Consider the following 71,211-nt stretch of genomic DNA (forward strand, 5'->3'; position numbering starts at 1 on the left):
GAAGGAGGGAGAGAGGGAGGGAGGGAGGCAGGAGATTCCATTTCTGAGTGAGGCAAGTGTGTACAGGCGTGCAGGGAGCCCAGGAGATCCGTGAAGCTGATAACGATGGTCACCTCCAGCAGAGTTATGGGTGAGTTTCATTTTCTTCTTTATATTTTTTATTTTTCCTGTTGGGAAAAACCCCAGCACCAGTAAAAAGAAGCAAAGGAACACCTTGGGTTTGAGACTCCCCACCAGCTGTTCGGTCTGGTCACCTCGCATGGTGAAACTGTCTGTCTCCTCAGCAAGATGGGGTCCGAGGGGTGCGGGGGAGACAGAAGGAGGAGGGACCGAGGGTGTGGCCCAGCAGGTCCTGTGCATGGTAGGTGCGCTGTGCCCTGCCTGCAGCGCCCAACAGACACTCAGCGCGGAGCCCAGGGAGGCGGCAAGGCTGCCTGGCTACACACACACACACACACACACACACACACACGGTGCACACATGAGCGTGCTGTAACCTGCATGGGGTGAGAGGAGAAAGCCCCATCTCTGTCCAAGATAAACACAGGAAGTGAAGATCCCGGAGTGTCAGGGCGAGGTTGGGAGCCGTCCATAAACTCTGGGCAGAGACGCAGGGTGGAGGGGCCGGAGGAGGGAGGGAGGGTGTGGGAGTCTGGGCAGGGGCCTGAGCTTGACATCCGCTGTCCTGGGTTCAAATGTGAAAAGTTGAAGCGGTGACTAAGCTTCGGGGCAATCTTGGCTCTGCCCGCCCGCCTGCCCGCCTGCCTATCTGCGGGTCTGTGGGGGACAGCACCTCCACCCACCCACCTCTCCCTTTGCAGCCCTGGATCCGTGAGGCCCCCACACTTCGGAAAGTCAGGACCTATGCTCAGCAGTGCACAGCTGGAAAGAAACAGCACTGCTGGGTCCGGGATGCTCCCGACCCAGCACTTACACGGGGAGAGACCCAGATCCTGCCTCCCCGCAGCCCACTGGGTCCCGGGGAGAGGTGCACGGGTCTCTGCCAGGCAGGGTGTGGGGGACCCCGGGCTGGCCCCTCGGGCTGCCGGAGGATGTGTTTGGATGGATGAACACTCACTGTGTGCTAGGGTCTTTACATCAGCGGTGAATCCTTTCCTGAAACAAAGCAAGGGTGGCTGGAGGAGGAGACTTTCTACTTTCATCTCGGCTGCTCGGCCACCCTCATTTTGCCCTGAGTTTCTCAGCTCTGTCAAAGCCACGCGGCAGAGGTGGCTATGCATTCCCTCAGCCTCCACACTGCCCCACAGTGCACACCAGACTTTCCTTCAGGGCCTGCCCACTTGGGGCACATTCTCGGTACTTCTGCTGGTTTCCTGTTCCCGCTGCTTCAGCCACTTGCTCCTCCTGCTGACCCAGGACAGAAGAAGACTGTGTCCACTTGCTGTGAGGAAACAGAGCCCAGGGAAGCCACAGGGACAACCGGATGCAGAGCCCACGGCAGACCCAACTCTGCTCCCAGGGCTGTGGTGCCCTGCAGGCGGCAGCGGCAGGGCTGTGGCGGAGGGGCCTCAGGAATGTGGGCTTCCGCTGGCTCCTGTCCTTCTCAGCACCTCCACCTGCTACTGCGCTTGCCTCAGGCCCAAACTCACCCCGGGTGCTGGCAGCGGCCCATCCAGAGCCGTGCCCGGGCCTGCATCTCCTTCCCAGTATCTCTCTGCTCACACCTGCAGCCCATGTTCTCCTTTCAAATCCTCACGTCCCTGTTCTTTCCCTCCCTGAGGGATCCTACCATCACTTCTAGCTTCCTCTTTTAAAAAATGTATTCATTGGCTAGATGGCTGGCTGGATGGATGGATGGATGGATGGCTATATGGGTGGGCGGATGGATAGATGGATAAATGGGTGGATGGATGAGTGGATGAGTGGGTGGGTGGATGGATGGATGGATGGATGAATGGATGGATAGATGGGTGGATGGATGGATGGATGGGTAGGTGGATGGATGGATGGATAGATGGGTGGATGGATGAATGGGTGGATGGATGAATGGATGGGTGGATTGATGTATGTATGGATGGATAGATGATGGAAAGAACTGGGGGAATCATGGGTGGATAGGTGAGTGGGTAAATGAGTACATGATTGGATAGATGAATATATGAGTGGTCGAGTGGATGGAAGGGGGTGATGGATGGAGTGGGCAGATGGGGATTGCACAAATGGATTTAGCTGCATGAAAACTAAAGTGGGAGAGTGGATGGGTGATTGAGTGAATAGAGAGACCGGATGGGTGAAAGGCCTGGGTGGGTGAATGGGTTTGCCGAGCAGATGGGATGGATGAACTGCTGCTTCAGTTCTGCTCAGACTTCGTCTTCTCTGTCCCCACCTCAGTGACTTGGCCCTGTGGTATTTACCTCCAGCTCCAACTCCCCCCCACCCAAGGACGTTGGGGACAGATTGGAGACACGGCAGGCCTCACCTTTCAGGAAAGCACTAAACCCAGAATAGCCCTCTGGGTATGGGGTCAGCCTCTGTCTTCCCAGCTATCCCTTCCCAGCAACCCCCTTTCTGAGGATAATATTTTACTTGTCCTAAAACTAAAAATAAAACCAAAAGTGTCTCTTCAAGAACAATGCAATTTAAATTTAACTAACTAAAATTAAACATTGATGACTAGATCTTAAACTTCAAAAGTCTGGAAACCTTGTTTTGGAGTTTTCCAAAGGAAAGTAGTATGTATGTATGCATGTATGTATATTTATATTTTTGGAGGCAGAGTCTCACTGTGTAGTTTAGGGTAGGCTTGGACTCACTATGTACTGGCCTTGAACTTATGGCAATCCTCCTGCCGCAGCCTCCTCAGTGCTAAGTGCCACCATGTCCAACTTTCATTCTGAAGTAAGTGAAAATTAAAGAGATTGAACAGTGACCCACAAATTAGTTTGTGGGTCTTTAGGTTAATTTGCAAATAGTTATTGATGTACAAAGCAAAAAATCACTATCAGGGCTTGGTGGGTGCAAAGATATTGGTGGGAGTAGAAATACAGGGAACAGGTCATTGAGTGAGGAGAGCTTTGGGGGGCATTCCCCTCCTTCCTGAACCCCTTGTCCTAACACAGAGAGATTGCACCCTTCCCTCCTGGGCGCCGCCCCAGGACCCTCGCCGGGGCTGCCAGTGTGCATACCCGAGCCTGACCAGGGAATCCCCAGCCCTCACCACATCTGCCCAGTCTTCCCTTTCATATGAACTGACTCAGCCTCACACCAACACAGTGATCTCCATTTGCCAGAGGCAGAAACTGAGGTTCAAAGGCAGATGACAGATCTGGGATCAAAACCCACCTTCAAGGTGACCAGCTTTCTGTCTCTGTGCAGTAGATGCAGGGGCTGCAGTGGCCCCGGCCACACACCCCGAGAGAGAAAACTGGGCTCCAAGCATATAAACCAGTACAAGTGTCAGGTGAGAGCACAGGCAGTGGATGCTGGGCTTTCTGGGATGGCCACTGGGTAGCTGATCTGGGAGGCCTCCTGGAGGACGGGGCACTGACCTGGACAGCTCTGGCAGGATCAGTGTCCCCCTGAATTCCCATAGAGATGGAGAAAAGAAGGGCCCCTCTTCTCTCTCCTCTTGGGCTCTCTTGTGTAGCTAGGATCAACAGAGAAGCCCTTGCTCCCCATATTTGAGAAACAAAACCCCACACTTTTACAGGGCCAAGGGTGTAGAAGCAGCCAGCAACCTTCCATCAAATTTCAACAGTTGTCCCCAGGTCAGAGCCGGTGGGGGAGGGTGGCCCTCGCTGGCCCCAGCCCGGCTGTTTACCTGTCCGGGTTATTGCTGAAACCATCCATCCTGGTGACTGATCACGCAGACTGCCTCCTTCCCCCGCCCCTTGGCCCCTCCTCGGGCATCAGCGTCCACGGCCCTGCAGAGCCCCGCTGCTGCTCAGCTGCCCCTCCCTGGCTGCCAGCTCCTGCCCCCACCCGGACCCAGGCCCGCGTCCTGCCCCGGGTACCTGCCTCTGCCGGTTCCCACCCACCCACCAACAGCATCGGCAGTGATGGCGGTCACCACATTCTGGCCCACCAGGCCTGTGCTGAGGAAGTGTCATGGGATCATATTCTCCTGATCTTTTGCTTATGTGGTGAAGACAGAGAGAGAGACAGATGGATAGACAGACAAACAGATGGCCATGTGTCTGTGTGTCCAGGCCAAGATGGTGAAGTCACCAACCCAGACATCAGAGGTGGGGAGGGGTTGGAAAGCCACCAAGAGGGGGCACCTAGGGTACTCTTAAAGGAGAAGTAAGTGGCTATAGGTAGGCAGAGGGATGGTGCTCCTGGCGACCGGGGTACCATGAGCACCCCACAAATGCTGGGCCTTCCGGAGCAGCTGGAAAGAGGCCAGGAACCCTTCCTTAAGCACCTTCCTTCCAGAAAGCACCCAGTCACCCAGCACCCCTTAGAGCTCCTGCAACGTTTTCATTAGGAACCTTTGAGACTCAACCAAGTCCCCTTCGGTGTAACCTTCTGGGCAGCCGGGGCCACCAGCTGATAGTGGCAGGCACTAGCCATGGGTGTCCTCCTCCTTCCCACCCTCACCCCCATCCGGGGCCAGCTGGGATGCTCTCTGGAGTCACCGGTGTCTCTGAGTGGCACATGTGACAGGAGCCTGTAGGATGAGAGGCCCGCGCAGAGCAGGCTCTCAGAGATGGTGGCTCAGGTTGGCATCCCCTCCTCCTGCATCCTGCTGAGTTCTCCAGGTACAGGGTAGGTGGGGGGACTCCCTCTCCAATCTCCCCATCTTCCAGCTGGGGTGGCCAGCTCAGCACTGGAGGCCTCATGGCCTGGCTTGGGTGGTTACAGTCTGATCCTTGCCTCAGCAGGCTCCATTCAGAAAGAAGGGCCGGTGCCCACCCCAGGCCCAGGGGCATGGCCTGCACAATTTAGGTAGGAAAAGAATGTGACAGCCAGAGGCCTTCCCGGGCCATCTCATCCCACATCACACTTCATGCTGTCTTCTCCGCAGTCCTTTCAATCTGAAGCCCCTCCATGACGTAGGCTCCCCAAGAACAGACCCTGTTGCTTGGCCATTGTCCCCATAGCCTGGCACACACAATAGGTGCTCAAAAAATTTCCACTGTATCACTGGCCGTGTCTTCTTCACTATCTCATTTAATCTTTATAACCACCCTTCACAGTAGGCAATAGCAGACCCATTCTGCAGATGGGAAAACCCAAGATGATGAGGAGAACAGATCACTTTCTACCCTCAGTAATCATCCAAAGCCTGTGATCTTAACCACTGCTGGGTGTGTGAGGGCACCACTCTGGTTGGCTCAATATAAAGAAGAGTCCGATGAGCCCTTTGGTTCATTGGTTTCTGATATCCCTTCATCTACAGGAACACTTAGGGTCCATGTGTGGAGAGAGGGCTGGAGGAGGACTTCCTTGCCTGAGCTTTGCAGATGGACACTTTGTGCCTTCCTCCTGGCCTTGAATTCCTTTGAAGGCTGGTACTGCATTGCCAGGTGTTTGTCTTGGCGTTTCTCACGCAGCCTCTCAGTTTATCCTCCTGACCGTGCCAGGAGGCTGCCACATTCTCCACTCTGAGCCCAACACAGGATGAGCAGCTCACCTGACATCACATAACTAGAACCCCACACCCTGGCCCTCAGCCTACCATGCCCAGGGATAGACCCAGGCCTCAGAGCTGGATTCCACCAACATACAAGCGTTCGATCTTGGACTAGCTGTTTACTCTCTCCCAGCCTCAGTTTCCCCACTGTGGCCCATGGAGGACACTTGCAGAAGAACATGGGCTAACCTGGTACATGCCAGGCATGTGATAGCTGATGGTGATGCTTGCACTGCTAGCCTGATGCAAGCTTACACCAGTCTCACCTCCTGAAAACAGGGTTGGTCAGACCTCGGCGGTGCCCAGCTCCCGCATCAGGAATGGATTGGGAGTGGATCTTCACATCCTCTTGTTCCGGGCTCCCTACGGGGTTCTGGGGAGCAGCAGGTGCTGCATGGTGGAAGCTGTTCATTCATTCTTACCTGCCTGGGAAGGAAGCTTCCATAACTGGGGGCCTAGGTGAAGGGGTTTCTGGAAAACCCTATGCTAAGCTGATAGTCATCTGCTCTCTGCACAGCAGCTGTGGGTCATGTTCTAAGCCTTGGATGCCAAGTTCAGAAACCTGGGCACTTTTTCATCCTCTAGTTACATGGATTTATTTATCTGTTTGTTTATTTACAGCAGTGCTAATGCACAAACCCAGGGCCTGGTACTTGCTAAGCAAGCACACTACCACTGAGCTACATCTCACTCCTAATTTTTTTTAGGTTTTTAACTCAACCTTAGGCTTTCATATTGAACTATATCCCCAATACCTTTTTGTTTTTTATTTTGAGACCAGGATCCTCTCATAAGATTATTAAATTGTCCAGGGTGTGCTCAAACTTGTGTGAGATCCTCCTGCCTCAGCATTCCAGAGTGTTCAGCTTACAGGCATGTGCCTGGCTCCTAATTTTTTGCATTAATGTTGATAACGACCCTTTATTTTGTGTGGTGCTCTATAGCTTTTCACTTCATTTCTCCTGCTTAGCATCACACCCCATTTCACAGGTGAGGAAACTGAGGCCCCAGGAGAGAAAAAGCTGGCCCAGGAGCAGCCCTAAAACCTGGGCTGGGAGCCAGGTGTGGGGCTTTCTTGGGGCTTGGGCCCATGTCCTCCCCAGGGACCCCACCTCCTCCCCACTGCCCTGCTCTTTCCCATCAGAGGCCCAGAGCCTGGGCCAGGCTGGGAATGTGCTGGGGAGGCCGCTGCCCGTGTCAAGGCCGTGTGTAAGTGTTTTATTGTTTGCCCGCAGAGGTGTGAATGAAGTAATGGGCCCTCTCCGGCACGCCATCCGTCTCGGGCTGACAGCCCCGCTCTGCGCCCGCCGCCCGGGCTGCTCTGTGTAAATGCTGTCTCCCTGCCATCCCGAGCAGGCAGCTTCCTCTGGGAAGCCGAGATCGGGCCTCCCGCACCCGCAGCTGGCCCTGTCCGCAGCTCGTAAATCACTGCTGCCTTCCCGGAAAGTGGAGGGAGAGACAGGCAGGGTGACGGAGAGACCGACGAGGTCGAGGGGCAAGGAAGAGATGACCACCGGGCGACCGGCAGCGGCAGGAGAGGCACAGAGAAGGGCAGAGGGACAGACCGGGAGGGAGGACCGTGCAGAGGGAGAGAAAGACAGAGCCAGGGCGGGTCCGCAGGTGTGTGGGAAAGAGGACAGGAGACAGCCGGAAGGACAGGGGACCACAGGACAGGACGCAGTGTGGGAGAGGAGGAGCAGGACAGGGTGTGAGGTGCAGGGACAGAGCAGCTGGGCAGGACCCTGTCGGCTAGCAGAGGGATGGGGGCGCAGTACCCTTGTCCCTCCAGGCACTGCCCTCCCTCGACACTGTCCCACGCTCCCGTGTCCATGGCGCCAGGCCCCTCCGCTCTGAGTCCACCCAGATTGGGGCTGCAGTGGGCGGAAGAGAGAGGGGAGGGCAGCCTCCTGACTCAGTTTCCCTGACTCATCCTGTGGACCTCCATGCCGGGCCCAGTTTCACCCTGGGAAGCAGGGAGTGATCGCAGGGATCTTCTGGGGGAGGACAGTGACTGACCCAGCGGCCACCCGTGTGCTCAGCATGCCTGAAGCGGAGTGCGAAAGGCCAGGGAAAGAGGGAGCAGGTCACGTGGGGTCTGGAAGGGCTCTGAGTCTCAATGTGAGTGACAGAAGTCATTCGGGGTGAGGGTGACTGCTTGGACACATTTTAAAGGTTCCTTTGGCTGCAGTTTTGAGGACAGACTGAAGTTGGGGGCACGGTAAGGTCAGAGCAGGGGGAGCCACTGAGGTCACTGAATGGAAGCAGGTGAGAGACCATGTGGATTGGGCAGGTGGCTGCAGGGACAGGTGATCAGAGGACCGCGCCCCAGGCCCCAGCCCATGAGCAGCTGCTTGGGGATAGGTTGTCACCGCCGAGGCAGGACCAGGGAGAACTGGGAACCAGCAGAGCCACAAGGCCACGGCTAGAAAGCTGCGATCCTCCACTGCAAATGCCAAGCCGGAGAACTGGCATTGGGGCCCCTCAAACAGCAAGGTGAGAGGACCCCAAGAGCACTAGGTCTGGGGGGCTTTTTGAGGGAGTTTTGATAAAATGAGAAGAAAAATGGAGTATGGGGTCCAGAGAAGGCTTTTAAAAAACAACTGTTTCTGTTTTTGGAATAACAGTAGATATGCAGACAAATGGCAAAGATCCTTAAGAAATTCCCCACCCTCCCCTCGGGCAGAGCGCCCTCCGGCTCATGACATCCGCAGCTGCAGTCCAATGGTCAAAACCACGGTGTCAGCATCAGCACGGCGCTGCGGACCGTGGGTTTCTGTGGTTTTTCCAAAAGCATCAGAAAGCTGTCCCAGGACCTGGTCCAATCCAGAACACCACATTGCCTTTAGAGAAGAGGGTCTTCATTTATTTTACTATTTTTTCATCGCTCAAAATGAGATCTGAGACCTTCACACTGAACTACATCCTCAAGCCTTTATAAATTTTTATTTTAAGAAGTGGTTTCGCTTGATCACTAAGTTCACCCAGCTTTGAACTTGAGATCCTCTTGCCTCGGCCTCCCAGAGTCCTGGGATTACAGACGTGTGGCACTATGTCTGGGATTATGTATATTAATATGAGGAGGCCACTGTACACGTGCTAAGGAGAAGGACCTAGGCGACAGGAGAGGTAACTGACGAAGAAAAGGGGACGCTTGCTGATTAACAGCCTTAGACAGGTGATAGGGAACAGGAGCCAGGACCCCGGTGGCCCTGCTGGCTGCTGGCTGTCCCTGTGGTGCACAAGGACATTCACAGTAAGAATACAGAGACTGTCCAGGGGATGTGACATGCCCTAGCTCCAAACTGCTTCTACCTGCAACCTTATTTTGGTCCCCCGTGAGAGCCATGAGAGCCATGCAGAGGCTGAAGACAGGGACTCAAGACCAAGGGCTGCCCAAGGCCACCGGCCGCCAGCCCTGGGGCTGGGATTCCAGCCTCGGTCAGATGCTGGGACTCTGGACCCGGACTGCCCTATCTGTTGTCCCAGCGTAACCTGTGCACTTTGGGCGTTTGCAGAATGAGTGTTGGAAAACCTAGGAAAGACTAGGAGCTTCCTTCCCCCAGAACATCATCAGCTATGGGCCCTGGAAGGCGCCCAGGGTGGAGCGTACGGACTACTCAGCAGCAAATAGAAAGCGCAGGCCAGGGGCAAGTAGCCAGGAGGGGCTGGCTGCACAGGGGACCGGGCCTGGGCTTGACTCGCTGTGCCCTGGTGAGTGGGGTTAGAGTGGATCTAAGCCCTCCGCTCCCCTGTCTCTGTAATCAGCTGCACGGAGAGAGTGAGCTTTGCTCTTTTCAATCAACCATATTGATGTCTCCAGAATGAAGGGGCGAATGAAGGAATAAATGAGACAGTGAATGAATGCATCCCCTTCTCCTCTAAGACCAGAAGCCAACAGCTTGGTGCCTGGCTGCAGAGATCAAGTTACCTAGACATGCACCCTCTAAATCAAGCCTTTACACGCACAGCCACACACAGAGCCACACGCACAGGCACGTCCCACCGTGCTCTGCTCGCCACTCTTCTGGAAACCACGACTGTACTTAACACAGGCCCACAGGCCCTATCTAAACCCTCAGGGCAGATAGGGTTCAGACTTCAGAATGCTTCTGACTTCAGAAGGGGAATTCTGTGTGCCTCGCCTGGATTTTGTAATCGCACACAGCAGGGCCTGAGCTGTACTCAGAAAGCAAATGGTGCTCTTTCTGCAGGAAAAGGTATGAACAGCCACAGTGAGTGGGGGAAATCAAGATTGTAAATAGCCTCAAGGTTCCTGGAGTTGTGTTTTACAGACTCAGGAGGGAAGAGAAAACAAGACTTCTGGGAGCATCTTGGATTTCAGAACGGCCGGTGGTGCAGCTCACGAGGCCCTTGGCAGGCGGGTTCGAGGCCCTTGGCGCACCGACCCACACGTGGCTCACTTTGATGGAGTCAGCGCGGGTGGAGGCCTTGTGCAAGAGCTCACATGCATGTGTGTAAGCACGCGTGCCTCTCCGCACACTTATACACATTCTTAGGGACATGTCTAGATCCTTCGAATCCTTTATTACTTTTTACTAGACATCAAGTAGACCACCACAGAGAGGCCGGGCTGCTAGTGTCACCTTTGACTGTGGGGGTTTAGAGAGGGCACCTCAAGCCATCACCCCTAGGCCACAATGAGAGGTACCAGTCAGTGGTGCAAAGATAGAAAACCAAGTTATTGATTTATTACGCTGTTAACCAACACTCCAGGAGCACAGCAGCGAGAGGAGAACAGGCTGCCCCCTGGAGTTGCGGAGATGGGCTCAATATTCCCGCCAGAAGCTGGTGCCCAAGCAAAGACAGAGCTCCTGTCCCTTGTGTGGCTCCCCCAAGTTGTTGGGGGGAGTAGGGGCTAAGCTTATATTCTAGTCCAGGAGCCTCAGAGAAGAGAAAACAACTTGTGAATCAACAGCAGTGTTTCCAAGAACAATAGTGTTCTTTCAACAAACATTTGTTCGATCAGCAAACTTGTGAACATTCAACAAACATTGGTCCATTCAACTGATATTTGTTTGCTCAACAGTGTTGACTCAGCTCCATCATGCACAGGGACTGCAGACACACAGTGTCAGGGACAGAGGGCCAGTGGCAGGCAGCCAGACTTAGTCCTTGGCAAAGGACAAAGTGGCAGAACCTCTTCAGTCACTCCCGGCCCCTCTCTTAGCTGCCCCCAGCCTCTTGCTCTGGAGGGACTCATTCCCAAACTCCTCCACCACTTACAAAACCCTTCCCATTACCAAGTGGACCAACCTGTGAGCAGTTTAGCACGAGCAATGGGAAACCGCTCATCTGGGCACAGCATTTGAGGCAGTGATTGTATTTCCAGGGATTTGATCCAAGGACCCGTCACAGAGTTTTAGCCTTGAGGATGGTCCGTAAGAATGAAAATACCTGCTTGGGTAGAAAGATCATGGCTCATCCCTGTCCAGGATCCAAGACAAGGGTAACATAGAACGTAAGGCAAGAAAGTTCCAGTATATTATAGGAAAGGGAACTTTTAAAATAGCCCTCATTGGATAATCCTACTTTTAAAGAAAAGTGTACATACATAGGAAAAAATAGAGATTATATTTGAACAGAAGAGTCACAAATGATTTTGTGAAAGTGTTTTCTTAATTATACTCTCCTGATTTTCTAAATTTCCTGCAGTGAGTATGGATTTAGATTAGAAAATAGTTCACAGAACCATAACTTTAAACCCAAGGGCACACCAGTTACTAATCTTTCCCTGGTATTTATTACACAACACTCAGCCTCTGATCTTTTCCACAGACACAACAGCGTTTCTAGAAATTTGTGTCAGGAAAACATGCAAGTCCCATCCCCAGCAGGGTCCTGACAGTGGCCTCAGCCCTGCTGGGCGCTGGGCTTTACAACTATGGGTCTCATGTGTGGGTGCAGACAGATGTGTACACAGATGTGTTTCTCAGGGGGTTGGGACATTCAGCTCAAACCCAGAGAAGAGAATGACCCTGGATATCAGAGCCAGGTCCGAAAGCTGCTTTGATCATTCCAGGGAAAGGGGTCCCCTCCCACCGCATCCCTCCCTGGCCCAAGCACACACACGTACACTGAGACTCACATATTGCACTCTTCAAGGCAAGGCATGGCTTCTCTGGGCTGCCAGAAAAAAAATATAGGAAGATTAGAACACGTGTGTGTTGGCCTTGAGGACCTGCATGAGCCTGGGCACATGCAGCCTTCACATGCATGTGCTCTTGGTGGTACCTACCTGTGCCCATGAGTTTGGGCAGCGTGGTCACCTGAGAAGGGACAGTGAATAGATGTCTGGCCCCAAGACCAGCTTCGCTGCTCAGTAACCTTGTGAATCGGACGGAGCAAGTCAGGACCTCTCAGTGCTGCTCTCTCTTTTGGAGGGTGCTGAGGATGAGGCAGAAGTGCTTTATAGATTGCATATCAGAGGGCTGATCATCATGATATAGGCACGGGCTCATGTTTATAAATATAATAGTCCTTACAGTGTTCACAGACTGCTTCTCACCTCCCCTCACACTCTGGCATCTGTTACTAGGGCTTCCTTTGTCTTTCCCTTGGTGCTTGTATCATGTTAATTTCAGATCTAGCTCCCAGAGGATCCTGGAAGTTACCTAGGCAAAGAGGCACGAACCATTTCCATCGCAGAGCGGGGACCCACATCCAAGGTTCTCAAATGCACACCAGCAGAACCCACGTGGGAACACGTGGCTTTGGCCAAGTGGCTCCAGCTCATCCAGAGAAGGCATGGCTCGCGATGGCCGAGACAGGAGCAAGAATCTCAGGAACAGGAGAATCAGCAGACCCAGGAAACTCACACCAGCCCACCCTAGCCAGGAGCGGGCAGCCAGGGGCCCCCAGCTGGCGGAGCTGGCTAGGCTGGGATTTATGGGCCCCCTTTGGACACGTTAAAGATCACATTAAGTGCAATAAATGTAGATCACGCTCCTAAATAAGCTCAGATTTATCCCCGGATCCTCTCTGCAGGGGCCGGCCCCATAAATCTTGCCTGGGCCCGTCCCTTGGCCAAGCAGTGGGGGAGGGGAGGCAACAGGAAAAGTCGTGTAGAGGGTCGATGCAGAAGGTGGTTCCAGGTACGGAGCGGGAGCCCAGAGGGGCTGAGGTTCTCTGGTCTCCATCTCCCTCTGGGCTCCGGCCTTCCCCTCCTTGTCCTCTAATCCTTCCCCTCCATCTTGTCCCTGCCCCACCCTGCCCAGCCCCCCCCTTGCCTGTGCAATCTTGTTATAGACATTAAAACAATATGACGACTGTACTGCTGGAAAGGACTAACATCTGCAGCTTCTAAGGGGGCCACTCAGCCACCCCTGAAATTGCCTTTGTCCTGGGTGAGGGAGGTACTCTTAGAAGAAAAATGTATGGTAGGAAGATGCAAATTTACAGGCCAATAAATTAGGGGGTGATTAGTCACGTTGTAGTCCTTCTTCAAAGGATTCTTTAAAGGCTAACTAAGCTCATTCATTTAAGTGTCTGTTTATAGCTCAGTAACTTCCAGACTGAGAGGCTAGGCGCCTCCCCGGGGATTGGGAAGATGCGGAGAAATGGGACCTCAGCAGGGTCGCCAGAGTCCCTGGATTTTCAGCACTAAACACATGCCATGGGCAGTCCCCAGTGTTGGGAAGCAACTGGACAGGACCCTGGCCCACAGGCTGACCCTCACGGGATTTACAGGGTGCTGAGCGTGGGACGGAGAGAAACAGCGAGATTAACATTGGCCAGGTTCACACTAGTTCCAAGTTGACAAGAGGTGATTTACAGGCAACTGTCTCCGGGCACATCTGTAGACAAATGTCAGGGACGGATCACATGCGTGATGGCAGGAGGAAAGGAGAGGCGGTGAGAGATGGGATTTGCAAGAAGGGGAAACAAATGTAAATGCCATGGCTTCTCCAGCTTTCCCAGAGGACGGATAGGAAGCTCGGCCTTCACTGAATTGATTGCCCTGGAGTCCCTTGCTCTGTGACCCTGATCAAATCCGTCAGCCCCTCGGCACCTTGTGCCACAGACCACAGGCGTGCAGGGAAGAGAAGCACATGGCCTTGCTGCCGGGGCCTGGAGGACTCCCCTCTGGAGGTGAGGACAAGCCCGCCTCGTCTTCCTCCCTCTCGGGAGCCATAGCAGAATTACACCGCCGCTCGGTTCTTCCTGTTCCGTGTCTCCACTCCTGTCCTCTCCTCTTCTCGACTTAGCACAAGCCTCTTTATCTTTCATAGCCCAACTTCTGTCCAGCGCTGTCGCATGAGGCTGTGATATGCTCATTTATGTGTCTGCTGCACCCTGGAGCACAAACTCCTGGAGATCCAGGGTTATTTACGTCTTGTTGGCACAAGTCTTAGAGCCAACCCCAGTGTTTGGCATCATTGTTTGCAGAACAAATGACCTGAGCTAAGTGGATGTATAAATAATCACGATCCTTCTGAGGTTCAGAACGTGATACCCCGAGGAAAAGGCTCTAGAGAAGTTTCTCTCTGACCTTGTCCTGCCCTGCTGTGGCCCGCCCTAAGGCAAACCAGAGAAGCTAGCCTTCCTCTACCCCACAGCGGGTCATCGAAACCAAAGCCTCTTTCCCATAAACCGAAAGATCTTACTCTGACTTCTCCCACCTTTCCGGGTAAGACCTGAAGGTCTTGACCATGAAGGAAATCTCTGAGCTGCCTTGTTTGGTTTTAGGTCGTAAGATCTCACGCCCAGGAGGGTGGATTGCTGCACAGAGAGGCCGAGGAGAGGAATCTGGACACATGGGGTCCTCTCAGTCTGTTAGCTCACACCCTTCTTTCTCCACAGCTCTCCCCGATTCACTGAATCTGAGCATAAACATGCATGGTTTGCTCTGGCTTTGGGTCTGCAGCCGAAGGCTTCTGTGTCATGTAAAACCATGATCAAATAACTCGATCTCTTCTCTGTCTTTGTTACAAGGGTGCTAGCCATGATCTTTTATGATGGACAGGAAAGGGATCGCCCCCTTTCACCCCCACAATCATGGTCACTACGCGCTAGGCACTGATTTACATTATCTGATTTCATCTTCACAATGACCCTGTGAGGGAGGGTTTTTCCCTTTTTAAAATATATCTTATGATAAATGTTTTTATAATAAATATTTTATTTCTAATTGAATTATCAGTTGCACAGATTTATGGGGCACAGTGTGACATCTCAACTCATGTTTGCAGCTGGCCTGATTGGGTCAGGGTTGGTGGCTCACCCGTCTCCTTAGACAGTGAATGTCTTTGCCTTGGGAGCAGTTAAAATGCTCTCTTCTAGCTATCTGGAGTGTGCCATTCGCTGTTGTAACTACACCTGTCCTCGTGAGCTATGGGTAGAACATGAGGCGTTATTTCTCCTGTTCACCTACAAAATGAAGGGCTTTTAAACTGTTTTACAACAGGAAAATACAGCCGTGGAAAGGCTGATGGCTTGTTCAAGGCTATATATAGCCTGGCCTCTGAAAGGGTTTAGGTCCATCTGATGCTCTGGGGACCCACTGTCACCTCTCCCTTCTAAATCACAGTATCTGCCAGGGCAGGGAACACCTTATCCTCATCTCTCTGTGTCCTGCAGGGAAGATCATCAGGTGTGCACAAAACTGAATGAATGAATGAATGAATGAATGAATGAATGAATGAATGAGTGAATATGTAACCATTGTCATTTTCACATCAAAACCAGTGGGCTAAATTCTGTGGCTGTTCCAAGCCACCCTGGAACTCCTAGAAAAGGAAAAATGTATCTGCCGCTATACATGTATAGTCTGACTGACTGATTGGCTGATTAGCTGATTGGCTGATTGGCTGATTGGATGACTGACTGACTGGCTGATTGGCTAATTGGCTGATTGGCTGACTGACTGATTGACTGATTGGCTGATTGGCTGACTGGGATTGAATTCAGGGTCTGGAGCATGTTAGACAAGTGCTTTACCACAAAGCTACATCCCCAGTCCTGTAATTTTTTTAACAGTTAATTTTTTTCTAGAACAGTTAAAGAAGGTTGAAAAATGAAAGATATTAAATTATTTTAAATTAAAATCTTTTAAATTTAAGTATTTTATTTATGACAAAATCGGAATTTATTATGATCTTTGCTTTCCTGTCTTTAATGGAAATAACCCCACTAAAAATCAAAATTCAAAGTCTAATGTACTTACGCCATTTTAGGCTGAGAGTTGTAAATTATAACAAATGAGAGAAAACTTTGAAAATACACTTGATGAGTATTAAAATTTAGCAAAATATATGAATATAAATCCAAAGTGTTTAAACTTAAACACTACTATGAATTTTAATACATTCACTTTTGAATTCTGTAATGTTTTCCAACTTTCCAACTGTAACACTCTGGAAGTCATTTTTTATGAATATACAAAATCATGCATATAAAGGCATACATTTCCCCTTAGGCTCCAACACAGAACAATAATGGGTACTCTTAAATCTTGTTTGTATTAATTTTATTTTAATTAAACTTGTATATTTTATTCATTGGGGATTTTTTGCATTACCTTCAACTTTTAGAGTATTCCATTAAAATAATTTTTATCTAATCAAGTAAACAACTGTTATAGTTTGGATCAAAAACATTCCCCCAAACATTGATGAGTTCAGAGGTGAGGCCTTTGGAAGGTGATTGTATCATGAAAATTAGTTCACTGATAAGTTCATGGCTGATAATGCTGTTAGGAGGTGAGACAGGTTAGGAAAAACAGTTCATGTGACCTGAAAAGGGATCTCCCTCCACTTCCCCTGCCTCTTTCTTGCTGTCTCTACTATCTGGCTCCCTTGAGGTGAGAACCTTTCCTCTGCCACCTTGTTTTACCATAATGTTTCTGCCTTAGAATCATCCAGCCATGGACTGGACCCTCTGAAATTGTGAGCCAACCAGATTTTTTTTTTTTTCTTCTTTGAGTTGTGTAATCAGGTATTTGGCTACAGCAACAAAAATCTGACTGATCCGTTGAGTTCTGGGGTGCCTCTTGAAATCTGATACCAAGGTAGGTACCTCCCCGGCCTTTTCTAATTCTGGTCCAGTTAACAACCACAAGATGATGGGCATATAAATAAATGCAGCACTCTACTGGGAAGACTGATGATGTCCATCCAGAAACATTAAAATGTTCACTTCCTTTGGCCTAGCAAAATCCCACCTCTCAAGTATTATCTCGAGAAATCCCTTGCCATAAACAAAGTTGTTTTGCATGAGCGTGTTCAGTTCAGCATTATTTATATCAGCATAATGTTGGAAAGAACTTGAGTGCCTAGCAGCAGGAGATTCATATTTTTAAATCCTGTTTATCCATGGAATAAGATATTATGCAGCTGTTTTGAATCAAGTCTTTTCAAAATAACATTTTTGAAGGCTACTTAATAACATGAGAAAATGCTCATGATACCTTTTGTAGAAATGCAAGATAACTGCGTAGCCTATCTTCATTTTAAAAAACCCTAAATCTATGAAAATGCTAATAATGATGATCCCGAACGATGGGGTTTTAAGTAAATTTTAAAACATTCCTTCAAATGTTTTGGTATATGTCTTCTAGTGGGTGTTTTGTTTTGGTCTTTTTGAGACAAGGTTTCACTGTGTAGTTTGGGCTGGCCTAGAATGCACTTTGTAACCCAGGCAGGCCTCAAGCTCACAGCAGTTCAAGTGCTGGGATTACAGGAATGCACCACTACTCCTGGCCGTGTTCGACTATTTTGGGGGTGTTTATTTTTGCGGTAGTGGGGACTGAATGCAGGATCTTTGCACTCAGTCACATCCCAGACCTTTTTCATTTTCATCTTGAGACAAAGTCTCACCAAGTCATTAAACTGTTTAGGCTGGACTGGAACTTGAAATCATCCTGCCTCAGCCTCCTGGGGTGTTGTGATTACACATATGTATACCATGCCTGGCATCTACTGTTTAGATCCATTTTATAATCAAGAATTAAAGGTAATATTTCAAGTCAGTTCACCCAATGCTCTAGGAGGACAGGGAACACGTGGCTTGTGCCCTGTCCGTGCTCCCAGGGCTGCTAGAAGGTCTTGCACAAAGTGAGTGATTAGGAAACATTTATTGAATTTCCACTTAGGAATAAATGGTTCAAACATTCCTTTTAGTAGTCAGAACTCTTAGTCATTAGAGACAAAAACATAGCTCCAGGGAAACAGAGAATGTGGGGGTTTGTGGGGGAAGCTTCCAGCATGGGGGAAGGGCCACTGCACCTGTCTCTGCCCCTGCCTGGGCCCCCCCTGGGTCTTGGGGGGGAAGAAAAATCTCACTGCTCCTTCTCTTGGCTCCATTTGAGTGCACAGGATGGGGAGAGGTGTTTGGATTACGGGCACCGTGACCAACTTGCCTTCAGGAGCAGGGGTCTGGCTGGAGGAGGCAGCTCACTATGGACACGACCTAGACGGGTTTAACTCTCCCTTCTGGCTCGTCTCTTGGCCTTCTGCTTCCTGAGCACCATGAGGTGAGCAGCTTCCCTTCGCCCAGGCTGCAGACCCTGCGAGGACTGAAACTTCCAGAGCATGAACCAAAATAAACCTCTTCTCCTTTAAATTGCAGATGTTGGGTATTTTGTCCCAGCAACGAGGAAAGTGACTAAGACCTGTTAGCCAGCCTTGTGTCCAAGGCTCATGTAGTACAAAGCTTCAGTGGGGAAACACTCATTATCCTTAAAAAAAAATCATTGTTCACACACTCTGAGTCTGTAGGGAGGAATTCATAAAGCTTGTGACATTTGGCGTGGTAATAAGCAATAGGAAATGTAAAGAAGTTCTGGAATTCAGATCTGATGATTCCCCAGAGGAACTGGACAGCAGTGACTCTGGACAAAGAGGTTTCTGTTCCTTGCTCCTGTGACAACTGTCCCTCCCCTATGCCAGCCTGTTGGCGGGAGCCCTCAGCACTGACATCACTGCTGGTGATGCTCCCAGCAACTGGTGGGGGGCATCAGCTCTCTGCAGGGGAGTCTTAAAGATGTCTGACACAAGCAAGTTGTTGTGTTCAAGGAGATGGGGTTTCTGTGCCTGGGGGATTCAGTGTGGATTACGGGCACCATAACCCAGCTCGAGCTGCTCAAGTTGTGACCACCTGGAACAATGGTCACACCCATTGATGTGCCAGGTACATCAGTTTCATCCCAGAAGAGCAACTCATGGTGCCAGGCCTTCTGCTGGATGACTTCATGCCCATGGCAAGGAGAAAAGAAAGCAGGTAAGGCAATAATGGTAATGATCCCAATTTACAGGTGGAGACACTGAGGCTTGATATATGCAGGTCACACTGCTGCCAGATGACAGAGCTGAGTTCTAGCTCCAAATCCTATTATCTATCTGTTCTCCCAGTATTTGCCATAGGACATGAGAGCTATTAGATCATATGCCAAAAAAGAACTTCAGAGACAAAGTGCTGTGGGAAATGCTTCTCTCTCTCTGTCTCTCTCTGTCTCTCTGTCTCTCTGTCTCTCTGTCTGTCTCTCTCTCTCTCTCTCTCTCTCTTTCTCTCTGTGTCTCTCTTTCTCTCTGAAAGTCATAAGATTTATTAGCACAATAAAGGCTCTGAGAAGTCCTGCATGGTAGAAGTGCAGTTGATTTCACGTAACCTAGAGTTGCTTGAATTTATTTAACCATGTAATTCTTTTTCCTTCCCCTGGCAACTGTGACTCATGCAATGCACTGTGGCGAGGGTGGTGGCGGCGGTGTGTGTGTCACTGAACGATGGCCCACCCCAGGACCGGGTTCCTTCACGAGGAGAGAGGCCCCTGGCCTGTGACCATCTGTGGGAAGGGCGAGAAAGTCACTGGGCCCAGAGGGAATTCAGAGCGATCTTGGCTTCCACTGCCTCAGTTTGGACAGCTCCTTCAGCAGAAGCACACGCTGTGAGGGGACAGTTGTTGCCCTGGGACTCGCCCAGGACTGTGCCCATTCGCGCCTGAGCAAGGAAACATGACTGACATCGCGACCCGCACAGCAATGACCACAGCGCTGCAGCTGTGACCTTCATGGTCATTTCTGTTTGCTTTCCGTTTGAACTGGGTGACTTTGGGCACAGGTGCAGAGATGGCTTCCTGTGGTTCCAGGGGAAATGCTGGCCGAGGTACCCACCCCACCAGATATAGTACGTGGCACAAAGAACAGAGGTGACAGACACGGCCGGTCTGATTGCTGCTAAAAGGTCAGTGTACGGGCCCCAGGAGAAAACCTGCTGGCTCAGGACCAGTGTGGACGCAGGGCAGGCAGAAGTGCCTTTCACGCCGTAGAGAAAAGCTTGTCTGAGATTTAAGTCAACACGCAGAAGGAAACAGAGCCACAACTTATGGGCAGAGGACGAGGAAAAGGCCGTCAGAGTCGCCTCACTGGAGTCCTGGATCCAGCCTTGCCTGAAACACTCACTCTTCTCAATGTTAGGAACCAGTGTGGCTGCCTTTTTGCTTATGTTCATTAAGACAGTGTGTCTGGTCATTAAGAACCAAGAAGCTACTAATGCATTTAGAAATTGCCGCACCAGAGTCAGGTATGGTCATGCATGCTTGTAATCTCAGCACTTGGGAGGCTGAAGCAGGAGGATCGATGTGAGTTTGAGTCTATCCTGGGTTACACAGCGAGTTCAAGACCAGTCTGAACTGCTTGTGGAGACCCTGTCTCACCAAAAAAGAAAGAAAGAAAGAAAGAAAGAAAGAAGCAATTGGTGCCCCAAAGTGAGGTGTTATAATGACAACCTAAACTGTAATTAGCTGAGCTGAGGCAGGATTTGGGGCTGTGGGGACCCCTCGGTTCCTGAGTAGGGAACTGGAAGTCCTGCTCAGGTAGGAGGAGGCGCCTTTTGTACACCGAGACTCAGATTCTGTGCCTCCAGGAATTTGACAGGAAAAGGCCAGGATGCTGGCCTACGGCAGGAGCATCTTACGGCCCTCAGTAACGTCCTGCAAGACAGAAGGTCCCAGTCAGCAGCTGGCGTGAGCCGACGAGGCTGCTGACCGAGTCCATTCCTGCTGCGAGGCCCTGGCGGCGACCTTTGCTGCTTGGTCTCCCTGAGTCCGAGGGCAGGGTCCCTGTCACGGGGCCCACAAGGCCGGGAGGATGGGCCAGAATTCCCAAGCAGAGTCCAGGCAGAGGGCAGCACTGCCAGGTCCTCCGTCCAGAACCGCGAGAGGAAGCAGTTCGGGACAGACACGGCAAGGGAGTCACTCGCTCCACCCCCAAGACTTCTCCTGAGCCCCCACATGCCAGACTCCGTTCCAGGCAGTAGGAACACGGTAGAGAAGAGGTGGATGAAGCTCCTGTACTTGGGGTGCTAACCCTCAGGCAGGGGTGTCAACAAGTGGAAACATAAATAAAACATTTATACATAGAGTGCAAAGCGCTGCAGGGAAATTCAACCTGGCGATATGGGAAAGAGGGATTTGGTTTTTTAACTACGATTGAAATGTGGACAAAACATCTAAGCAGCAAAGACAAAAGTCCTGAGGTCAGAATGATACAAGTGGGCCAATGTAGGTAAGGTAGGGGTTTAGTAAGTGAGGAAGAGAATTGAACTAACATAGTTCAAAGTTGGCAAAGAAAGGGCAGATCTCTCTAAACCCTGGTGAGAGACCAAGCCGGTGTCGTTTCCAGGGTGATGGCTGAGGCAGAAGGGTTTCAGAAGAGGACTGTGGCCTGGCATGCTGTGTAGTTTTGAAGGAGGTTGGATGCAGATGGCTGTCAGAAGTAAAAGTGACCAAAGATGAGGGGTTGGTGTCTGCAGCAGGTGACAATGACCAGCCACAATGGAAGCCCCACAAGGGAGCGGGCCATGGCCACAGTCTGTTGGATGTGAGGCGTGTCTGGAGGACGACACAGGGTGCCTGGTGTGCTGGGTGCTGTCTGAGTCCCACCCAGATACCCGCTGCTCCTGGGTCCCTAGTCCCCAGCCACTGTGGGAGCAGCCGCCCTTCCTGGGGAGCAGCTGAGGGGGTCCCCTGCTGAGACCATGGCCTTGCTCAGCTGCCCTGCACATCACCCCTCAGTCCTCCCTGGAGTGCCTCCCCCTGCACCCCTGCACCCCTGCACCCCTGCACCAGGGCCCGGGGCCAGGCTCTGCTTCCGGGGCCTCATCTTTGGTGGTGTCTGTGCCTTCCTCCAGGGGTCTGAGGTGGGGGAGTGGGGTGGGAGAGGCGGGGCTTTAGGAAGGTGGTTGGACCATGGGGGTGCTGTGCTCATCAGGGCTCTCAGGAGGCCGGGTCTGGATAGAAGAGGCAATCAGTGAGGCATGACCCGGAAGGAAACCTCCCTTCTCTCTTCTCCCTGGCCACCTTGACATGAGCAGCTCTCCTCTCCCGGGCCCCTCTACCACGCCTTCCTGCCTTGAAGCTGGCTGATTGTGGACTAAATCGTGAACCAAAATAAATCTCTCCCTCAAGTTGTGGATGCCAGGCATTCATGCTTCAGCCAGGAAAAAGACCTAAGAAAGTACTCACGACCAATCACAGGTGAGTCTGTGAGCACCTACCTGGAACTTGTCCGTGGCTATGGAAGTCCTGTCAATGCTGTAAGAGGGGTACAGGGCACTGTCACGGGAGATTCAAAGGGAACGATCCTGAACCCAGGCAGAGGAGACCTCACGGGCCGCAGTGTGGGCTCAGGGCTCCCCAATATCTCATGAATCCTCCATGTTATAAGATGCTATTCGCCCTCTGTTTTCAGGAAGGAAGTAGTCGTGAGGGCAAAATCTGAGATCGTCCAGGTCAAAGTTTGAGTGCTTTCTCTGCCACAGGGCCCTCTGATCCTCCAGGTCCCCCCACTGCCCAGCAGGGCATGCTGCTGGGCATGCGTCCTGTGACCCGAGGCGCTCCTCGTCTGAATCAGGGGCCAGGGGACCACCCAGCTCTGAAGGGGCCGATCATCTTTCTAGCCCAGAGATTTCTAAACCTGTTTCTGCTCAGGAGAGAACCATCAGGGCCCAGCCTCACCCGCCTAGATCCCGAATGAATCCTGTAACCAGATGCCGTCTTGGGATCTTGCAGGTGACCCTGGCTCTGCCTTGCAGGAGCTGTGTGGCCTTGGACAAATCACATCACCATTCTGAGCCTGTTTGATCCTCTGAAAGATGCAGGTAAGAATACTTGCCTGTAGAAAAGAAGAGAAATGAAAACTCTGTGCAGGGCCTGGCATGACGGGCACTCAGCAAGCTGTCACTGTCACCCATGCTGATGATGCTCAAGACATGTGACCACCTGGTGCCAAGGCTCCTCCTGCCTCCGACGTCTGGGCCAGCCTCTCCCTGGTGTTCAGGCTGTAGCTCCAGAAAACTAAGACCTCCTGAGCTAGTGGTTATGCTGAGTGCAGGTCCCCATCTTCGGGGCTCCTGGCACCGCCCCCCCATCTTGGCTCCCACACCCAGTCACTCCAGGTCTGTAGTTTAGCAGTTAGCCTCACCCAGCTGCAGCCCAGGGCTTTGGGGGGCCGCTGGCGGCAGCGGCACCTCCTGTGGGCCTTTTCCCTCCTGTGAATGGGCCCAGCTCAGTGAAGCTCTGGGCAGTGAACTGAGCCAGCGAAAGGGAGGCGTCATCTTCAAGATCACCTTCATTGCTAGGGCTCCTGAGGTGAGGGCGGCGGAGAGCATTTTCAGCAAAGTGGGGAACAAGACGGGCCCTGTCTGAGCACGGGACACAGAGGCTCATTTTCCCAGGATGAAAGATCCTGTCTGTGTGTCTGTGTGGGGCCGGCTGACTTGGATATTCCAGCGGAACCGCAGACACCACAAAGCTCCCCCATCGGAGTCCTGGGAAAGATCGGGAGGCAAGATAAGAAAGGGGGGCCAGAGGCACCCAGGGGAGATAAGTCAGGAGGGAGGCACCCAGGAGGCGCCCCTGCTGGACCCTTGGGAACAAGGAGCCCCGAGGGAAGCTGCACTTGACATTAAGAGACACCCTCACCCTGGCTCCCAGGACAGGGGATCCTCATGACAACTCAGCACTGTGTGTCAGACGCGGTTTCTAGGACAATCCCACCCTCAACAGGAGGTAAGTGCCACTGTTAATCCAGCCTAGGAAACCACAGCATAGAGAGGACAGTACGTTGCCCACGCTCACACAGCTACAAAGGATAGAGCTAGGAGAGTCGCTCAGTGCGGTGCAGGGGCTACAGCCTCTCTTCCTCCTCCCCTCCATCTTCCTAGCCCAAATGTCCCCCCCCCCGCCCCGTCCTGTCTCATCTGTTCTGTCATTCGCCTGTCCCCTCACTGAAGAGTGGCAGATTTGCTTTCCTTAGTCTGTAATCCTTCCTTATACTTTGGGCCATCTCTAGATTACTTATAATAGCATTTTAATTTTTTTGAGATAGTCTTACTACCTTACAACACTGACCTTGAACTCCCGGGCTCAAGAGGTCCTCTTGCATCAGCCTTCCCTTCCTGCTAGGAGTTACAGTTGCATGCCACTCTGTACCCATGCCAGCTATTTACATACCTAATACAATGTAAATGTTACATAAATGTGTATTGCTACACTGTACTGTTTAGAGATTACTGACAATAAGTCTGTACATGTTTAGTGCAAACACGATTTTTAAAAAATATTTTGTATCTGTGGTTTTTAGGCTGCTGAAGGTATGTGGGGTTGACCGTCCATCACCTCATCTAATCCTCCAAGCTGCCCCAGGAAGGAGGCTCCTTTTTCCTTTCTGGGTACAGATACTGAAAGTGAGTCCCCAAGAGGTTGGTACCCGCCGGATAGGAGTTTCCGGGTTGAGCTTGCACAGGCCTTCACTGCGCATGCTCAAGGCTGCGCTTACAGCGTGGGAAACGTCTGTCAGCATCCCTTCGGCACAAACATCAGAGCAAGTTTCCAAACGATAACGATGTGTGATTCCAACTCAAGGGGTAAAAATACACACAGAAGCAGCATCCACCACATTTTAACTCTTCACTTCCAGGGGGGAAATGAAGCTGCATTTTCACTTCTGCCTTCTGGTTATTTCTTCCCTTCGCTTTGCACAGTTGTATGTGTCACCCGCTCTCTGCCACTGTCTTCACCTTCTCCACCTCACTGACCACCTGGTCACTCTGCCCAGCAGCCCCGCCCACCTGTAGGTCCTGGTGAGGGTAGCTCAGAGCCCCAGAAAGTTCCACAACAGTGGGACCCTCACGGCTGACTGCCATTCCTGGCGCTGCACTGTGGCCTCTGCCAGAGCAATCCCATCCCACCCACCTCGCCTGCCTCCATCTCTCCCATGCCCAGCATGAACCCCGTACGTGTTCCTGGAGTGGGCTGAGTCCCTGTCCTCTGCGAGGGTGCTGGAGCAGCATCCCAGAGCAGAAGGAAAAATCCCAGTGAAAAGCCCCAATTCAGGTGCCCTGAGGAGCAGCCTGACACCCTACATGTTCAAAGGGAGGCTTTCCTGCCACCCTGTGCGGCTGGAAGACTCCACACACAGCACGGACCACGCCCAGGCTCACCTTGGGGTCAGGGTCCCACCCTGCACAAGACTCACAAATGCTGTGTATACCTAAATGTGCACACACTCGTAGGGAAAAGCACACACACTACTATGGCCCAGAATAGTGATGTGCAGATGCAGATACACACATGATGATCCATGCACACTCATTCACATATACACCAACACATACACACAGAAACATATATACATGGCAGATGTGAACGTGCAGAAAGGGCGGACACATGGACATATACAAACAAACACATATGTACACAAAGTTGTATATGTGTGTGTGTGTACATACAGGTATGTGTGCACTCACAGAGCTGGCAGCTCACAGACACACAAACACTCCTCCTGAGAGATGTGTGCACACCCTTGTCACAACCTGCACAGCATGGGAACTGTAAGATCCCAGGATTCAGATGCTTGGGTTCCAGCCCTGGTGCTGCTGCTGATTTGTGATATGATCTTAAGCGATATGCTTTCCAGCTGGGCCTCCAGTCCCAGGAGTTGTAAACGTAGCTTTTCCTGCTACAGCCAAGGGGCTGAGGGAATCAGCATTTTAGAGCTAGAAGCTTCTTCGGTGGTCTTGTTCAGAGCTCTCCTTTTGAAAAGTAGCAAGCAGACTAAGTGACTTTTATAAGGTCCTGTGGACAGTCCACGGTAAGCCAGAGGTCTCCCTACCCAGGCAGGGTCTGTCACCTTTCTTAGGGGGTGACACAAGGTTAACCACTCTGGGATTCTTTGAGTTTATCAATCCCTTCCTTCTTTTATTTTAAGATGAAAATTCAATTCCATAGACAAAATATCCACATTCTGCTGAAGTTGTGGGGAAAAAGCCCTCAGGACAGTTGTAAGAGCCCAGCTGTGCCAGGATCTCAGTGGCAGCTCTAACAAATCAGCTGCCACCCCTCTAAGGCGTCAGGAGGCTAAACCAAAGCTCGCCCGCCCAGCCGGCCCAGCGCAGCCGGCCCCTGTCCCTCCCCCCACCCCGCCCTGGCCCGCAGAGGGCATCGGCTGCTTATTCTTCTCATGGGAATTTTTTGTAAAATCGCTGAGGATGTGGAGAAAGATTTATCTATAAGAATGTTCATCCAAGAGCCATTTATAACACTAAAATATAGATACAATTTAAATACGCAAAGTTGAGGATAAATCTATCCACTGGAGGGTAAAGCATTCCCGTAGTCAGAACACCAAGCCATTTTTTACAGTCATTTTCCCACAGAGAATACTTAATTAATGACCACGGTGTCTTGTTAAGTGAAAAAGTCCTGTTAGGAAAGGCTCGTCACATGCAGATACGATGTGCATGGATTCCAGAATTATATGGGGCTGAAGCGAAAAAATTTTTCACCGACATTTAACTCTGCTCATCTCTGGCTGGTAACTGGTTTCTGCCATTCTTCGTTGTGTACACATCAAACACTGTTTACATGACACTTCTTACCTACCTACCTCTCTCTATGAGCTTCAAATAGACGCCAGTCTTGGTTACTTTGTTTATGCAACTTGTTCTTCTCTCTCAGCCCACCCATAACTGTGCCACACCAGCACCCAGAAGCCTGGAAGGACCTTTACTGCTTTCCAGCAGTGTGACCTCAGGCAAGCTCTTAGCCTCTCTGAGCCATGACTTCCCCTTCCAGGAAAAGGGAATAATCATAGCATGTACATCAGAAGGTCACCAGAAGGATTCAGTGATTTGCTTTGAATTTGCAGAGTGCAAAGTCCAGCACATTGCAAGCATTTGCTACACTGTAACATCTGTAAGTCAGGGGAAACAAAAGGGGTTTAGCTCAGCGGCATAAGCGCCTGCCTTGCAAGCAGGCAGTCGTGAGTTCGATCCCTGGTACCAATAAAAATGAAAAAGACAAAAAAAAAAAAAAAAAAAAAAACAGGACACAGCAGGACCTCAGCAGCGTAAGTGAACCTGCCCTCTGTGCCCAGCTTTCTCCTTCCTCTAGACCACATATGGGACAGGGGATGCTGCTGGCTGTCAGAGACCAAGGCTGATGACCAGGGTTTAGAGGAGTCCAGCATAGTGTATGAAGAATGAATACATGAACAAAGAATGGATGCGTGAATCTGAGTAACTGTAAGGAAAATAAGAGGAAGTGACCAGTCTGATCTGACTGCTGCTCCATTTTACAGATGAGACTGAGGTTCTTGTGGTAAAGTGACTTCTTGTGTGACTCAGCTGATGACTGAGCCAGGACTTGTGCCACGGTTTGTGGATGCAGAAGTGCAAGATCTGGACACCGCTTGTCTAATTTAAGTGACAGCTTCTCTGCAGGTAAGAGACGCCTCAAGGTGCTAAAGTCAGTCCAGTTTGGTCAGCAGAGACTAAAGTTCCTCTTAGTGAGACACCCTTGACTTCCAGAGTCCTTCAGCCCACAGGGCTGTGGGCTCTGCAGATAAAGACGCGGACACTGCTGTCCCAGGGTGACCTGCTCCCTGGTGCCCCCGTGCAGCAAAGTCGAGCTCTTGCAGTCTCTGTGGCTCCCAGCTACTTCCAATGGTTTCGTTGTCTGCCTGTGTTTGTTTGTCCCGAGTTGAGGCCACCCTGTTTTTGCCTGGTGAGTGGCTCTTTCAAAGGTGAGCTGCCCTATCCCCGCCTGTGACAGTCAGTCCTTTCAGCATGCTATGACAGCGTGCTTCTCTGCAAGCGGGCCCGTGCTGTCACACAGGCGACCCTCACCACAGTCTCCACATGGGTGTGCGGGGAGGCAAACATGTGCTTGGACAACCAGGGGCGCTTGTTATGAAGCAGAGAGAGAATGAGCAGGAGGGCACATGTCCTGGACACTCAGGGTTAGCTGCAGCACTGCCCAAACTGCTGTCATCAAATGACAGTTACGCCTCTTCCTTAAAGTGTATATAGCATATATGCATGCAGTCTTAGCTTGCTACAGCTGAAATATATGTTAAACTTGTATTGGTTTAAACATGAAACAGGATGGGTGTGGTTGGTACATGCCTCTAAGCCCATCACTGTGAGGACCTGAGGCAGTTTGAGCCCGGCCTGAACAGCTTAGTGACTTAGAGAGACCCTGCGTGCAAAACTGCTCCTTCAAAGTCTGGCATGTTCAGAGGTGGGGACGTTGTAATTAACTAGACCATGAGGCACTGTACCTCCCAATAGGCACCCACCAATGAGTTCACGGCTGAATGCACTGTGAGGAGGTCGGGTTGGGTGGAGGAGGGGGGTCGCTGGAGGTGTGAGCTGAGTGTATTCCTGCCCCAGCCCCGTCCTCCCTCTCTCTCTCCTCCCCCTCCCTGTCTTCTTCTTCCTGGCCTCCATGAGGTGAGCAGGTTTCCTCCACCACATCCTTCCATTGCCATGGCTCCAGATAACCATGGACTGACACCTCTAAAACCATGAGCCTGAATAAACCTTCTTTTCCTTTAAATCATGTGTGTCAGGTATTTGGTCCCAGCGGGGGGCTGAAAAATACACAGAATTATGAAGGCTCTGTGAGGTCCTGCGGCAGGAAACATTTATCAGTTTTTAACTGGGGATTTCCATGGTTGGTTACTTTTTCCCCTCCCTCCCTCCTTTCTTTTCTGTATTAATCAGCTTTCCCATTACTGGGACACAATACCCAACACTCTACAACTTAAAGGAAAAGAGATTTAATTTGGTTCACAGTCACAGAAGATTCAGTCCATGGTCAGCTGCCTTCAGGGCAGAAATACGCAGAAGGATGGAGCAGATCACTGATTAGTCAGTGGTGGGGGGGAAGCAGGGCCGAGGGGCAGAGCCAGAGAGGAAGGGGCCAGGCACCATACACAGTGCCCAACATCATGCCTCCATGACCGACCTAGACACACAGCCTTGATACACTAATCTGCTAGGGGTTTCTTAATCTAAAGGTGTTAACACATCAGGACTAAGAACCTTCCTCTCTCCCTGCCTCCCTTCCTTCTTCCTTCCTAACCTTCTTTCTTCCTTTCCTTTCTCCTTTCTCTCCCCCCTTCCTTCTGTCCACTCCCTCTTTCTTTCCCTTCAACAAACACTCAGAGAGTTCCTCGTATCTACCAGGAACTCAGGCCTTGGCAGGGTGGGGATTCAAGTGTTGGGGACACAGCCATGAACAAACAAGCCAAAGCTTTCCACTCCTATGGGGCTGACATTCTGGTGGGAAGAACAGATAAAAATATCATAAGTAAAGCATGGAGTGTGTCAGGTGGAGAAGGCACTATGGAGGAAAGGAAAGCAGGTGAGGAGGTGGAAATAGCCCAAGTCCTGGTGGATACTGCAGTTTGAAGAGGTGGAGGTGAGGGTGTCCTCATTGGGAGGGTAATCTAAGACCTCTCTGAGAAGAGGTGGGGAAGCTGTGCAGCCTGTGGGAGAGGGGATCATACATGCAGAGGCCCCAAGGCCTAGCATGTCTGGTGGGGGCTGGGAGCAGTGGAATGGCAGCCCAGCCACCAAACTTTCCTCCTCACCAGGAAATCATTTAGCATTTCCTGAGGTAGTTTGAGGTGCTGGAGGAAAGGTTAGGAATGAGGCGTCAGGCAATAAGACAGGTTTTCATCCAAGTATCACCTATTCTGCAGGTCCATTCAAATTGGGACAAATAGCTGGGTGTGGTGGTGCATACCTGTAATCCTAGCACTCGGGAGGCTGAGGCAGGAGGATCATTGCAAGTTCGAGACCAGCCTGAGCTGCAAAGTGAGTTCAAGGTTGGCTTGAACTGCTTAGTGAGAATTTGTCTCAAAAAGACAAACAAACAAAATTGTCAAATGACATCTCCTCTGAGAGTCTCAGTCTCCCCTTTGTAAAAGAAGGGTGATACCATGTACCCGCCTCACAGGGCAGCAGGGAGTACAAGTCACTCATGTCCTTTTACTGTGCTTGGTCTCCAGTGAGCTCCACAGCGGCACCTGTGGTCATCATTGTCAATGTTACTATGGCTACATGAGGTCCCATCACCGCCCCCAGGGAACCCTGACCTTCCCAGCAGAGCTCTGGACTGAAACCTGCTGTCTGGTGGCACCATCTTCTGCCATGTCCTCCAGGCACAAGACAGCAGGGATGGGGACAAGGAGCATCCATCCTCAGGGAGTCAGGGACATAGAGGGAGGGTGGCTCTGAGAGCAATGCACTGTGAGCCTTGCACAGCAATTATCCCATCCATGGTAAGGAGAATGGCTGGGGAGACCCGTGGAGAAATCCACCGTGAATGGCGAAGCCGTAAAGCCACCTTGGACAAAGCCAGAGAGAACAGGAACTCGCTGTCTCCAAGCTGTGGCCTCACTGTGACTGAGCCGGTGGATGGACCACGGAGAGTGTGCAGTGCTGGCTCACCCTTCCCCAAACACATGCAATTCCCTGTCCCCTACCAGGTCCGCTGTGGAAAGGGACTGTCCTCCACACACAGGAGACAAGAGGACAACCGCTATGCTCTTGGGGATAGTGTTTCTTGGTGTGTAGTAACCTGGGCATCTTCTGGGAACTTGTGAAAATGCAGATTCTTGTTCCCACCCTAGACCCCTGCAGCAGAGATGCTGGGGTGGATGCCAGCAATCCGTGCATCTTCAGGGGATTCCAGTGCTGCTCAAGGGTGAGAACTAGTGTTGTAGAATAGTGGTTCTCAAATTTTGCACACACACACACACACACACACACACACACACACACACACACACACTGAGCATTTGGTGATGTCTGGGGCTATACAGTACAGCCGAGAATATGGCTGGCACCTCCTGGGCAGAGATGGGGGATGTTGCTAAACTTTCTGCAGTGCACGGAATGTCCCACCCCTCAGCAAAGAATCCTTGCCCTAAAATTTCAGGGATGTCAGGGTTGAGAAATCTGGGTTTAGAAGGAGGGCAGTGGACGATGACTACTATAAAGAAGTGATTAAGAACATTTCAGTTGGTGATGAACTTTCTGAATGGATCACTCGCAGTGCATAGTTAGCAGTAGAAGTGACACTGGGGGGTAGAGAGAGCTTCCTGACAAGGAGACTTCCGAGCTGAGATCTGGATGGCAGGAGGGATGTGGCCATGGAATATGAGGGGGAGGAACAATCAGGCAAAGGGAAGAGCCAGTGCAAAGGCCCAAGGTGTGCAGGGGCTCGGCGTGTTGCAGGGTCAGGGAGGAGACAGGTTATTGTAGGAAGCCCTTCCTCCCTTCCTCCTTTCCTTCCTTCCTCCCTCAGTCCCTCTCGCCTTCCATCAAATATTTATTTTGTATCTCTTCCATGCCAGGTGCCACACTAGACTCGAGAGCCTACAGAGGCCCTGGATGAGGGGAACTAGGTGAGGGTCCCTGCAACCAGTGGAAAACCCCAGGAGGGATCTGGGTTACCAGCACTCATGCCCAGTGCTGGACTATCGTCCTGGATACTCCCAGCCTCACACCTGGTCCCGGGTTGGCTACTGCGGGAGACAGGCTCTCATCTGCGGTCATATAGGAATTCTCCCGCCATGCTGTGAGCAGCCCATGTCATGTGGATAGACCATATGTAGGCACTGCGCCACTTGGCCCCCAGCCTCCTGCCAGCACCAACTACCAGCCAGGGCAGTTTGCCCTCTTGGATCCAGCCCTACTGAACCCCTAAAATGACCTGCTGTTCCAGCAGACCAAAGAAGCACCAGCTGAGTCCTGTCAACCACGCACACAAGAGAGAGACCATAAAACTTGTTTTGAGCCACGAAGTTTTAAAAGGGTTATCATCAGAAGATGGGGAGGTGAGGCAGGAGGGATCTTGACCCCTGTGAATCCCATCTGGGAAAGTCTTCTAAGCAGAGATTCAGACACCGCAGGGTACTGTGTCAACAAATCCAGGGGCAGCAGGAAATGCAGTCCAGAAAGGCCATCTGGGGTCTAGCCCTGGCTCTTCACCAAGCTGCTGTGTGACTTTGGATCTAACTGTTTGGAACATCAGTGTGCTCTTGACACTGAAAGCTTAGTTCCTGTGGCCTCCAAGCTCAGTTCTAGCCCAGTGACCTTGGCTGCCTGGGCTTCTTTTAATCACCTATGGATTCCCATCTCTAAGGGAGCTGTTACAGTTTCGATCTGAATAACCCCCAAAGTCTCATGTGTTAGGAAGGTGGCTCATGGGGCCCTATATTCATCAATGGAGTCAACATTGATCAGTTCATAGCTGTTGGGAGGTGGGGCCTGACCAGAGGAGGTGGTGTGTTACTGGGGACAGGACCTAGCTCTCCACTACCCACTTCTTGGCAGCCGTGACCTGAGCAGCTTTGCCCCACCAGGCCCTTGCACCGTACCATCGCTCCCTTAAAGTCAGCTGACTGTGGACTCCACCCACTAAAACCGAGCCAAATAAGCCTCTCCCTTAACTTGCAGGAGTTGGATGTTTTGTTCCAGTAACAGGAAAGCTGACTACCTTCCCTTGTGGCATCCTGAGATGGTCCAGCAGGATCCCCGAAGGTACCAACCCTCTGCCTTCTTTCCAGTAATATTTCTAGAGCCTAGCTTTCTGGATCCAGACCATTGGTTGCAAAGCCCAGTCCTGTCACCATGTAGGTGTGGCAGGTGAGTCTACTTCTCTGTGCCCAAGCTGCCTCCCCACCCTCCCATGGGGGCTTGTGCAGCCTTACTGAGACACTTGGTGGAAGGTGTTTAACCCTGTGTCCTCCCCAAGGTGGCTGTCCCTCTCATGGTGCCTTCCTTAGTCACACACATTTGTCCTTAAGGGAGCATAGCTGAGTCGTGTCTTTTAACCCTGTCATCTCTCTCCTTCAAAGAGTGCAGACCTGACCCAGGCTGGAACCCAGACAGCAGTGTTTAACACCAGCTAGGAGAGCAGGCCTGCCCTTGGGCCAGATGTGTGCATTCCTTTCTCCAACTGTGGTTCTGATCATGAAACTGAGCTCCTCTGGGCCTCCGTAGCCTCATTTGCAAAATGAAGGCCGGTACCAGCTCTGCCTCTGCCTGGGCTGCGATGAAGAGTGAGACACTGTAAATAGGAACATGCTGTACACATGTGAGGGACTAGGTGACCCAGGGTCAGGACCACAGGCCTGAAGGCAGAAGATCCGGTTCTGGTTCAGCTGTGTGACCTTGGGCGTGTTATCGCCCCTCTCTGGGCTTCAGTATCCTCGATAGTAAAAGCAAGATGAGATCATACAGCCTGTGAACACATTGGTTTATTCTTTTGGTGTCTTTTTAAAATTAAAATATTTTTTAAGTCTGGAGGTGTTCACCAAATTTCCAGGTTCTCTCAGAAAATCCAGATGGGAGAGCATGGGGTCCACTCTTCCATGTGGCACGGGCCAAGTGGTGGCTCTCCCTTGGAGGGCGGTCTGTGCCTTTCCATGCCCCACTCACACCAGCCTCAACAGTCGCCTGCCTTGCCTGATGGCTGAGTTTGCAAGCCCTGAACAATGTGTCCTCTGGGGCTGCTTGAGATCTTAACATCCCACGAGGATTATGATGGGCAGGATTCCTGGTATCCTTAGCCCAGCTCAGTTCTGGGAACACCATGGAAGCTCTGCAAACATTTGGTTCCCACCCTCCCAGAAGCCTAGTGACCTTGGTTACCCTGCAGCCCAGGAAGTTTGAGATGTGTCCTGCAGGGTGGGCCCTGCCCAAGCCCTGCTCCCGGCAGTCCTGTCCCCATGCGGCCTGTGTCCATGTGGCTTCAACAGAAACCAGGACCTTGTTCAACTGGCAGTGGGGCTCAGAAAACCTCCAGTCACTGAGGTGTTTCTTTCTGTCTAGTTCTAAATTAGCAAACCTATCCTCTCCTCACCTACCTGGACTAAAGGGAATGTCAGCTGGGGTTAGGAATGCTCCTTCCCAGGGCAGAAACAGACAGTAGGATGCCAGCATCATCCAGGTTGGGTTGAATCTAAATTGTGACTTATTTAATTTATTTATTTATTAATTTTTGGTACTCGGAGTTGAATCCATGACCTTTGCACTGAGCTACTTCCCCAAACCCTTTTTATGTTTTCTCTTGAGACATTGTCTTACTAAATTGCTAGGTTGTCCAGTCTGGGCTCAAACTAGTGATCCTCTTGCCTCAGTTTACCAGAGCCCTGGGATTGTAAATGTGTACCACCACACCTGGCTCATGACTCTTATTTTAAAAAGTCCTTCATCGCTCTGATTTTTGGATTCTTCCAGTGTAAAACAGGATTAATAGTTTCACCCTGCCCACTCAGACAGGATTAAAAAATCCTGTCCAAGGAGGGCTTGACCATGCATGTAGTAAACATCCAGGCAGTTGTAGGTGTCAGTGTCATGGTCTCGGCCACAGAGAGACAGTCCTGTCTTGGTGTTTCCAAACCACCTGGAGTCATTATACCAACATGAAACTGACAGAAAATCACTGGAGAGAAAGCATGACCATGCCCAGAGTCAAACTGCTCCTGGGTTGCGGAAGCTCAGTACGTTACAATCCTCTTACCTCTCTGTAGAAGATAATCCTTATCTTCTAGCCCACCCAGAATCCATTTTCTCTTCCAGAGACTGCAAGCCAACTTTCCTTGGGGGAACTAGTTCTTTCCTGAGCTCCCTCTATGGAATTTGTTGGAGTTGGTGCCCTGAACCAGTTTTGACCAATCGGAGCCCTGAGTCCATCAACCTCAGTGATTGGTTCATGGATGAACATGTGACTCTTGCTAGGCCAATGAGAAGCTAGTCTGGAATTTCCGCTGCTCTCTTGAGAAAGAGATACCTTCTTTCAGTTGGTGTGGCTGAGCTGATGGGGCACCACCTACAGCTGCTGGTGGGCAACTGGACCAGGAGAGGAAAACCAAAAACCTGCCTGAGGGCAAAGCCAAGCAAAGGAAAACAGAACCAAAGGGTGCAGGGAGAGGTTCCTACATTAACAGCTAACCATGTGCATCTGGTCATAATTAAAGTTCTACATCCTTGGACATTTTAGATACAAGTATCATAAATTCCTAGCTGGGTATGATGATGCATGCCTGTGACCTCAGCTGTTTGGTAGGCTGAGGTAGGAGGACTGCAAGTTATCTTTCTGCCACTTATAATGAAAGGGTCCTGATCAATACAGTCCATAATTAAAGGCCAAGCAAAAGGCCAGAATGAGTGATTAAACAAATGAATTAGTAAGGGGATAAGGGTTGTCATGGTGATTAAATGAGATAACACACAGAAAGCACTTGACACGGAACTCGAGGCTCTAGAGTCATTTAATACACAGTTGCCTAACTTTCATTCTTAGGCTTTTAGGCCCCCCCTCTTCATGAAGAATCCACTTCAGAACAGAATCCAAGTGCAGCTCACTGGCATTTATGCACAGTCAAAATGTATTACAAATGCAGATTCCCATGCCGCCTTTCTCCTGAAGTCCACTGTGGGGCCCAGGAATCTGCATTTTCACTAAGTCTCCCCACTCCAACCTGATTCTGAAGAAAGAGGTCCACAGGCCATACTTACAGAAATACCAATCCATTATTCCATTTTACACACAAGGAAACTGAGGTCCAGATAGGACACAAAGTTTACTGGCAGAGTTGGGCTTGAACCTGACCTTGCACTGTGGACCTGAACCAGCTGCATCCTGCCGCAGCCCAAAGCTCTCCTAGAGTCCTTGCACACGTTTCCCATCTTCCGGCACCCCAGTTTCTGGCACACCTCCTGCCTCCACAGCTCGTGTTTGCACAGGGCCTGAGCCTTGTTGGTGTTCAACAAACATCTGCCCAAGAATGGGCATGACTGTAGCAAAACCAAAGTATTTTTTAGCAGGTTGTTTATGGTAAAGGGGTTCAGAAGGCGCAGATGACCTCGCCTGGGGGTGATGGAATCTCCAGAGTGGTGCAAGGGAAAGGCCACGATCTCTTAAAAAGTTCAGTGAGAAAGCTGTGATGTTGGCAGAGTTTCTACACCAGCCAGCGAGATGCAAACTCCAGTAGGCAGGGCCTGCGTGTACATAGCTCTGACCTTCTTGTGCCTGGCAGACCACAGGCGCTCAGTGAGGCTTGCTGAGGTGTGGGAAGTACACTGTGCACCTCACTTCCCCTTCTAGGTAGTGAGGGTTTACTAGAGATGGTCACAGGCTACCCAGAGTGCTTCATTCTCTGCAGGCTTCCCTGATCCTGTCCCCTACTTCTCCACCGTGCCAGCTATGAAGATGGACATGGAGGCTCAAGAGACCATCCTAGAGCTTTCTTTTCCAGCTCCATGTGTCTGTGAAGGCTTGTGCCACACAGGCTTCCTGCTCAGCCTGGTGGCCCACCCGCCCTCATCAGCACACTGGTGTTTTTTATCCCTGGCTCGGCCACGGGCTGCCTTTGAGTCTTTATGGGCTGTAGATTGGACACCACACAGAGCACTCATGGAAGATGAGCCAGAGTGGAAGTCAGGAGACAAGGGGCAAGGGGCACTTTGCAGGCCAGACTCCAACCTTGCTAGATCCGCGGCTTTCCAGATCTGGCTCACATCCTTGGCTGCTGGTTTCTAGAACTATCTTGAACTTCATTTCCCAGCAAGATATGATCAGATGGGGATGTCCAGGGCCAGGCCTTGAGAAGCAACAAGCCTGGGCAAGAACCCTCCCCAAAATATGCAGTGTGAGCATTTTTCATCTGTTATTGATTGAGAGCCTGTGAGCTTTGCCTCCAAAATCTCCAATAAAACTGGCTTGGAAGAGAATTTCCTCAATCCCTGGGTAAGTGGATAAAGATGTTCCAGGAGTCTGGGGTGGTGCCGGTGAGAAGCGCACGCCCCACGCGCGGCCGAGTTTTCCCTTTGTTACTTAATGAAGAACAGAGGACAGCCAGCCTCGTCGGCTCTGCGTCCATAGACATCGCCCTTGTTTCTTGAGTTAATTTCCGGCTGGCAGCTGGAGCCTGCTTAGCCCCAGGGCCCTGGGGAACCTGCTCCTCCCCGTCTCTTTTGGGTCAGAGGCTGCAGGAGGTGCATTCCTCTGGGCACCTCTCAGAGGTGCTCCTCTGAGTGCAGGTGGAATCAGAAAAGCAAAAGAACTGGTTTGGTGACCGGAGCAATCCAGTGCCCAGAAAGATGGGTCCAGCTCTGCCTGGAGGCCCTGCACTGACCAGACATGTGAGCTCAGGACAGGGACTTTCAGAACTGTGGTTTCCTCCTCTGTGAAATGGGTGTGGTTTCAGAGAGTGTAGATGGGGTACACTGGGCGCGGAAGTGGGCACACAGCAAGTCCTCTCTAAGTGTGGGTTGGTGTACTATTATTTCTTGACCTCAGCTGCTGAACCTCCAAGGACCATGGGGAGCCGCCAAGATATCAAAAAATGGGGCCACCCCTTCCTTGGATTTCTCCCCATCTTCTATCCCACCACATGCTCTTGAGTCCAGGATGGCAGGGGCAGGGCAAGCCGAGTGAGTGTTACAATGCTGGCCCAGTGCGTCCAGGGAGATCAGCTCTCTGCGACACATCTAATAGGAGCAGAGGTAGTGGGCAGCCTCCTCCTCCAGCAGCCCTGAGGAGGCAGGTGAGGCCATTTATGTGGCCTTTGTCCTTATGAGGCAGTGACTGGGATTTGGCTTCTGAGGGCCTCATCTCCCAAAGGAGGACAGTGAGTTTGCCTTGCAAATTGCAAAGCTTAGTGAAGAAGTGTTTAGAGAATGGAACCAAGATCCAAATCACTCAGGCCAGCTGTGGCCTAACTGAGACCTGCTAGGACAGAGGACAGACCCATGCCAAGGTGGCTGAGGTCAGAGCGCTGAACATGGAGTCCAGTCATCAACCACAGGGGCCACGCAAAACTTCATGTGTAGACTCGGCCCGGTTGTTTGTCTGCTCCCAGGAAAACCTTGACAATCTCCAAAAACGATCAAGATCTAAATTTGCACAACACAACAGTCACAGTGTGTGCTGAGCACGATTCAAGGTTTTTCAACACAAGTAGGAACTTTCTCCATCTGATAAAGGACATCTCAGAAAAATCTAGAGCTAACAGCATTCCTGATGGTGAACGATTTAGTGCTTTCCTCAAGGAGCTATATCTTGTACCATATATAAAAATAAAATTAAAATGGCCCATATATCTAAATATAAGAATCTGTAAATTCTAGGGGAAAAAACTCTGAAGGGTTATTGAATTCAGCACCAAATGCACCATCTATAAAAGAAAACAATGCATAAATTGTGCTTCATTGAAATTGAGAACTTTTGCTTTTTGAAAGTCTGTTAAGAAAATAAACCACAGACTAAGAGAAACTATTTACAAACCATTTTCTGTTAGGAGATTTATATTTAAAATATGTACAGAGCTATTTGAAATAGCGGAGGAGTGCTGGGCATGGTGGCACATGCCTGTAATCCCAGCACTCAGGAGGCTGAGGCGGGAAGATCACCATGAGTTTGAGACCATCCTGGACTCCATGGTGGGTTCAAGGCCAGCCTGAACTATGTAGCAAGACTCTGACTCAAAGAAGGAGGAACAGAAAGAGGAGGAGGAATTAGGGAGAAGCAAACAACAAAAATGGACCAAGGAAAATACATGGATGACAAATAAACACTTGAAAATGCCCAAATAATCACTAGAGAACAGAAACTAAGACCACAAGGAGACACCGTCCCCATCTATTATTTAAAATCATTTGCGCCTTTTAATTAATAGCACAAATTAAAAAGAGTGACCTTACCAAGTATCATTTAAATCTGTCGGCAGGAACACTAAACGGTATGTAATCACCATGGAAAACACTTTGACATTTTCTCTGTTAAACGCATAACTACGATAGGCTCAGCCATTCAATTCCCCCGGTACTTACCCAAGAGAAAAGGAAATAGGTATTTTAACAAAAATGTGTATGCAAATGTCCAGAGCAGCTTTATTTTTAATAGCTAAAAGCCAGCAACAACCCAAAAGATCCCCCACAGGTGAACCAATAAACAAACGCAGCCTCCCTACCTGAGGCATTATTGCTCTGTAATCCAGAGGAACAAAGGGTCTTAAATTAGTGGTGCTGAGTGACAGAAGCCAGATTTTTAAAAAGAATATGTGCTATGTGAGTCCAGTTATATAAAATTCCAGGGAATGAAAAATAATTTACAGTGACATAATGCAATCAATGGTTTTGAAAGTAATTAAAATGTGTTTATCCCAACTATAGCGATGGCTTCAGGATTATATGCATATGTCAAAACTGCCCCAATTATATACTTTTAAAATGTGTGAATTTTAGTACTTCAAACGCACCTCAATAAAGTTGAGGAGAAAAAGGAATAGCATTATTTCCATACCAATGTTAAATATTCAGTCATGTGACACCCCAAGTCACGTCCTGTACCACACAGTGTTCTGGAACCCTTCCCCCCAGACCTCCAGGTGTATCTCTCTAAGGGCTGGGAGATGCTCAGCCTTCCCACAGCCTGCCGAGAGTTACAGGATGGGGGCGTAAGGCACTCACTAGTTGGTGACTGTGAATGTCACTTGACTACAGGAAAAGCAAACCCATGAGTTATAGGAGCACTACAGAGAGGAATTCTGTCCTGATCCAGCTCCCTCTGAAATCAGAATGGGCACAGAGGGCTCATGAGTTGTCACTCTAATAGGGGCTGACATCTCAGGAAGAAGAAAGGAAGGACAAGAATTGAGCTTGTCAGGGAAGGCTGTGGATGAAGGCTGATCAGAAGGGTACCAGGAAGTCATGGCAGACCGTACCCTCTGACACCAACTCTGCCTCGGATGTCTCTTAGCGGCAGTGGAGAGAAAGGAGAACATTTATGCACTGGCTCCCATTTCCCATTGGTCAAAGTTTTGAATTGGGTGCTAACACAGATCGTGAAAGCAATACAGAATCGTGGATTATCTGTTTAACCATCCTGCCATTGTGTGAGCAAGCTTTGGCTTCCTTTCCTAGTGGACATCTGTAATTGGCTCAGGGCTTAGCATGTGACTTGTGATGGCCCAATCTGAGCCAGGGACCATCATCAGGACTTTGTAGGAACAATTCAGAAACAACCTAGCTGTTTCCATGGAGATTGCCAAAGGGGTAGAATGGGAGCCTGGAACTTCTGAGGCTGTCACTGTCACATCCGAGGAAAGGCTGCCTGAGAATGCCTGATACAAGGAAGAAGAGCTAGGAGGTGGAGCAAGCTCTTGACATCATTTGAGCACCTGGATCCAAATCTTTTTTATTTTTTAGATCCTGTCCTTTGACTTTTCAGTCACTCAAGCCTTTTCTGTTTAGGGCAGCTTGAGCTAAGCTTCTGCCTCTAGTGACAATAGGACTCGAAGGCCACCTTGTATCCTGAGGACCTCAGCAGTGTCTGATACAAAGTCAGGGTTAGGGATCAGAATTCCTCGGAACACCTAGAATATCTTCTTTGAACACTGACTTCCTTGGGAAACCCTTTCATTCCTGTGGCACAGTGCTCACTGGTCAGCGAGTACAGTCTGGGACCAAAAGCCTGCGTCCAAATCTAAGCTCAGCCAGTTACTAGCTATGAGAGTAGGAGAAAATTGCTTACTCGTTTTGTGTTTCAGTTTCAACAAGTCTAAAATGAAATTAATACTACTACTTCATGGGGTCACTCTGGGATCTTTAAGTGAATCGATATACATAAAATACGCTGGAGCCCTGCATATAGTTAGCACTCTATAAAAATCACTGATGCCCTCATGGACTGAGGATGCTTGCGTCTGTATCTCAAATTCACAGCGTCTTCCAGGATCCAGGCCAATAGACGGACATCATTATCTGGACCTAGACTGGGCCCGTCCTCCCCTGCCTCCCAGTCCCAATTCAGCATCTGGGTCCCAAGCTCCGCCCGAGGCCCTCGCTCCCCCCAGATGCTCATACCAGAAACTGGGGACTCTTCCTGGAATGCCCTGCCCTGCCGTCTGCATGCAGGCTCCTCCAAACCCTGTGATTCAACCTTCTCAGTGTTATCTCTGGACACTCGCTATACCAGGCACGGTCCACGAGCCTGTAGCATCTGCAGCAAACGCTCAGCTCGCCTGGGATCTCTGTGGTTAAAATCCTCCATAATCCACATGGACATTAAACTTTGAGAACCCTGCTCCTGCAAACTTTCTGATTTTCTTAACCTTAGCTGCACACTGACATCATCTGGGAGCCTTTAAAATATACAGATGCTGGGTGCCACCTTCAGGGCCTTGCGTTTCAGAGACAACAGTCCTCTGTCCTTCAGGAACCCAGTCGCCATCACCTAGATAGCCAGCATGACCTCCTATAGATTGCACCAAGCATACGCAGAAATAAAGCAGTTATTTTCTCTCACTGTCCTAACTTGCTCATGAGTCTCCTTGACCTGGGAAAACAAAACAAATTTGATTTTAACGAGGAAGGATCTCTCCATTTAGACAATTATAGTGCATGACCATAATCTCAGCACTCTGGGCAAGAAGACTAAAAGTTTGAGTCTAGCCTGGGCAACTTAGCTACTTATGAGGATGCTGTCTTAAAATAAAAAATTTAAATGGCTGGAATGTAGCCATTTCAAAGGTCCTGGGTCCACTTCCGGGTTTATCCTTGTCTCAGGTTACCGTGATTTCTTCGGAAGACAAGATCTGTGTTCAAGAGCTCCCCCCTGCCCCTCCCATCTCTCTTCCCGAGACAGTGGATGCACTCAGGAGTGTGTTCATGCCCAGGGGATGGCAGGGGAGAGTGGACACTTGTCCTCAAGTGTCCTGTCTGCCTCTGCAGCCCCGGGCATCCTGACTCACTGGTTTCTGACGTTGGTATCTATGTCCCAGGAGTCTTTTGGTGCTGGCTGGGTCCAGCCTGGCCTGAGAGTAAATATCTATGTTCCCTATTCCTGATGCTGGCCCTTCCATTGCCCTTCTGTAACCACCCAGTCCTGATGCTCTCTGGCCCTCTGAACCTGCCCAAGACGCACAGGCTGTGTGAATGTCACTCACAGACCTCCGGGACAGGCAGGACAGTCGCCTTTGGTGTGGTCACTGCCCTGGCCGTGCCTGAGAGCATCTATCTTCTCTCCCCAGGAGACCCACCAGAGGGCCTGCCTGGCCGGTCCCCACACCTGCCCCTTCTTCCTCTCAAAGGGAGGCTCCTGCCTCCCCGACCTGGACTCCCCTCTGAGGCTCACCCACGCTCTGGCTTACGCTGATTAATTTGGGCCTTTGAATACAAAAGATAGTGGAACTTTAAAACAAAACAAAAACAAAATGCTTTTTTTTTTTTTTTTTCTGCACAAGGCTGACTTTTGAGACATTTATTTCCCTGCCCACTTATAAATTTGTTTGTTTGTGGTATTGGAGGTTGAACCTAGGATCTCCACACTGAGCCACATTTCATATCACAACTTGCCAGGGGTTGTGACGCACATAGGAAATCCCAGCATTCTGGGAGGCTGAGGCAGGAGGATTTCAAGGTCAAGTCCAACTCAGGCAGTTTAGCAACCTAGTGAGACTAGCTCAGCATTGAAAAGAAGAATAATTAAAAGGGGCTGGGGGTGTAATTCGGTGCATTTGCCCTGGGTTCAGTCTACAGTACCTTCTCCAAAATCGCTATCTGCCCATCTGAGTCTCCATTTCGTACACACACTGCCCTCCCCTTCCTTCCCCTTCTGACTCAAGCCTGCTGAGAGAGACTCAGTTTAAGCCCTGTACCCTAACACAGCCATTCCTGACTCAGAGACTGGGTTAGGGACCCACGCTCTGTGGTCACAGGACACTTCCTGCATACTCTTAAGACTCTGTAATGCTTTGCTTACTTTCCATTTCCCCTCAAGACCACAACAGAACTTTAGCACAATGTCGTTGACTGACTACAGGAGCCCTCTGCAAATGTTTGTTGAATGAACGAATGAACAAAGGATCCGTGAAGAGTTTGGTGGGGCAGGGTGTGGTTTTGCACGGAAGAGAAGATGTTGAGCAAAGACTAGGCAGAAATCTGGGGGAAAGCCATGTGGAAAAGGCTGAATCCCAGAGCACAGAGGGGATTTAGAGAAGAGAAAAGGATATGTAAAGATCTGGTTGGTGGGACTCACCCAGGCAAGGGTGACACATCACACTGGTGCCCGGGGTGGGGGCAGAGAGAAAACGGCTGCTGTGACCACACTCAGGAGCCATTGACAAGTATTTCCCAGGTGCCAATCGTGCTGGCAGCACCGTGGGAGATGGGGGGTCTGAGAGGTTCGAGCTGCTCCCTCTTCTCCCTGCCCCACCTCTCTGGCCGCCCCCCACATTTGTCTCCGCCTCATCGAGATTGGTCCTGTATTGACAGTTCCTGTCTGCACCCCGACAGCCAGGAAAAACGGCCCTGCTGAGAACCCGACGGCAGCTGGATTTATGACTGCATCTCCGGGAACCAGGCTGCCAAGACGCACGGCCCCCCTAGCACACACAGCTCCCGGTCGGAAAATCCAGCGTGGAGCCAGGAGGTCAGGGCCGGTCCCGCGCACCAGCGCTTCCCGCTGTCCACTCCGTGCCAGCCGCTGAGGACACGGCTGCGAGTGAAATGTCATCCTCGCTCTCTGCAGCCCTCTGAGCGGCCAACAAACATCACTAAATACCTTCCATGTGTACTCAATCATGTTGGTTGAGTTTTCGTTATTTAACAAACACTTACATCGTGCTGACCGAGTGCCAGGAAATGTTCTAAGTACTTTGCAAAGATTAACTAAGTGATCCTCCCAGCAACTATTATGATTCCCATTTTGCCAATGCGGAGAGAGGCACAGGAACTTGCCGGAGAGGTCACACGGCTGGTAAGTGGCAAAGCCAGAAGGCAAACCCAGGCAGTCAGCCCAGGTTTGTCCTCAGATCCCTGGCATGACAGTGCCTTGTTTTTGTAGCTGGAGAGCTTCATGTAGTCATTCAGCAAACATTTAGTGAGCTCCTCTGTGTGCCAGGTATCGTGCACGCTGGCTGGGGTGCAGAGAGTAATTCCTTCTAACTGTGAGCCTCCAGGACCCTGGGCAAAGGGTATGCCGCGTAGGAGGAGCTTGCTCCTGTTTGTTGAGTGACTGGGAGTGCTAGGTATTTGAAAGATTGCTGAGCTTAGGGCCTGAGAACTTGGATCCCTGCTGCCGGGAAGGAAAATGTTATGACAAGCTCATCCATATTCAGGTATGTTATATATCCCAGGGGGCTTGTATTTAAAGAGTGCAACTGAGATAAGGCAATAATATCCTCCAAAAGAATGAAGTATTAGTGGTGGAATTCCAGGCATCCACAAAGGAGATAATTTGGTGGCTGGGTGGCCCCCCATCACACCCTCTCGTTGACGACCTCCTCTAAGGGTGTGGGAATGCAGCAAACATTGTCTGCCTAGCCGGTGCCAAGCGCTCTGCTTGGGGCTGAGTCACTAGCTGGTCACATCGGAACCTCCTGAGGAGGTCCGCAGCCACGTCACTGGGGAGAGCCATGCTGTGTGGCAGCAGAGACAGGACCTGGCCCTCTGTGCCACCAGAGGCAGCCTGGGCTGGGCCTGGAGGGGGTGCCCTGAGCTGGTGGAGGAGACGGGAAGCACTCAGGCTGGGCTGCTCTGACCTTGATGTGGGGAGTACCAGGCTCCCAGCTGCACCCCACAGTGTTCACCAGAGTCGCCTCACAAGCAGACAGAGGTGGTCACTGTAGCAGAGGTTTCTCAGGAGGCATCTGAAGCCCCTGGGACACCCAGACCTGTCCCTGGGGGTGCAGGAAAGGACAGACTCTGCATGGCTCCCAACCTGTCCAGAAGGCTGTGTTGTGCTGCCTGAACAGGGCTCTGCCTCTGAGCCCCAAGGCCCATGGGAACTAGCAGCAATGGCATCTTCCCACATTCACTTGGCTTAGCTGGAGGGGACAGGGACTGCAGGCCTCCCTGAAGTATGGGCCTCCTGCCTTGATACAGTGACGCCCAAGGGTACCTGGCCCGTGGCACCTTGGCCAGCCCAGTGGGGCTATAACCTTCCCTCCTCCACTGAGGAAGAGAGGCCCAGCGAGGTGAAGCCTCCTACCACCATGGTCGGCAGCAGGCAGCTGTTTCTGCCCGTCTGTTGCTCAGGTACAAGGCCACAGGGCCCTGCTCCCACCTGCTGGGGACGGATTCCAGGCCCTAGCACTGGTGACTGTCTACGCCGAGCTGTGTTTAGACATCTAGTCTAACTTTAACAAGCCTTCTGGGGTCAGACCCTTTCTGCGAAACTTTTAGCAGACTTGTGCACAGAAACACATGCACACGTGTGGCCAGGGCAGGCTCTGCCCCACCCCATGAGCTCTCCAGGAGCTCCCAGAAAGCTGGCAGAGACGGTTAGATCCACCCTGGCCTGGGTGGGGTGGGGTCTGTGGCGAGAAGGCCAAAGCAGGCAGTCACAGTACTCAAGAGTGCATTCAGCGATCCGCCTAGCACAGCACAGAGCGCCCTGCTTTCCCTTATGCATCAGCTATGATCTTAGAAACACGAGGGACAAAGTGACCCTAGACACTGGCCACCAGGGAGATTACTGCGACCAACTTTGTCACCATGGGCAGAAAATCAAAGGCACAGCCAGGATCAGAGAATTGCCAGTGACACCAGAATCCAGCTCTGTCCAGCCCCCAGCCCAGAGCTGTGGCTCTAGTTGAGCCTCTAGAAGCACTGAGGCCACCATGATTTCCAGTGCAGACCGCCAGGCTGGGACACCCTGCCCCGTGCCCATCCACGCCTGCTCAGGGATCCTGCATGCCGGCCCTAACCTTGCTTCCCTAACCCTGGCCTTATAACCAAAATAAACATTTTTCCTAAACTTCATTTCAGCACCAAACAGGAAACAGACACCCTTCTGATTTATTCTCGACATGCTAGTGGTTCGGTTGGAGGACAGGCCAAGTCGCTGCAGAGGAACAGGCGCTCTGAACCCTGAGATCCTGGGCCGGGCCAGGTGTCGGTTTCATCATGATGCCAGGCTCCTGCCCAGCCAGGGAGCAGGAGAGGATGTCTCAACCGCCAACGCCCACGGGCCCTGAGCTGAGAGCCTTCCATTAGCTCTGGGAGGGAGGCCTGTCTCAAGACAACAAATTAAGAGGGAAAAAGTGCAAAGCTGGGGAGAATTCTACAGCCTGCCTGGCCCTGCCAGCTGGTCAGCATCCAGCCACGGCAGCCAGACCCCAGGGCCGGTGCCCACCCAGTCAGCCTGGCCCTGCAGAGCTGCCCCCACCAAGCACATCACCTCTCCTGGGCTTCTCTGTCTCCAGCTGCTCTCTGCACACCCACCGAAGCCCTAAGCTGAGTCAGTGTCACCCCTGGCCTTTGACCATATTGCAAGGCCTTGGCAGATGGAGAAAGATTTAACGTTCCTTCCCGGGATCAGACTGCAATGGGAAAGACCTAGTTTCTCATCCCTTCAATCAATATGAAGAGATTCTCTACTCTCTTGAGGATACAGACAGAGTTGAACAGAGCAGTAATTCCACCATGTGGATGGGTTTGGAGAAGCAGAGGTGTCGGTGGTCAGCAGCCGGACTAGACATCAACACTGCGCGTCCAGGATGTGTCACCTACAGCAAGTTCCTTAACCTCTCAAGGCTCCGTTTCCTGTCAGTAACATGGAGTACGGATCGTGCCTTTCTCCATCAAACAGTTGCTGGACAGGTGAACGAGTTACTAATTTGAGATATGTAAGCCTGGTACATGGCCCGGTCAAACAATGGAAATGAATGACCCCTCATAGCTGCAGCAGAGGCGTAAGCAGAGTTGTGTAGGAGGAGCCCAATTCTCAGGGCCCCAGGGGACCAGGCTCGCCTCCTGGGAGGATGTGGGTACAGTCAGAGGGGAGCCTGGGCTGACACACAGCGGTGAGGATGGCCCGACCCGCTAGGAGCCCAGAGCCCAGACAGGAACCAGACAGACGAAAGTTCTCTGCAGTCAGGACCAAGCGTAGGTTCCAGGAGGGAGGAAAGTTGCACGAGGTATCAGATTATCAGGGACCAGGCAAACGGCAGGGCTCAAGATCCCAGAGCCACAGGCAGAGAGCTCCCCAGCACCCCAGTAGACACTGTGCCCTGCATTCTGTTTCCGTGCTTCCTGCTGGGAGGGTGGGAGCTTGGGGGAGGCTGAGGTCATGGATAATTGCAGTGGTCACTGTGGTTACTTCCCCTCCCCCACAACAGCTGCCCAGTGCCCTGATGGGGTGGTTCTCACCCTACCTCCAGGGTAACTAATTGTGGACACCCCCCACTACCCTTAGTGCTGTGTATTGGAAATGGTCTCGCAGTGCGTGGCTCAGCATACCTGTCCTGTGGTATGGGAAAAGTTTCTCTCCCCAAAAGAGGAAAACAAAGGAATTGCATCACACTGGTTTCTGCTGGCAGCCTTCCTCTGACTTTGAAATACAATGGAAGCCCTGGGGGGCAAAGGACAAAGAAGCAGAGAAACAAAGTTAAATCCTGATCAAACTGTGCCTGATACCCACAGTGCCTTCAGTCTTGATACACACGAAAATAAATCTCAAAGTTAAGTTAAGTTAGGGTGGTAGGCAGAATATTGACCTCCCCGGATACCCAGGCAATATCCTTAGACACTGTGAATCTGTTCATTTCAATGGCAAAAAGACTTTAGATATGACTGAGGATAAGGATCTTGATAGGGAAGGATTATTGCGGATGCCCAGGTCGGCCAATCTGATCATACAAATTCTCAGGCTTGGAGAACTTTTCCAAGCCAGGGTCAAGGGAGATGGACCAGGAAGAGCAGTCAGAGAGATGCCACACTGTTGGCTTGAAAGATGGGCCAAAGACCTGGGGTATGGGCCAGGGATCTGGGCTCTGGAAAAAACAAATCCTCCCCAACAGCCCAGGAAGTACAGCAGCCCTGCAGATATCTTATTGTAGTCAATCAAGAGACAAAGTGAACTTCTAGCCTACCGTAACCTACTAGGACTGTGACATTAATCAGTTTGTACACTTTAAGCCATCAGGTTTGTGGCAACTTGTTAGAACAACGACAGGAAATAAAAGCAGGCTTTCAATGACTTGTAACCCGACCCATCCCGCAGTTCTCATAACCATACTAACCGTAGCTAACAGTTTTTAAAAGCAGTTTTCTCTAGGGCTGGGAATTTAGATCAGCAGCATAAGCACCTGCCTTGTAAGCAGGTGGTCGTGAGTTCGATCCCGTACCAATAAAAAAAAAAGCACTTCTCTCTCAACCTCTCTTTCTACATGATATCTAATTAATCACTACCATACTGCAGCTATCAGGCCCATTTTATAGAGGAGAAAACTGAGGCTCAGAGAAGTGAATTAGGGAGTGGGGTGCCTGGGTTTGAATCGAAGCCCGCATTACTCTGGCATCTGTCCACTTCCCTCTGTACTTGGATGCTCTCAGCCACCCCCATGGTGGAGCCTGGCTTTCCTGTACCCCAAGAATGGCTGGTGTGAAATGGTCCTTTGCCAAATCTTCCCTGCAGCTGCCCCGTTAACCTTGAGACTCACACTCCCAGCTCTCTCCTTTGTCCACAGGGCTGTTGTTTAAAAATCACCATCCTTGCTGGACCGGGTGGTGCACAACCATAATCCCAGCACTCAGGAGGCTGAGGCAGGAAGATCATAGCAAGCTGGACACCAGCCGAGGCTACATTGTGAATTTGGGGCCAGCTTGAACTACTCAGCAAACCCTGTCTCACCACCACCACCACAAACCACCAGCCTTACGGATGAACTTTCATTGTATTTATAAAATCCAAAACATCCTAGAAGAGAAAGACTTCCCCTCTCCAGATGTGCGACCTCAGTGATGTTTCTTGAATGTTAATGAACACACGGGCCTCCCTGCAGGCCTAGCCAACTCCTGGGGGACAGCAGCACCAAGCTGGGCCCACCATAGTTTGATAAGCAAGAGTCTACATGGCCCAAATAGAGGAGTATTGGGAAACCTGGAGATACCTGGGGTTAGCTGGCTGTCTTGGGTGAACTCAGGAAGCACAGGTCCCCGCAGAGGGTTGCCAGGAGTCCCAATAGCTCGTCACTGTCACCTCCTCTGCCCTTGTCCCTGCCCCATTGGCAAACCCATCAGCTCCATCTTCAAAATCTATCTGGTGCCGGACATGGTGGTGCACGCCTGTAATGCCAGCACTCGGAAGGCTGATGCAGGAGGATTGTTGTGAGTTCGAGACCAGCCTGGGCTACAAAGTGAGCTCGAGGCCAGCCTGAACTGCATAGTGAGACCCTGTCCCAAAACAAACAAACAAACAAACGAGAATAAACTAGCTGGGACCCACTTACCACCTCTTCACCACTGTTTGTCATGAGATCAGAGCCACCGTCCCTCTCAACCCATCCCTTGGCTCCCACTTGCACGCTGGCTTCCCTGTGGTCCAACTTCCACACAGTAGCCAGAGGGACCCTTTGAAAAATGGACATGGGATCCCTTTCTCCCCCTGCTCAAACCTCCAGTGGAGCAAAGCTCCTATGTAACGTGGCCGCCATCTGTCTCTGCCTCTGCCCCTCCAAACGATCCCTTTGCTCCTTCCCATCCACCATACCTGCCTCTTTCCAGTGCTTCACAGCTTGTCTGTCACATTCCTGCCTCTGGGCCTTTGCACTTACTATTCTTCCAAATATTCCCGAGGCTCAAATCATTTTAAAACTCCCTTTTCAGAGAGTCCATCTCAAACCATCCTGTCTAAAACAGCACTCTCTGACCTGCCACTCTGTTTTCTGCCCCAGCTGTCATCACCCACTGGCCAGGAAGGCCTGGATATGACTCCCAGTCGGGCATGACCACAGATGTGGCAGAGGCCAGACTGCCCAGAGCGGCTGGACTCTGCTGAAACTGACAAGATGAAGTTCAAGCAAGATCTGCATCGTCCTTTGCTTGACCTGAAGCATCAAGCCTTGCAGTTTACCCAAAGGAAATCATATAAAATACGGTGGAGATTTATGTCTGAAACGGGTTGCCACAGTCTTACTGTAATTAGTGCAAAACCAAAAACAGTTCCACCTTCGGCAAGAGGACCTTAAAGAAGTCAGATCTCACAGACCCACAAGATGGATTCTCAGTCTTGGCAGGGGTGACACTTGTGGCCAGAGGGTCTGCGGTGGGTCCTGCCCTGTGCGTCCGTCACAGATGTTCAGCTGCCATCAGCAATGCCACTCACCCACCTGCTGTGACAACTACAAAGCCCTCCAGACATTGCCAACTGTCTCCTGGGAGCAAAGTCACCCTGGCTGAGAATGAATATTATTCATTGAAGAAAATTAATATATTCTCTTCAGATCTTGGAGGATGCTTATGATATTATACTGCGTTAAGAAAAAAGGTGCTACGTGTGTTTTCACTATGTTTGTGTACAGGAGAGAAAAAAGATTGAATGGGAAATATACCAGGAGGGCAGCCAGGATTTCCGGGTGGTGGAATTAGGAAAGATTTTTTTTCTTGCGTTTTTACCTTTGATTTTATACGCTCATGCATCTACTGAATTCACTCATTTACAGAATGCCTATTACGCGGCATTGTTCTAGGATGTAAGTAAAGGCTGTGTATGGGCAGAGATTCGGCCTGCTCCCCTCCCAGACTTTATGCTGGGAGGAGGGATAGACGTGAAACTCACAAGCTTTACAGACGATGCTCGGGGCTGCCGATGGGCGCCCTGAGCCCTGCAACGCCAGGAAGGAGAGAGACCGGCCCGCCTCAGCAGCGCCCAGTGTCTCTTGAATGAAGGAGGAGCACATAAACCATTCGAAGGAGGGGAGCTACACTATCTGATTTCCATTTTGAAATGGTTGTTACACATTCATTTTTTTGAAAAAAAAAATAGATGATCTATGCCTTCATGAAAATTCAAACAGCATTCAGGAGAAAATACCAAGAGAGAGAAAAAAAGGCGCTTGGCGGAAGGCCACCAGAAAAGCAGCCCTGCAAATGGTTTAGCAAATCTCTTGTCAAGCATCTTTCTCCCTTTTCCCATCCTCCCTCCCTCTCCCTCTCTCTCTCTCTCTCTTTTTCTGTCTGCCCCTGTCTCCCTTTATAAATATATAAAAACATTTTACGCAAGTGGATTCAAGCCATTCATGCTGATTTGTAACCTGCTTTTTTCCTGCTCTTTGTAATTTTATGCTCATTGTAAACTTTCCACAGTGGGCATATATTACTTTTATAATCCCGGACAGAAAAGAAAGCAAAAGACCACAAGAAATAAAATGAAACCCACAAATACAGGATGAGGGCTCCCTGGCCAAGCAGTATGACTGTAAAGAAAGGCTTTGAGGTTTCGCTGGCCACAGACTCAGCAGGAGCTGACGGCATGATGCGGTTTCTCCTCTCAGCTCAATTCACCGGACGGACCGTTCCCTAGCAGAAGACCATGTGAACAGGCTTCTCTGGGCTAACTCCGGGTCTGCTCAACCCTCTCCTTTATAGCTCTCCAAGCACCTGGTAGGTCTAAACCCAGGATGATACCCGCATAACAGTTATGTTTCATGAGCACTTAGGACTTTACCCCAACCAGTGTTCCAGGATCTTTACATATATTAACTTATGTAATCCCCCAGTGACCCATGGCATGGATCTCATTGTTATTCTCAGTTTATGGAGGAAGAAACTGAAGCCCAGAGAAGCTATAGAGTTTTCCTGAGGTCACACAGCTTAATAAAGCAGCACCAGAAATACCAAGAAGAACAAACCCCAGGTCTGCCCTCAAAGAATTAACAGCTGCCATCACTTCACATTAATTCATTCAACCAACATTCTCTGTTTAAGGCCCTCGAATACATTCACTGTTCGAGGATTTTGTGAATACATTCTCTCAGCCTGCCTTAACGGTTGTTTCATCTGTGTAGGCATCCAAGTAATTTTTACGGGGCACCGTGACCACCAATTTGAATGGATTAAGGGTGAAAGGAGCACAGCTCTTCCGGTGTCTGTGGGTGACTGACAGGTAGGCGGGAAGAAGAACCGGAAGTGTGTGGCACTGACCAATGGGCTCGTAGCCTGGATGGCATTAAAAGGGAAGGAACCAGGAAGTCGCTGCTGTGCTTTGGAGGCGCTCTGCTCTTCTGCCCTGCCTTGGGGGACCTCTTGACTTTCTAACACAGGACTCGCACGGACTCTGCAGCCTTTGACCTTCACCTGGGTCCTCTAGCTCTCTGGGGCTCAGATGGCCTTTGGATTCTTTACCCTGCTCCATAGGCGCCATTGTGGGCGCCTTCATATGATCATGTGTGTGTGCATGTGGATGTCTACACTAAATCAGTTCCTCGAGTAAAACCTGGCTGATGCGAGCACCAATCGCACACCTGACACAGTGTGAGACCAGAAAACGGTGGTGAACAATGGTGGTGCACAGTTGACCTCGTAATGAAGACAGAGATAAATATACTAATGAAGCATGAGATACATGAACTGAATGTGGAAGAGGACTGAAGTAGAGAGGGCTGGAACTGACTGGGTGAGATATGAGCGGGAAGAAAGTGTTAGACATTTAGAGAAGCCAGTGGGGACGGCCTTTTGGATGTGGTGCCTGTGGAACAGTGATCTGAACAGAGAGAGGAAGCAAGTCTTGGGAACATGTGGGGAATGTAATCCTGACATGAAGAACAGCAAGTGCAAAGGCCCTGAGGCCTGAGAACGTTTGAAAGGGCCACAGAACACCAAAGAGGCAAATGGGCTGGGAACACAGTGAGAGGCAGAACTATTGGCTGGACAGCAGGGTCAGTGACACACCAGGAATGCAGCCAGCAGGTAAGATTGCACAGCAGGAGTGCTGGGGAGGGGCACTGCAAGTGGATGGGACGGCAAGGGAAGGAGAGGCAGGACGCCTTGGGGCTGGGCCCAGCAGCCTGTGTGCCATCTCCTGAGGAGCAGGAGACCGAAGGAGCAGCTGCTTTCAGGGCTCAGACTGGCTTCAGATGCGGGGGCACACCTCTGAGGGGGCCGGATGTTCGAGTCCGGAGCCGGTGGATGGGAAAGCTCTGGACATTTGGGAGATGTCACTGCAGAGACTCTGTCTGCGACCTCAGACTGCATGAGCCCCCTGGGGAGGGAGTGTAGACAGAGCCCCAGGAAAGAGTGTAGACAGGGCCCCCAGAGGGAGTATAGAAAGGGCCTGGGATGCTCCACCATTTATCTCTTTGGAAGAGGAGACAGAGACAGATTCCAGAAAGGAGTGGCAGCAGCCGCCGGGAAGGAGGAGGAAACCCAGGAGTGGGGCGTCCCGGAAACCCAGCGTCTAAGGCAGGAGAGAGATGGACTTTGTCAAATGCTGCTGAGAAGCTGGGCACGGTGGCGCACGTCTGTGATCCCAGCACTCTGGGAGGCTGAGGCAGGAGGATTACAAATTCACATCCAGCCTGGGCAATTTAAGGACTTTGTGAGGTCCTGCCTCAAAAATAAAAATTAGAGAAAGGACTGAGATGCAGCTCAGTGTGAAAGCTGCCAAGAAGGAGCAGAAGGTGAGGCCCAAGGCCTACACCCTCAGCCATGGGAAGCTTCTTCCTGGGAGGTGTCCTTTTACTGATGTCCCCCAAGAGACCCCGCAGTCCCAGTTTCAGGCTGCAGCCACAGATCCTGCATCAGCCCTCAGGCCCTGTCTGCCCACATCTGGGCTCCAGCCTCTGCATACCATGAGGCACTCAGCGGGATGAGCTGCCTTGTGCTTGGAGCCTCTCCCAGAGGCCCTGCTGCAGTGTCCCCAACCTCCACCCACCCTATGGTGACACCTGAGTGACAGCTCTGGGCATGGACCAGCATCCCCTCCTCCAAAGAGTGCCTTGAGGTTAATCAATGCACAGGCACTCAGGCTCGTGGCTGTCACTGGGAACCAGTCCCTCCCTCTGCACATTCGGCCCCCCAGGGGCTGCCTCGCCTTCCTCCCCATGCTCAGCCACGCTTCCTCCCCATCAGTCAGCCCTCCCCACCCCTCAGCATGCTGTCCCCACCCCCTGCCAAGGGGGCAAGCCAATAAAGGACAGAAGCTTTCGGGAGCTACGGTAGCGATTGTGACGATGATGATGATGGTGGTGGTGGTGACGATGATGACCTGGCTCTGTTTCTTCACACCCGACACAGGGCAACTCCCAAACTGTCCGGGCTGCAGCCCTAAGGTCGGTGTCCTCCAAGAGGCAGTGGCCGGCCCTGACCTCAGCTAAATACCCAGCAGTCCTACTGTTGGTTTAGCGTGTGCCTGGTTTGAATTCAGCATCTCCCGCCCTCCAGCCTGACAGCCTCCCTCTTCCCCAGGTGACAAGTGTCCATATAACATCAGTGTTGCAGGTAAGAAAAGGTTGATTTGATAAGGAAAGAATGGATTTCCAGGCACATAGCTCAGCGGCAAAGCCCCTGCCTGGCTGGCAAGCATGAGGTCGTGGGTTTCAAGAGTCAATCGAGAGCTGTAATCACAGCACTCTAAGAGACTGAGGCCAGAGGCTTGCAGGTTTGAGCCTGACCTTTCTCAAGAGGAGGAAGAAGAGGGGAAGAAAAAGAGGCAGAAAGAGGAGGAGGAGATGAAGAATGTGAGGGAGGAGGAAACAGAGGGGAGAGACTAGAAACGCCTGCTAATGCTGTGCCACCCTGTGTTCCCAGGGAAACTTCAGCTGGGGCTGTGCGCGGGGCCAGGTCGGGGCTGGGAAGCAGGCTCTCTGCTCCCCGGAGCCCCGCTCATGAGGAGGCCCAGCAGGACTCTGCTCGTGGCAATCGTGGCACCTGGCATGAGCCTCAGAGGTGCCAGGGACTTCGAGTGTCTCATGGTGGGGATGTGGCAGCCTCTGCATTCTTGTGGTGTGAGGCGGAAATCTGAGATAATAAAGAAAGGGGAAAAAAAAGACAGAAACAAGAAAGAAAGAAAAAGTGAGGAAACAGTAAAATGCTAACATCTCACAGGCGCCAGGCTGAAATTGCTAATGAGTCCGGATTCTGCAGCGCCCAGCGCTGATGCAAACCAGACAGGCCCGCGCCGGGCACCTCCGAGCCCAGCCCCGCCTGCCCACGTCAGTGCTGTGGCCCCTGCTTTGCCTGCTTTTGCGCACTTGAGGGGTTTTAATTTTAGCTTGTTTCTTGCTAAGTGCTCTTGCTCATTGGGGTAATCAACTCTAATTACATTTTGGTCGTTATGCTCTGAGTTTACCCGCTTCTAAGTCTGCTGACTTGCTTGTATCTTAGGAGCAGGTTAACATCGGAGATGCCGGAACAAATGATCTGCATTTGAAATCACTTCACCAGGACTCACTGTGCAACCCCAGGCAGAGCGTGGAGCTCTCTGTGCCTTAGCTTTCCAGCTTTAACACGGAGAATCATGATTGGGGGGACCGTGGCGCATGTCCCATGCCTGGAACGTCAGCCTGGGGGTCCTGCAACTTAGCAAGTTCCGGTCCAGAACTAAAAAGGACTGGTTGTAGCTCAGTGTGAAGGCCCTGGGTTCAAACCCCAGTGCGCAAAAAAGTAATAATATTAAAAGAAAAAAGTGAAAAAGAAGAGATGGGGATAGTTTCTACCTCCGAAGGTTGTTAGAATTCAGTGAGCTGGTTGTGTCAGACCCTGGAGGCCAGGCAAGTGCTCAGTAGCAGCCCTGTGTACCTTGAAGCATTTCGTTTGTTTGAGTATTAACAGCCTTTCCTGCCTCAGTGCTGTGCTGGGAACTGGGGAAACACAGGCAAACACAGCAGACGGTCCTGTCTTACAGGAAAGGCAGACCAGCCAGGAGGATGACAGCACAGTGCATCACTGGACAAGACACAAGGCCCTTTGGAAACAGAACAAGGGTTCCTGAGCTAGTCAGATGCAATCAGCCATGGCTTCCTGGAGGAGGTGCTGTCCCAGTCCAGGCCTGAAGGACAAGTGGATGAGGGGCTGTAGGACTAGGTGCTCCAGGTAGAGGGAACAGAGTTGGCAAAGGCTCAGAGGCCAGACACCAGGCTGCTCCCAGGGAATAGTGGGCAGTGCTGGGACATTGCTTGTGAGAAGCAGGCAGCTGGAGGATGCAGGGCCAGGCTGTGGGGGTCTCCTGAGCCACCAATACTGGGCTCACAAGTGTAAACTCGAGGATGAGGTTGAGCTGAGCCTTATTTTTATCTCCTTTTTCATTCATGAAACAGAACACTCATAGGATCAGTAGGCAAAGTTCTCAGCTTGGAGCAGTACTGTGTGGAGGTTAAGCATTTGCATTCTGGGTCCAGGGTGTAGTTCAAGGTCAGAATGATTGGGTTCCTAACCATCCAAGAGTAGGTAAGTTACTGCAACCTTCTGAGCCTCCATTTCCTGGGCTGCAAAATGGGACACACTATAGGTTTGGTCTTAAATATCCTCCAAAGTTTCATGTGTTGAAGGCTTAGTTCCCAGCCTATGGGAACAGTTGTGAGGTGGTGAAGGCTTTAGGAGGTGGAACCCAGAGGTTAAATCACTAGGTTGGGGGAGGTGACGTGGAAGGGGACACAGGCACCCCAGCGCCTTCCGCTCTCTCTTGGTTTCCTGGCCACCATGATGTGAAACGTGTACCTCGTTCTCCCACTAACATGGACTTCACAGGCTCAGTGCAACAAGGTCAAGCAACAATGGACTGAGCCTTCTGAAACTGTAAGCCAGGACGAACCTCCCTGCTTGAAAGTCGATTCTCTTGGGTATTCTGTCACAGTGGCAGAAAGCCAACAAACCAAGAGATCAGCCACCTAGTGTTGTAAGAATAGAGTCTATATAGAAGGGACCCAACAGTTCCTGCAAGAAATAAGTTCTCAACAAAATAACAACACAGGCCATTATTAGAACTTCCAGCTGGGCCAAGTGGCACACACTTGTAATCCCCAGACTCAGGAGGCTGAGGCAAGAGGATTGCCATGAGTTCAAGGCCAACCTGAGCTACCTGGTGAGTTCAAGGCCAGTCTGCACTATATAGCAAGACCCTGTTTCAAAAAGAGAGAGAAGAGAGAGAGAACTTTCTCCACACAACCAGTGCCTTTGCAGCTCCTACCTTGTTAAATCATCTTTTTAATTTTCAAATGAAAAAACTTTATTTATGGCATGGCGTGGTGTTTCGGTATATGAACCATCATGGAATGATCAGGTCAATCCGCGCAGCATCCCTGTTACCTCACATGTTTATTGTTATTTGTGATGACAACATTCAAAATGGACTCTCACAGGTACAACACACGATGGTTGTGGTCACCGTATGGTACAGTGGAACCCCGGGACTCATTCCTCCTCCCTAAGACACGGGACCCTGAGCTAGCATCTCCCCGGCCCAGGCCCTGGTGAGCACCACCCTGCTCCCTGCTTCCCTGAGCCTGACTCTTAGATCCCACAGGTGGGTTCGACCGTGCATTTCTGTCTCTCTGTGCCTGGCTTACATCACTTAACATAATGTCTTCCAAGCTCATCCATGCTGTCACAAATGACAGGATCGCCTGCTCTCTTCACGCTGGGTACAGTTGCATTTGTGTATGCACATTTGCTTCATTCATTCATTCCCTGGGGGGTGCTAAGGTTAGTTTCGCATCTTAACTACTGCGAATGGAGCTGTGATCAACATGGACACACAGATGTCTCTTGAACACAGTGATTTCATTTCCTTTCCACGTATACGCACGGGCAAGATGGCTAGATCACGTGGGTAGTTCTATTTTTAAGGCTTTGAGGAACTTTCATTCTGTTTTCCACTAAGACTGCTAATCTGCATTCCCATGCACAGTGAGTAAGAGTTCCCGTCTCAGCATCCTTCCCACCGAATGATCCAGCAATCTGGAGACAAAGAAAGCAGAACATCAAAGAGACATCTGCACTCCCCCGTGATCACGGCGCTATTCACAAAAGCCCAGATTCTGGATCAACCTAAGTGTCCATCAACAGATAAATGGATGGGAAAGAGTGGACTCTGTATGCCATAAAAAGAATAAAAATCCTGTCATGTGCAGCGACGTGGATGAGCCCAGAGGACATTATGGCCCGTGAAATGAGTTGGGCAGAAAGACAAATTCTGCATGTCCTCACTCAAATGCGAAGGCTGCAAATCAAAGTTGATCCCATAGAAGCAGAGGGTAGAATGCTGGTGCCAGAGGCCAAGAAGAGGAGGGACTAGGGAGAGACACAGCTCACAGGTGCACGAGTGGAGTCAGCTGGGGAGATGAAGTCCCAGTGAGCCACGGGAAGTGAGGTGACCACTGTGATTGTTTAGATCTGTAACAGCTCCCAAAGTCTCAGGGTTCCGAGGTGGGCCTTTTGGAAGGTCACTATATCCTGAGCGTTCTGACTTCAGTGTGGGTTAATCCATAAGTGAGATCATAATTTGATGGCATTATTGGGAGGTGATGTATACTTAGGAGGAGCAGCCTAGGTGAATGGAGTGGGTGATGGGGGCATGACCTGGGGACTCTGTCTTGTCCCTTGCCCCTTCCTCTCAGGCTCTCTCAACCTCTCTGTTTCCTGGTTGCCATGAGCTGAGCATCTTTCTACCTCCACACTGTTATGCCATGATGTTTCCATCATGCCGTGAGCACAAAAGCACTGGGGTCACTCAGCCATGGACTGAACTCTCCAAAACCATGAGCCACAATAACTCTTTCCTCCCTTAAATTGTGAGTATTGAATATTTTGCCACAGCAACGGACAGCTAACACACTACCATTAACAATAATTCATCGTAAACTTCAAAATAACTAGAAGAGGATTTTGAATGTTCCTAACACAAAGAAATAATAAATGATGCGGTAAAGGATACACCGTGTAACTTGCTTTTGGTCATTACACATGGTGCACATGTACCAGATTATCCCAGGGTTGCATGAATATGTACAATTATTATGTATCAATCAGAACTTATTTTAAAGACCAGAAAAATATAACTATAAATATTGCAAATAAAGGGGTTGAGACCAGGGGGCAGGGAGGACTCCAGGCCACACAAGGTCATGTCCCTGAGGGCTGACACCAAAAGGGATGTAATAAACAGCCTTCTGGTGATTCTCCACTCTGGACCAGAGCGTGCCATTGGCTCAGGGCTCTGGGCTTAGCAGCAGAGCTGGGAGCAGATTCAGGACCAGGGTTAAGCGTGAGTTTTAAGACTGTGGCTACCATGGGTTTGAAGTCAGGCAAAGGCTGGGCTGAGGCTGTGATGCCATCCAGTTTGACCCATTGGTAAAGCTGGGGTCAGGGCAGTTGTGGGCTGCTGCTGAGGTCAGCTGGCTGAGGACCCAAGGAGGCCTGGGCATCTGCTGCTGTCCACCTGACTTGAAGCCAGATTAGGATTGGCTTTGGGTTTGAGCTAAGGTTGGATGAGGTAACAGAGGGACAGAGCCTAGGACACCCTTCCTCCTGTCATACCTTCTGGACAGAAATCCCCACCTGCTCCGTGCCTGCTCCGTGGGTACTTCCCAGAGCTGGCTGCAGCCCACAGGAGCCCAGTAAAAACCCCACCTAACCTGGCATGGCAGAGACAGTGTGGCACCTGGGAGCTGTACACTCTGCCTCGCCAGTCTAGGGGATCAAGATTTGCACCTCCTGTCTTCATAAATGAAGCAGATCAAAGGAGACCTTTTTTGCAGAGGTGCCAGTGCCTATCAGGGTGGGCCTTCCAGAGCTGCCTTGGCATCCGTGGTAGAGTAACCTGTCCTCCCCGCCAGAGTGCTGCGAAGGGCTGCCAACAAGGCTCACGAGAGGGATTTTTAAGGACGAAATGAGGCAACACCCGTCGGTCCCTGTGTCCGGCCCTGAGTGCCACTCTGTAGTTGGCAGCCTTCAGCCTTTCCGGGGAGGGACTCAGCCCCTCCGGCGCAGAGGGTACACTCACAAAGCCCCACTCGTGCTCTCGGGAAAGAGCACGCAGCCCACAGTCTCACCCCACTGCTTGTCCTTGCTCACCGTGAATTATTAAGGGTCCTGGCTGGACAGATTTCCCAGGTGAAGAGGGCGCCAGTGCTGACCCTGACCCTGGCTCCTGAGGGCTGGGTGGGCCAGATGTAGCAACACACAGTGACGTTATTCTACAATGTTTGATGTGTGCTGATAACTTTTAAATCATTTAAGAATAATTTATATACCACAGAGTTCACAACGCAGTGGATTTCTTTTATTCCCAAGATTATGCAACCACCACTACTATTTAATTCCAGAATATTCCATTGCTTTGAAATCACTCAGCGCACCCTGTTCAATCAGCCCCTGGCAACTAATAATATCCTGTCTCTGTGAAATGGCCTATTCTGGACATTTCGTATGAAGGAAAGCATGGAGGATGTAGTCTTTTATGAATGGCCTTTTTTCTTAGTGCAGTGTTTGCAACTGAGGTCCATACAGCAGCATTGTGAGGACATGATTACTTTTCATGGCTGTATAACATTTCACCATGTGAACCTATCACAGCTTTTTACCCATGCACAGAGTATGATTTTTAGTTCACACAAGACAGTACTAAAGCCTCAGTGTTCCCAGAGAGAGAGAGAGAGAGAGAGAGAGAGAGAGAGAGAGACCAGGGCAGAACTAGGAAGAGGGACTGTGTCTAGATGGGAGATATGCGGCCCAAGGACATAAGTCTCTGGCTTTGTCTACTCCCAAAGTAGACAAAGCATTGTCTGGAGTCTAAGCATTGCACCTGAGAGCATTCTAGAAATTCCTGGAGTCTAAGCATTAAGCATTACTGCTATCTAAGAGTCTGAGTTTTCCATCACCTTTGACTCGAATCCCAGGTGACTGTGGTACTTCTGGAGTAGATCAGTAACCACAGTGTTGAGGCAGGCACAGTATGTGCTCCACAGTTAGACAGATAAGTGATAGATTTGATGGATGATTGGATAGAGGGATACAATTGGGGTGGATGAGTGGGTGGGTGGGTGGTTGGGTGGTTAGATGGGTGGATGGATGAGTGGATGGATGCATAGGTGGATAGATGGGTAGATGGAAGGATAGGTGGATGGATGGATGGATGGATGGATGGATGGATGGATGATTAGATTGGTGGATAGAGTTGGTGCCAGAGTCTTGCCAATGTCCAATTAACACATGGGAGAATGATACACTTCACCTGGACAGAAACCCTACCATGAGACCCAAGAGCCAGAGGACCTTTTATTTCATATGTTGCAACTCCTGAGGAGGAGGAATAGGAAGCATTGATCAGAATGACCCAGGCTTGCTTGGCCCACCACTGCGAGCGAGGAGATGGCTGAACAGGGGAGCCAGCCTGTTCCCACCCGGCGCATGACTTGTGGGGGAAAGCAGCCCCACTTGTCAGCTGGCAGGCCAGGGCAGAGCACGGGGTGGTGTCTCTGCCAACTGGACACCCCACATTCTCTTCCCCACACCAGGCCATTTCCTGGTTCCTAAGCTCAGCAGAGTCTCATGTAAACCAGATGAGTCACTGCCGGGCCCCAAGAGTCCCATCTAGGACAAGGAGATGGTCACCCTGACCACATGTCTGTTTGATGTTTGCTTGAGAGTGGAGAGAGAGAGAGAGAGAGAGAGAGAGAGAGAGCACATTCTCACAGCAGAAAGGCCAATGTGTCTTGTCTGCAGCCTCGCCCTCCCCTGTCCAGCTGCGGCTTGTCAGGTGTACGAGGCACCAAGATAAGCTGGTTTTGACACGCTGCAGATGCCTTCCTACCTCCCAGGGAGGTTGTGACAGCCCCGTGTGACAGAGACAATGACATTCAACACCTGGGTAGCAGCTCCTGTGTGTTAAAGCCTGCATGCTTGGCACATGTGGGTACCGGGGCCTGGTGGTCACTTCCGCCAAATAACCGCAAGCTCCATAGCCCAGTGTCCTTAGCTGCCCCCATCCCTTCCGCCTGCCAGAGGGAAACAGAAGGTAACCCCAGCTCTGCCCTGCCCAGGCTGGGCCACCCGGAAGTCTGTCCTCCCTGGACCTCAGTCTCCTAGCAGCAGAGAATGAGACAGCTGGGGGACAGTGAGAGAGACCAGCAATGAGGCCCTGGCCCTTGGGGACTAAGCAAGGGGTAGAAACTTCTGTGCGCTGCTTTGTAAATAAAGTTTTATTGGGACTCAGTCACAGTCATGAATGTGTCATCACATTGCAGTGGCAGGGCAGAACACCTGGGAGGGGCATGGAATGGCCTGTAAGATCTAACCTATTAATTCAGGAAGATGTGGCCAGCTCCTGCCATGCAGCCACTGTCCCCAGGTCCTGGTGCTATGTCTGCTTCCCTTCCTGGGAGCTTCCCCCCAAAACGTCTGGTTCCATACATTCCATCAATCTGGGGTGAGGCCTGGCTCTTGTCTCCTTTTTGACAAAGGTTCCTGATGATTCAGAGACTAAGCCAGACTTTGAAACACACCAGGTAATAAAGACAGTCAGACGGACCTGAGATCGAGTCTCCTCCCCCCCAATTCCCAATCCCTGTGTGACCATGGACAAGTTGATTAAACTCTCTGAGCTTTGGCATCCTGGCAGTGCCCATCTATGAAAGTGACAGGGAAGATTAAAGAAGGTCATATGTACAAAGCGCCCAGCCAGGCCTGGCATAGGGCAGATGCTCTGGGGTTTTTTTGTGGTTTATTTTTGCCCCCTTTGTGCAACCTAGAAGGTTCTCCTCTAACCCCTGGTGTGCTAAGCCTCGCCTCATGCACGCTGTAGTCCCACAGCATCTCTCAGGGGCACCCTGCCTGCTTCCCTGTGGGGGGCCCTGTCCCAGCAGGGGGAGGTGCAGAGCAGCAGGGTGCCAGCTGGCAGCCCCTGGAGTCCTTGGTCCACAGCACTGAATGCATGGCTCTGTGTTGACACATTTGCTCTCACAGTATTTGCTTTCTGTGGCCACTATTTGCTCAGAGGCTGACGTCGGATGGGGACAATCAACTCACCACTCGTGCTTTCAAAGAACAACGTCAGCCCTGCCCTGTCCCCTCCCTGGCATGAGACCAGGAGAAAGGCAGATTCTGGTCCCAGCCTGTTGCTACCCAGCCAGCAAACCTTGGGCAGCTCTGGTCCCCTCCCTGACCCCCAGGCTGCGGGGTTCCCAAGTTCACCTGCCTGTCCACCCTCCATCCTGCCCCTGCTGCAGAAGGACAGGGGCGAGAAGGCACTGTGGACACTAAGTCACACGGCTACTCCTCCACAGCCACGCCAATGGCACGAGCCTCACTCATCAAGACAAAATAACAGACTCAAAATGACGAGGCCTCCTTCGGGGCCACGGCACAGAGGTGCCGCAGGTACCGTGCTCCTGGCCTCTCAGGAGCCCTGAAAGGGTCCCCCGGCCCCATCCCTTCTAGCCATCCGCTGCTTCCTCTTGCAAGAACTCAGACAAGTTTCAAGAGAGACCATCTGCACCCCAGGCCTGGTCTGCACCCAGAGAGGAGGAAGAATTGTGCACAAGGCCAAGGGCATAGGAAACTGGAAACACTGACCGCAGAAAGGTGTGTCCATATCAAGAACACGGAGATTGGGCACAGCGGTGCCCGTGCTCCAGCTACTCAGGACTGGGAGTCCCAAAGGCCACTCTCCTCCCACGGAAATGGTTTCTAGAGTACTCTTTGGAGGCAATGACAATAAATACATCTGAGTTCTGCAAATGTGCTTTCCCGTGTACAGCACTCTTTACAACTGTCCCATAAGGAGGCAGACAGTGCAGTCCCCATTTCTCAGATGTGAAGACGGAGGCCCAAAGAGGTGAAGCCGCTTACTCTGAGCTTCCTCCAGGTCCTCACCCTGAAGCCCAGCGTGCCCTCCAATCCTGGCCAAGGCTCTGGGGCTTCCTTCCACAGGAGTGGATCCTCGAACCTCAGCTGTGTCCGGGGCCCGCCCAGGCTCAGGCTCCATAACTCCGGAGAGCGTTCCTCGGAGATGACACAGCTGGATCCGTGGGGAGACAGCGCCCCGCAGTGGCTCTTGCGCGGTAGCCAGGGAGGACTCCGAGCAGGTGCACGTGCTCTGGTCGCTGGCTGCTCCCCAGCGCTTAGTGCTCTGTCCCAGGCGCTCAGAATCACATCGTTGCGACCTGGAACGACACCAAAACACCGTCAGGTGGACGTTCTCACCACAGAGCCGAGATCACTGTATCCAGAGTGGACACGGGCCCTCCTGGGTGCGCAGTACAGACGCCGGGCTCTGGCCACTGGCCTCCCCTCCAGCCCCCGTGGGAAGTTCGAGGCTGGGTTCGCCACCCTGTACCCGCCCCTACTTCCTCCTCTGCCCTCAGGGCCACCCGACACACCAGGTAGAGTGCAGGGGCAGAGGAGGGAGAGGGACACTGCTGGGCCCTCGAAACCTTAATGGCCAAGTGACTTCGTGAGGTTCCCTGACCTCTCTAAGCCCCAGTTGCCCTCTCTGTGAAATGGAGAGAGTCCCGGGGTTGCTACAAGGACCGCGTAAGGTGAAAAGGGACAGGCTCGCGGCGCAGTCCCCAGTGGGGAGTGCACTGCCCGACACGTGATGCCCGGCTGTGGACTTCGTGGGCACTCAGTGCTTCCTGTGCAGTCTGGGGCTCTCCCGGGCCTCCTTTTCTCCGCCCCATTTCCTCCTAAGGAACCCCAGGTGGTAACTCAGTCCCCGGCAGGGGGCGCTTTGCAGGTGAGGGCCAGCAGAGGTGGCAGCGTGCACACTGCGGGGTGGGTGGACAGCGGCGCCTCAGGCAAGGCCGCTTGTGGTCAGCAGGCTGTATTGGCCGCCGGGGAGCTTGGTCAGGCTGAGTTTGAGACAGTGGCTGGGACCTCAGTGCTTCCTTTGGGCCAGGAGCAGAACAGCTTGAGGAGATAGCCGTGACTTTCCGGGCTTCCAGACAGAATCCAGGGAGCAGAGTCTCATCCGTGGATACCCCCAGAGAACTTTGAAAATCCCTGTGCAATTTTGCCTTTCCCAGCAGGCTTGGAGCCAGACACCTGAGTGTTCGAATCCTGGCTGTGTGACCTTCGGAAGGGATCCAATATCTCTGTGCCTCAGTTTCACTGTCTGTAAAGTGGGTGTGATGGGGAAAATATACAGAACATAGCCCTGGGCCTGCTTGTGGAACATCGCACTCAAAAAGAATCCTCTCTCCCTAACCCCACTGTTTCTCGTGGAGTCTACCTCGCTAGGTGACACGGCTCACTCAGCCACCCAAGGGGGTGGCCCATGTCCCCCTCCCCCATCAGGTCAGCTAGTGAGGAAGTGGATCCTTCCGCACTGCCTGCCAGGCTCTCCTTTCGGGATGAGTTATAGCGCCCCCTACCCGCACAGTTCCCCCTCCAGCTTCCTCATCGCTGCGTCAACGCTCTCAGCGCCTTGCTCGGAAGCGCGCAGCCCCATGCAGGATACCCAGGTCCAAAAACACCAGCCCCCCTCCACCCATCCACCCACCAGCCCAAAGCCCTCAGTCACCCTTGAGGTTCCCAGGCCTCTGCCCACTGCCCCAAGCAGCCAGCACGCCCCCACTGATGCCTCTCAGAAAGCCCCCCCCCACTGCTCCCCACTCTGCATGGAGCTGGCTCGCCCCCTCCAAATGCCACTGGCTCTTGGCACCTCAGGGGGCCCTTTCTTTCCTGTGCCTGACCAGGAGACCGAGGACAGGAGAGACCACTGGTCCAGAGCAACGCTTCCCGGAGCCCTCTGCAGGGTCTTTCCAAGGATTTGCTGCGGGGATGTGTGTGGCGCTCTAACCCGGGGCGGCCCCGTCATATCTGCTCAATAAATGGGAAGGATTCTTTTTCCTTTTGGAGGGATGGTTCCTCGTGAGACTGCAGATGTCCAGAGCAAAACCCATGTCTTACTGATCTTTGTGTCCCCACAGTAGAAATTTAGTAGATGTTTCTAAATTGACGGAGGAATGGATGGATGGATGATGTAGCTGGAAGAGGAAGAAGAAATAATAGATATTGCCATTTATCTGGTACTTAGTGATGGAAATATTCAGACCGCTTTACAAAGTGATGTCCCAACCCCAGCTTTGAAGGTGATTCTGTCTTTATCTCTATTTCATGGCTCAGAGACATGAAAACACCTGTCAGGGTCCCATAGTGACAGCACTGATAACAGTGCCAGTACTCAAAGTCACTTCGGTCTGGCCACAAATTCCAGGCAATTTCCCTTTCTCCAGGAGGCTTCCCAAGGGACAGTGGGAATAGTGGCAGCCAGTGTCCCAAGGAAATAACAGCTAGAATTCATGTAGTGGCTGCTCAGTTTGCCAGGTGCTTCACAGTTATCTCAGGTCATCTCATGTCAGGAAGGGAGGTTACTATCATCCCATTAAACTGATGAGAAGACTGAGGCCCAGGGAGTCTGCAATAGAATGGGCAGATTCAGGGTCCTGTCCGCTGCATGAGCCAGTGCTGGCTAGTCACGGTGGCTCACACCTGTAATCTCAGCACTCTGGGAGGCTGAGGCAGGAAGATCACAAGTTTGAGACCAGCCTGGCAATTTCAGCAATAAAAACTAATAACTGGGGGTTAGGAATGTAGGGCAGAGCAAAGGCCTTGGGTTCGGGCCCCAGGGTCAACAGTTCTGTGTTCTCGTGGGTGCTATGTAATATATATTATCAAATTACTCACGCCCCTGGGTGTTTGCACTTTCCAGAGTGCTTTTGCATGCAGGACTAATTCTTCCTCGCTGTTCCAGGCAGGAAGCACTGCGACCTCAGGAGGCAAAGAGCTCCCCCTTCCCCCCTCCCCTCCCCCCCTCCCCCCCTCCCCGAGCCATACAGCCGATTCAGTGGTTTCCCTGGCCCTAACCTGAGTTTTCCATTTCCTAAACCCGGGGCTGGCTCCTGCCCACCAGCGGCCTCTGAGCGACTCCGCGGTAGTTAAGAGTTAAAATTGCGATTGACAATCGGATTCTGCCGCGAGGTGGCGCCAGTGCCCAAGGAACCGACTGCAGTGGGCCTGGCCTCCCGCCAGAGGGGGACTGCAGTGGGAGAGGGCGAGGCTGCGGTGTCCCCCGGCAGAGGGAGCGGGGTTATTTTCCAAAAAAGGTCTTTCGGAGCTCTTCTGCTAAAATTCTGGCCCTCCACTCACATCCACAGACAACCCAGTCACTGGATGGATAATCGGGACTCACGTTGCCCACATTCATGAGAAACCAGCCAGGGACACAAGCTCAGGGCGTCTGGGGACCTGCAGCGTGAGGTTTTGTAACGTTCACAGGCAGCCATCCTTTCAAGCACAGGAAGCCCAATTAAATTGCAATCCCAGACCAACAAAGAGTAACTTGTAGCATAAATATGTCCCGAACAGCACATAGGGTATTATGTTAATCCTTCTTGACCCAGAATCCAAATTTATTTGAGCAGCCTGGATCTTGACTTGCTAAACCTGACGACACTACCGTATTATGTATGTGGAGGGGGTGGCTGGGGATTGAACTTAGAGCCTTCGCATTGTGTTATGTACCCAGTACTTTTTTTATGTTTTATCTTGAAACAAGCTTTCGATAAGCTCCCTAGACCGGGCTTCGAACACGTGTTCCTCCTGCCCCAGCCTCCCGGAGTGCTGAGATTAGAGGGGTGCACCGGCCCCCCCCAGTGCTCCTGTGAGTGTCACCCTTACAGCAGCAGAGCTGGGAAATTCCGTCTTCACACTAGGAGCTGTCATTGAAGAGGAGAAGACTTGTCAGCTTTGCGCAGCAGGGGGGCATGGGGCTTGATTCCAGTCCAGGCCTGCCTGGCTCCCAGGACAGAGCCCTTGTCAGGCCCCAGGTTTGATCCCCAGCAACACACACACACACACACACACACACACACACACACACACGCCTGGGACTGAGCAGTTTGCCAGCCACCTGCGGCCGTGCACACCTGTGAAGCTGGTGCCCAGGAGGCTTGTGAGTCATCCAGCTGAGAGGCAGCCGGACTTTGGATTTAAGAAGCAGGCTCAAGAAACAGAATATTGGAAAAGACCCACGCCTATCCATGTCTAGCTGCATGACTTTAAGCAAGTTACTTAACCTGTCTGTGCCTCGGTTTCCCCACTAAGGATACAGGAACAATAGTACTGCATGTGCCATAGGATTGCTGTGAGGATCAAATGAAGCTCTCAGAGCACAAAAAGCACCGAGAAGGGCGCACCTGCACTCCCAAGCATCCTATTTGTGTGAGGTGTGATCAGAACACCTGGTGAATATTTAATTTTTTAATTTATTACAATAAAAGACAGGTTGCAATTAATTCTTTTCAAAACAATGGTACCTGGGTTCATGAACTTAATTTTTCCATACTTCTGGTTGCAAACTGAAAATGAATGAGAACCAGATCCAGTTCACAGGTTAGGTTCAATGCTGACCTCATGGGAAAGTTAGATTCCGTTCTCATCCAATTTCGCTTGCAACCAGCACCGTGGAAAAATTAGTTTGTGGCCCACGGCACCACCATATTCTCCCTTGCTTCAGAAACTCCTGCCCCGCGATACTTGCCACTTTCTGAAGCAGTCCCACAAGTCCTCTCTGTGTCTCTGTCACGATGCCTCCGCGTTCTGAAGCTACTCAAACCAGTCACCTTGCAGGTCATTTTGACTTTGGGGAAGATCCAGCAGTCACATGGGGCCAGGTCCAGTGATCAAGGTAGACGAGGACCCTCTGCAGGGTTCTTAGGAGCTTGTCTTCCTAGTGGTGCGATCAGAACGTATGGTGAATATTCTGCCTCCAGAGCTGCTCTGGAAAGCGGCAGGACGGTGGTATAAAGTGTGTTCAGCGTGAGGGGAGTATGTCGGGGAGGGTAACAGCGATGTGTCTTAGTGCAATACATTTTTTTTTACTGTGATACATTTTTAAATTTACCATTCATTGTATATTTTGGTAACCCCATGTACCTATGAGGTCTGTGGATGTGCTCCAGCCTCCGTGCTCCGTGGAGGGTGACACTGACGAGGCCCAGCAGGGGGACTGTCCTTGCCCAGGCCACACATACCTGAGTGCCTGAGCAGAGACTCGTCCTCAGTCCGCAGGCTAACCATGTGAGGCCCGTCTCAAAGCAGGAAGAGAGAAGTCAGCATCCGATGGCAGCAGGAACCTGGCTCCCGGTACCCCATCAGCTGATTTGTCCCACAGCGTTTGGCCCGGGGCATTCCCACGCCTTCTGAGGTCGTTTACGGAAGTTAAATCCTCAGATTCTTTTTCACCAATATTATGAATTGATTTTGTTCCCTCCACAAATTTTGATGAGGTTCCACCCCGTGCCAGACACTTAGGTACACAGGGCGTGAAGAAGCTTGGCACATGGCCCCTGTGCCACCTGCTTTAAGGAGAGAAAAGCAAATGTCACTGAGAGATCCAAGTGGGGTGAGCAGCAGGAGTTGGGGCACCAAGCCTGGGAGCCAGTGGAGGGACACCAGGTGGGCACATGAGAGTGACAGAGATGTTGCTCAAACACGGGCTGAGGCCTTCTGGACAGAGGCAGTTGGCCAGGGAAAGAAGAACAGAGTAAGATTCTCCAGCCTGGAGGAACAGTGTGTGCTGAAGCCCAGGAGCCTGGCAAGAAAGAAAATAATACAGCATCCTCTGGTGGATCCAGGACAAGAAGAACAGGACTCGCTCTGGGGATCCAGCTGCCTTCCCCAGGATGCCCCTGCATCGGGCAGGGTGGCTGCTCCCATGGTTATGGAGCAGGGAGTGGCTGAGCCAAAGCTCTCCAGTTGTAAGAAAGCACTGCTCACCCCTGTGTCAAGCGGGACCGAGTCAGTAACACCGAAGGACAGACTCAGTCTCCGGCACTGGCTGGGGCCTGGGCTCTGTGCTGCTGCGGATATGAATTCGTCCTCCGCTGGGGACCTGAGTGTGGAACGGAGGCCAAGTGTCATGCTGCATCCTGAGAGTCACCAAAATGAAAGCTGGGGTGGCCGCCGACGGCAGCTCTTCAGTACACCTCCAGCCGTTTCATCTCTGTGCATTTGATGCGGAGAAGAATTCTAATCGCTGCCAGGCCAAAGAGGCAGGCAGTGTGCCCTTTGAAGTCTCAGGGCTACGTCTCCTGGAGTGGGGAATTTTCTCCAACTGGCTCTGCGCCTGCTTGCTTGCTCGGATTTTCCTCTGAAGGTCATTACCACCAAGGTCATCGGCAACACTGCATCTCAGGGAGCCGGGGATATTTGCTGGTTATTGGATATTTCTTCTGGGGTCCTAAGGGAGCCCTGTTGCACGGATGCTGGGAGGTCTGAACCGTCTTGTGTGGCGGAAAACATTGCCACAGGTACTCCCAGCAGGAAAAGGAGGTGGATCTGAAGGGCCCTAGAACTTGAGTCTGTCTTCTAGAGTCACTTAGGACGTCGCAGCGTTACCCTGAGGGGTTTTTGCCTCTGGCTGCAGACAAGTCACAGTGGTGAAGTCCTGTGCACAGGGTATCTGTCTACTTTCCCCAACACCCTCCTTGAGTGCCGGATCAAAGCCACCCTGTTGTCAAGCCTGGAGACCACATCAGCCCCCAGCAGGGAGCCTGCACCGTACTCCCCGGTAAGGTCAGGGCCCTGACCTCTCGGAGGAAGGGACATCTGAGCAGAGACTGGAGGGACAGGAGCATGGCCAGACAGAGAGGTGAGAACCTTTGCCCTCCTGCCCACCATACTCATTACAAACCTCCAGGACCTGAGATGGTGAAGCAGGGCACGAGAGCAGACTGAGGATTGTGGACCAGAGAGCTCAGAAGCAGCGCCTCACCTCAGTGGAGACTAGATCACAGCGAAGGGGAGACCAATGGCCCTTTTAATAAACGACATTAGGGAAATTCAGCATCTCTAGGGAAAACAATTTATCTCTTACCATTTCCTTCAACACACAATGTGCTTGTAAAATCCAAGCAGATTGTACATCTTAATGCAAAAGGGCAAACAATAAATCTTCTCAAAGGTAATACAGGAAAATGTTCTCCTGTCTTAATGGCAGGGAAGACTTCAAATCATGACACCATCTGCTATGAGATATTGTTTTTCACTTAACAGTAACATTCTGGGCTATCACTGCTAACACTCAGGTCACCACACTTGTGCAGGTCCCCCCATAGCACATCTGACACAGCTTGATCACCCATGGGCTGTCCAACCTCATCTCCAGCCAAGCCTGCATGGACAGGGTTGTTTTTTTTTTTTTTTTTTTGATCAGTACCAGGGATCAAATTCACAACCACCCTCTTGCAAGGCAGGTGCTTATGCCGCTGAGCTAAATCCCCAGCCCCCTGGACAGGGTTTTTTAGAAGTGGGTATGGGACTTTACCTTGGTGTCATCCAAGGGCTCCGTGTGTGTGTGTGTGTGTGTGTGTGTGTGTGTGTGTGTGTGTGTGTTTCACTAATGAAATGAGGCCGGAGCTTAGAAGTTTCCGATCATGAGATCACTACTACCTGACTTTGTGGACTGGGGAGGCCTCTGGGGAGAAAGTCTGGATATAAAAGGGAGCAGGGGTCCTAGGAAGCAAGGGCCAGAATTAGTGCCATCATGCTTTGCGTCAAGCTCTGTGCTAAGCTCCATA

The 71,211-nt window shown here is 51.3% G+C and overlaps 2 long non-coding RNA genes across 4 annotated transcripts; both read left to right on the plus strand.

Moving 5' to 3' along the window:
- Window positions 1–17,775: 17,775 nt before the first annotated feature.
- On the plus strand, window positions 17,776–33,213 carry LOC111757178 (uncharacterized). Of its 2 annotated transcripts, none has more exons than XR_010042991.1 (9): window positions 17,776–20,884; window positions 21,923–22,085; window positions 22,620–22,708; window positions 23,544–23,618; window positions 24,193–24,310; window positions 27,190–27,331; window positions 31,258–31,308; window positions 32,363–32,446; window positions 32,764–33,213. It is a non-coding gene; the product is annotated as an uncharacterized LOC111757178 (long non-coding RNA). The 2 variants fall into 2 exon arrangements; XR_002791539.2 differs by having other exon boundaries at window positions 17,778–21,114.
- A 10,461-nt stretch (window positions 33,214–43,674) lies between these two features.
- On the plus strand, window positions 43,675–58,549 carry LOC106028013 (uncharacterized). Of its 2 annotated transcripts, XR_001201630.2 has the most exons (5): window positions 43,676–44,031; window positions 45,683–46,516; window positions 48,385–52,603; window positions 53,930–54,133; window positions 55,019–58,549. It is a non-coding gene; the product is annotated as an uncharacterized LOC106028013 (long non-coding RNA). The 2 variants fall into 2 exon arrangements; XR_010042992.1 differs by having other exon boundaries at window positions 43,675–44,031; window positions 45,683–52,603.
- Window positions 58,550–71,211: the final 12,662 nt, after the last annotated feature.

Source organism: Cavia porcellus, unplaced genomic scaffold (assembly GCF_034190915.1).
Source record: "Cavia porcellus strain 051 isolate PalLab524CR breed Dunkin Hartley unplaced genomic scaffold, mCavPor4.1 scaffold_25, whole genome shotgun sequence".
Classification (NCBI taxonomy): Eukaryota; Metazoa; Chordata; class Mammalia; order Rodentia; family Caviidae; genus Cavia; species Cavia porcellus.